A 59,799-nucleotide genomic window follows, 5' to 3' on the forward strand; every position below is an offset into this window, starting at 1 on the left:
CATCAAGTGACAGGTACCTGACTGAACCCTCTGGAAACCAAGAATGGAGTGAGAGATCCACTTCATCCTTACAACAGGTTACTACTTCTTATCATGATATACTAGGTTTGAGTTTTCAGCTTTCTTTGACAAACACAGGAGAAGTTATAAATCAGAAACATGCACTCTCCATGATTTCAGTCGTCATGTCCTCATATTTCTTGAGACCTGAAAAACCTGAGTGTGTTTCAGGTGACATGACTTTTGTCTTAACCTAACTCTGGAGAGCCTGTGTTCGAATGTCCCCATATTGCTGTTGCACAGAACTGAACAGTGTTAACTTTCTATAGTGTGGTATATTCATCCCAAACTCTCCCGTGAGCAATGTTCAATGATAATTAATATTTATTCATTTCTTAACTGGTCAGAAAGAAGAATGCTGAATATGTTGACACCGTAATGTTATGTTGCAGACACCAAGTGACAGGTACCTGACTGAACCCTCTGGAAACCAAGAATGGAGTGAGAGATCCACTTCATCCTTACAACAGGTTACTACTTCTTATCATGATATACTAGGTTTGAGTTTTCAGCTTTCTTTGACAAACACAGCAGAAGTTATAAATCAGAAACATGGACTCTCCATGATTTCAGTCGTCATGTCCTCATATTTCTTTAGACCTGAAAAACCTGAGTGTGTTTCAGGTGTCATGACTTTTGTCTTAACCTAACTCTGGAGAGCCTGTGTTCGAATGTCCCCATATTGCTGTTACTCAGAGCTGAACAGTGTTAACTTACTATAGTGTTGTACATTATTCCCAAACTCTCCTGTGAGCAATGTTCAATGAGAAATAATGTTTATTCATTTCTTAACTGGTCAGAATGATGAATGCTGAAACTTTTGACACCGTAATGTTGTTATGTTGCAGACATCAAGTGACAGGTACCTGACTGAACCCTCTGGAAACCAAGAATGGAGTGAGAGATCCACTTCATCCTTACAACAGGTTACTACTTCTTATCATGATATACTAGGTTTGAGTTTTCAGCTTTCTTTGACAAACACAGGAGAAGTTATAAATCAGAAACATGGACTCTCCATGATTTCAGTCGTCATGTCCTCATATTTCTTGAGACCTGAAAAACCTGAGTGTGTTTCAGGTGACATGACTTTTGTCTTAACCTAACTCTGGAGAGCCTGTGTTCGAATGTCCCCATATTGCTGTTACACAGAGCTGAACAGTGTTAACTTTCTATAGTGTCTTATATTAATCCCAAACTCTCCTGTGAGCGATGTTCAATGAATAACAATGTTTATTCATTTATTAACTAATCAGGATGAATAAATTTGAATATTTCTGACACTGCACTGTTGCTATGTTGTAGACACCAAGTGTTCCGATCCTGATGAAACCTTTTGAAGATCAAGAAAGGAGTGAGAGATCCACTTCTTCCTTACAACAGGTTACTCCGTCTTATCATTATATACTAGGTTTGAGTTTTCAGCTTTCTTTGACAAACACAGGAGAAGTTATAAATCAGAAACATGGACTCTCCATGATTTCAGTCGTCATGTCCTCATATTTCTTCAGACCTGAAAAACCGGAGTGTGTTTCAGGTGATATGATTTTTGTCTGGACTTAACTCTGGAGAGCCTGTGTTCGAATGTCCCCATATTGCTGTTCCACAGAACTGAACAGTGTTAACTTTCTATAGTGTGGTATATTCATCCCAAACTCTCCCGTGAGCAATGTTCAATGATAATTAATGTTTATTCATTTCTTAACTGGTCAGAATGAAGAATGCTGAATATTTTGACACCGTAATGTTATGTTCCAGACACCAAGTGACCTGACTGAACCCTCTGGAGACCATGAATGGAATGAGAGATAAATTCTCAAAATTCTCAAATTTTCAAAATTCTCATTATTTCCTGGAATATCTTATTTTGATTATTTTATTTTTCCATTTTTAATAAATAATGCCTTCTTTTACAGGTGGGAATAAGAGACGCGCGTGGACAGATTATGAAGTGAAGGCTGTTGAGCGACATATGTTTGATTTCATAACAAGCCATAAAGTTTCAGGTAAAACGAGCTGTGAGTCCTGTCTCCACGCAGAGCCAGCAGCTCTGAACGACAGAGGCTGGGTGTCCATCAAAAACTACATCCACAACAGGATATAACTGCATTAAAAAGGGAAATGAATGGCTAGTCCATTGAAATGCGAGCACGTCTGGGTACATTTCAGTTCAAGTTAACTAAAGCAATAGCAATGGTGCATTTAGGGTGGGATGGTCAATTATGGATTTCATATTTGTTGTTGGATACTGTGTTTCACGTTTGTTGTTTCATGATCTTCAAGAGCAATTTGGAAAATCCTTGAAGATGTATGAACATGTAAATTATACTGTATATCAGGCATGTCCCGATCTGGGCCTGGAGGGCCACTGTCGTGCCTGTTTTCCAGCTCTCCCGGCTGCATCACACCTGTTTCAGATGATCAGTTCATCAGTCAGCTCTGATGCAGCATTAGAACATCCTGGGAGAGCTGGAAAACAAAAAGACAGCGGCCCTTGAGGACCGACTTTGGACACTCCTGCTGTATATAAACGTACATACGATATACAAACTTCTCACAAAAGATAGGCTTATTAGGTTTGAGGTGATATTTCGGAAAAACCCTAAAACATTTGAATTCATCCTATTTCAAGAATTTCAATACTTTTTGAAAAGTTGCTTTTGTCTAACGGTAGCTAAAGAAGTTGCTACACACATGGCACAATATATGGTCAGATTCATTAAAAATTCTTCATCGCAGTATTCACATTTTGACATAATCTTCTTCAGTTCAAACAACCCTCATCTATTGCAGTGCTTTGTGTCATGGAGAGGAGGTGGCATGTTTTCTGTGTTCATAATTTCATATTGTCAGCAATTAAAAAATAAGAAAGTGGACTGACCACATATTTAACCGTCTCTTCTTCTTCACATCTTGTATTATTAATGTGAATATTTGAGGGATGACGGGTATAACGACTGTTTGGCACATTCGCCTCACAGTTCAGCAATTGATATTTGAATGTTTGAATCTGGGCATCCTTCCTTTGTAGAGTTCTCCCCATGCCCGAGCATGACAATTGGACACATGTGCCTAACATATACTGTTGGTATGTAACATGAGTCAATTTAAAAATACACACTTTACTCTTAGCTGGTCTTCATAAGTCATATATACTTGAAAATGATGTGTATCCAGGGGGCTCAAAATTCACAAAAACATGAAATGGTAGTGTGTTTGAGGTGACTGTCTCCATAATACACAAAAACCTGTCAATGTCCTCATATGTAGTAGTTTTGTCATAAATCAAAAAAAAATTACGTCCTAGCCAAAATCTGAGTAGATGGCTGTCTTCCTGATTTTTTTTCATGGTTACCATATTTTTTTGGAGCCTGTAGGACCACGGGAAAGGCATGTACCCATATGTCGGGTGAACAAACGGACGTCCTGAAAATGCACCAAAACACGTATGTGTGTGTGTGTGTGTGTGTGTGTGTGTGTGTGTGTGTGTGTGTGTGCGTGTGTGTGTGTGTTTGTGTGTGTATATATGTATGTGTGTATATATATATATTATACATACACACACACATACATACTGTATATATATTCTGTATATGCACCTGTTTGATGTATTGCATCATCATCCTGTGTATGTGAACAGTTGAGACCAGGGGTGCCGAACCAGTCATTTTTCAGAGGCCTTTTATTTTTTAATGTAACATCAAATCGAAATGAAAGTAGTCTGGCCGGATACCGGGGGTGGCTTTGTGTGCCCGATGGTTGCGAGATAATAAAAACAGAATTTTTAATGTTTTTTTTTAAATCAGGTGTAAAGGTGAAAATGTCAGATTACAGAGACCTTTTATTTTGTAAGGTAACATCTTAATGAAAGTAGTCCGGCTGGTGGCTTCATGTGCTCCAGACCTGGTCTGGCTGCGGGATCATAAAAAGTGATTTTTTAAAAATGTTTGGGTTTTTTTGTAATCAGGTGTAAAAGTCAAAATGTCAAAATTCAGAGGTTATTTAGAAATGTAATAGCCTGTTAAGAAAATCTAGTGTTTGGCTGCACTCTGGCTTTGTGATTTTGCCTCCCAACACCACACACTTAAACACGTTTAGAGACGATTAAAGGAACGGATGAAAACCCACTCCTTTCCTGACTTAATCTGTCCTTTTTAAAAAGCTTCTCGTCCTCTGTCCTAAAAATGGGCATCTGTCTGGGACGGACGTACGGACCGTTTCATCTTAGGGGCGGAATGCCCATCTCTGGTAAACAACAACAGCAACAACAAAACACACATACAGTATATTACACAGGTTCGTCCTGTTGTGTTTTTTTCCAGTCTGTTTTTTTTTTTACTTCACTCCAGAATGCACTCGGTCCGTTCATCAGCCAAACACCACAACAGATGTAAAAATTTGCATTTACCAGACTAGTTTTCTTTCCATATCAAAACATGCAAAAATACTGTCAATGTTAACTAAAGAAGGGACAAAGTCGTCATGTCAGAGGATGTGTTTTCTTAACGTGTAACTTTTTTTCGGGGCCTTTTTAGGCTTTTATACTTTTTTGTTCCTTTTCTTTTTAATTGTTCTGCTTGATGTCGTCTCTTACTCTTTCTTTGGTTGACCGACACTCGTAAACGAGCTACCGTTGTGTTGACTTTCTTTGTCCAAAAGGGTTCACGGCACATTAAAAACGATGATGGGATACAGCAATGCATCATACGTCAGCATAATGTGAACATCATGAAAGAGTCCTTTGTAAACGTGCTCACTGCAGCCTTACAAAAACAGGAAGTGAGCCAAGGTTAGACACTGCAAGTCGACGTCCTCCTTTTATGGCTCAGCATCTCGCTCCTCGTAATTACTCCTGTCTGACTTAATGGCACACATTACGCTCGCTGACAAAAAAAAAAAATGCCATTTCCATTTTAGCTTTGGCTTTTTCAGGAAGCTTGCCGAGTTTAAATTTGCATATTTTTTTCTTTTGCTTTCTTTGACACATACATGACAAACATGAGGTTGAAAAGATTTCTTTGGGCAAATTTGTGTCTTTTCTGTTTTTCCTGGAGAGCAAAAAAAAACATCATTGTTTTGGGGGATAAAAAGTATTTCATTGGTTCGTTTTTCATCATATTACATCCAAACATTTTTTTGTTTTGTTTTTTGCTTTGGCCCAATTATACTGGTCTGCAGCACATTTTAATCACGGATGGTTTTATATGTTCCCATACTTATTTTTGTGTCTGATTTCAAAAGTGGTTTTCATTTTTTTTTTTTTGTAGGACATTTGATTTTTGAGATTTGTGATACAGATTTACCTCGTTTTAATTAACTCGTCACCAAGTACTCAATACTCCTCCAAAGAAACCCTCCACTTGGATAGGCTTAAACATTGTCACCAACTTTGATGCATTTTTTTCCCTACAGAAAATCAACATTGAAAAAAAAATCAATACACACCAAGGTCTGGATTTTGTCCCACAATTTCACAAGGTTTTTCCTTGCCACGCCCCTCCACAAGATGTCACATTAATGGATTTGGTCGTGATGTGCACCATCCTGCCAACAAACATACAAACAAACAGTGATGAAACCACAATAACAAGAACACAGAACAATAATGGTCCCATTCTTGCCAGATTGTCCCCTGAAATCCTCCACACAACAGCGCTGACATTATCAGCCAGGACAGTCGCGTGTCTGACAGAATTACTTTCAGCGCAAGTGAATATTCATAATTGGCCCAGTGACGGGGTGAGGGGAGAAGGTAGCACTTGGCGTTGAAGTCCTCAGACGGTCACAGGCCTTGACTGCTGAGTGAGTGTGAAATGCCAGAGCCAGACTGCTGGCCCGCGCCCTGAGGGGGGCCGAAGAAGCCCGCCTGCCCGCTCGCGATGACGACGCAGGCAACAAAAACAATGTGACAAGGCCCCGTCCCAACCCGCCTCCTGGTCTCTGTTGCGATGTGGCTCGCCTGAAAGACACACAGCTTTTGTGTGGCTCCTCATCATGATCATCACTGACCAAAAAAAGACAAATGCAATTGTACAAGCGCTTGTAGAATACTTGTCACGTATACTTACAGTAAATAAAGTAATCCCGCCTCTGTAATAAGTCAAATCCACAATATGGAAATGCCCTCTTTAAAACTCTCTAGGAATGCTTTCATAGCGTTCCTGACACTTGATTTCTTTTTTTTTTTTTCGGTCTTACAACACACTTTTAAGATAATACATATTCAAATAAAAGATATTGTCATTGCAAGAGCAATGGATAACAAAAATATATTGTGCAGTGTAACACATGCCTGTATATATTTACAGTAAACATATCCCACAAAACATGTCAATAATCATGCCCAAATATGTACGTTATAAAATGAACCTCTAGTTGTGGCTCTCTGTAGCCGTAAAAAGCAGGATTGAAGAGGAGTTTCTCTTCAGTATTTTTGGGTGTCATTCTGGCCCAAAAAGTCAACAACAACCCCTTGTTGACATTACCTGGATTGTCGTAATGTGTATACCTCACTTAACATGTCTCCCAAGTCATACGACAATAAAAATAACAAGAGTTTGCAAGCAACAATATTGCCAGATAAGCTAAGAAGTAGCTTAGCTTCCACTCTTCTTTGTGTTTTTTGTCAGTCTTGGCACTCTGTACCACTCACAGGTCAGTATTGGGGCTACAGCAGACGTTGTTAGAATGTTTTTGTTTGTGTGTGTTGTACGGTGTGGGCCTCTTCAGTGCACTACGAGTTATAAAAGCAGCAAGAACATATTTGTTGATTCTTGTTTTCATCATATGGGGTCTCTCACTGTTTAAACATCGTTGAAGATTTTGAACATCTATGTTGACGTTTCCTTTTGTTCTCTTTTCCTAGCATGTCCGCCTGCAACTTTGCAATCGAAAAGAGACCACATTGTGATCAAAGTTGTCCTGAGGATGATAATTCCCCATCCATCGCTCTTGATGGATTTTGTCACTTTGCCGTGGCTTTAACGCCTCCTCATCCCTCCGAGGTGATTGCGCTATACGTGGGCTGATTGAACTCAAATGTTGATGTTGACATCTGCCTCCGCAGATGCCGTCGTTGCGCCGTGTATAATTACAGCTGCTGCTATGGAGGAGGAAGAACGGGGCGGGGGCGTGGGGGGGGGGTGATCAGACACCTTGTCTCTGCATCTCAGCAGCGTCCGGCAGATTGCTGCACACTGGTGATGATGATCGTGATGATGATTGTGCTGAAATGAGCGGCCCCGGGTGGTGAGTGCAATATTCCACTCGTTCGCACCCTGCTACGCAATAGTGTCCACTTCAATGTGCAGACCAAATTTCTATCCAATCTGGCTCAAACATGAAGTGAAGTTAGCTTTTCCTCCACTAGGTGGCAGGGCTACAACTGCTGCTTTCTCAATGAGACTGCCCCCCCCCCACACACACACACAAATTTAAACAGTTCCCATGTGCTTTAATATGCCTGTGGCAGGATTCCATAAAAAAATCCAACAATCAAAAATAATAGGCACATTTTTATAGCAGATTGCTTGTCATGGTGGAAATAAGTCATTTTAGAGGCGGATGTGTCGTGTGCATTTTGATAGCCCCCATCCCACACACTTGACGTTTGACATTTAGAATACATTTTCATGAACTTTTAATATTTCGCCCTGTCGCTGTGCTGCCCCAAAAATAGAATACATTTATACCATATTAAAAAATTAAATCACTGTTTAAAAAAGGATCGCATAAAACGTTTTGACAAATTCTTCATGGTATTTCTGCATCGAGCAGTGTCCGTCAAAAATACATTGGTTGCACATTGAACATTTAAATACCGGGTATTGATTTTGGTAATTTAGCAAATACCTTTCCAAGGACTTTTACTTGTGTGTCTGTGTGTGACACATCCACTCTCTTGTTTGAAACATGCTGTTTAGAGTCGAACCTGCATTGTTCTCCTGCATTTGACTCTTCTTTCCCTTTCTTGCAGACAGCCTAGGTGCGTTCCGATTTACAAATCAACCAAATCCGAGTTACGTCACTGAGAACGGAACCCCGTCGTAAACCGAGGACAATCTGATGTCATTATATTGGGCACGGTGGAGCATCGGTGAAAAGAGTAAGTGCGCCTCTAGCGGCACCTGGCAGATTGGCAGCCTGCTGCATTGCAAATACAGTACAAGCAAAGGAGGAGAGGAGGGAAAAGGAGGCAATTCAACAAAGTCGAGCGAAAATTCCTCCGGGCCCTCCTCTCCGCGCAGTCAGCCAACTTAACAAGTCCTCCTGGAAGCTTGCAGGACCACTTTGCGGATAGAAAAACAACATGGCAGACGTCGTGTTCCAAACCGAAGGAGGAAGTGGCGGGATTGTGGTAGGAAAAGCATGAAACCATGCAGAGTTTGATTATACTAGACGCCGTAAAGTTTGCAACATGTCGCCTTGCAAACTTTTTCTTACGGCTCTCCAGAGCTACTTTGCACGTTTAGACGAGTTGCACAACTTCAAAGGGCGAACACGCGTATGAATCGTTTTGCTTTCTTTCCTTTTCATCATCCACTTCATAGATTGACGATGACTGGCCAGGTTACAGTTTAGAACTCTTCAGCTATCCAAAGCACTACGCCGAGGATCTGCAATGTGTCGTCGTTCCGCATGGAGTCATCATGGACAGGTACAAGTTTTTTTTAACCTTTTGTCACATTTAAAAAAAGAAAAAGTGGTCATTATAAACCTGAATGCTGAGCCTTTTCTATTTTTATTATGAATGGATTAATGCTGCATGTATTAAGTGTCCAATTCCTGTGTAATGCCTTTTACGATTTTCGGCGATTTCAAATCATGTAAAAAAAAAAAAAATTCTGGTTAAAATAGTATAAAACTTATTTTTTCAATTAACCACAATGTTAGTACACGCAACAAAACAAGCACGTTGTTTTTATTTAAACTTCAAGTTGGTGTTCCACGAAAGGGATGACCATTCAGTCAACTCTTTTTCACAACAGTAAAACTTTTAATTGATAACGCACATTGATAACGTTTAATTGATTTACCAACCTTTAATGCTATGAAAGTTTTATGAACTTGAAATTTTGAGTTCTCACCACCTTTTTTTTATCGTGCAACTCCTCTACATTTTCAAGTGACACATTCAGTATGGCTGAGTTTAAATCAATCTAACACATGTAACAACCCCCAAGTTGCATGAAAATAACACCACAACTCTCAACGGCAGCAGCGACAACACGGACGTTAAGCAAATGACATGCGCTAATACATAAATAATACATTAAATGATGTAAAATTTGTTTGGCTTTGTTTGACTACAACCACTCCCTTTGAATTAAATGTAGGTAACCTCAGTATGCCATGTGCAGCAGTTGTAATTATTTTGCGCCTTTCTTGATGGAGCTACCCAGAATAAAGATTGACACCTTTTTAATCATTCTTGAGCTGTAGTTTAAGAATAATATTCAGTGGTACGTCTACTTATGAACATCCTGAATTGTAACACAGGGGTGTCAAACTCTTTTTTTTTTGTCACGGCCCACATTGTAGTTACGGTTTCCCTTGGAGGCCGTGATGAATTTTGGGAAACCATAGAAATGTTTAATCCCATCCACATATTACATATACAATAAATTGATGAATAACTACTTTTAAAATCAGAAGTCGAGAATAATGACTGTTATTGTGGATTACATATGATAATTGAAATTTTGGTTCATACTTTAACAAGCATCATGGAACTCGACATGCTTCATTTGCTTTCGCGGGCCACATAAAATGGTGTGGCGGGCCAGATCTGGCCCCCGGGCCTTGATTTTGACACCTGTGTTGTAACATGTATTCGTTCCATATTGTGATGCATTTTTATGCTTTAGAAAACATTTATGTCTGAATTTTGGGGGGTTTGGAACGGATTAGGGCGTTTACATGGAAAACGCGTCTCTAGTACCAAATTTTCTAGTTAAGACATTTCTTTCAGAACCAATTACCGTATTTTCACGACTATTCGACGCATCGTACTAATGGCCGCAGTCTCATTAATGGGTGACATTTCTGTATTTTACACATACACAGGACGCACCGTACCAATGGCCGCAGTTTTACAGTGGTAAAACATACGCCAGCTTAAACATACGGCATGCATGCGCGCACTCTAACACGTTAGCTTGAAGCATACGGTAGCATGCCAAGACATACAGATAAGATAAAAACACGTTTTTAAAAAGGCAACGAAAGCAGAACTGAGTTCGGGTGTATTTTATTTAGCCATCGTACAATGTTCTCACGTTTATCGATCAATCATCACCCACAAATCCATCAAAGTCCTCATCCTCTGTATCAGAAGCAGAGGACTGCACATCTCAGTTGTCATTGAATGCATCACATGCTAGTGTGAGTTGCTACGCATTGCCGAGCGGAAAGAAGGAGTAGCAACAGCAAAGTCAACATTTCTCTCGTGTGAAGCTTTCCCACATTTGAAAGTAAAGAACAGAGCGAAACATGGTGGCAGCGCGTGTGTGTGTAGAAAGAATTGAACAATTGTGCAAGTACCGTAATCCGTCAAAAACGCTGCGTTCCCTCTCGTTGTTGCGTATTGTGGCGTAACTCGCCAAATGCTGCCTCTCACTCTTTGTAAAGTTGTGTTTGCCACCGATCATCCATTGTTCCCATGCCGTTTGGAACTTTACTTTGAACGCCCGGTTGATGCCAATGTCCAGCGGTTGGAGTTCTTTAGTCAAGCCTCCGGGAATAATAACGGCAAGCTCAGAGTTCATTTGCTTGACTTGTTTTTTTCACCGCTACTGTGAGATGCCAAAAGCATAACCGGTGGCTTTAAGTTTGAACTGAGCTTCGTAGACGTGTCTTTTTGTCGAATTTATTTTCAGGGGTTCTTAGAAACCAAAACCGGAGTTGTTTTGCAACAATGCACATTGCCGCACTCTATACAAGTGTTGGTACTGGCTTGAGGCGTCCACTTACACGCCCACCCTTCACCATTGGCGGACTAGCTTGCCTGTCCTCTCTCTCCCTCTCTCTCCCTCTCCATGTATGTATATATACACGCCCACCCTTCCCTGATTGGCCGACTTCTTTCCCGCATGCCTGGCCACAGTCACTTCCGCCTTTTCTCTATAAACAGCGTGTCGGCTGTCAGTCAGATTTTGGAACTCAGCGCATATAAAGGACGCTCCGCACCATAAGGCGTCCTGTCCATTTTGGAGAAAATTTAAGACTTTTAATGGCGCCTTATAGTCGTGAAAATACGGTAATTTCGTAAGTCCAGGTACCACTGTACAGAGAGTGTTTGTATTGTTTGAGCAGACATGGGTGTTTATACACCACCACTCAGTGTATTGATGTCATCAAGGCGACATTGACGGGGCATATCTAATCCCGAGTGTTTACACTGCACACATATTGACAGATACCTAATTTGAATAATTTTAATCTAAATTTGGAAGAGGTCTGATTTCAATCTAAAGATATTTACATCATGTTAAAGAGTAACCCAAATGTCATTGATTCTTCAGGTTGAGCAAGTACATTCTAAATTTGCTGTCAACCACTGGTAAATTGCTGGAAATATCCGGCAGAGGCCCAATGGGAGACTTTGTGGTCGCTTTCCACCATGTTATCTTTGCAATCAAATCATTTTTGATCCAACTCTCAACTGTTGTACTCGATCTCCGCAGGTGTACCTAATGTTGAGTGTATATTCTTCACAGTGGCAGAGAGTGAGAGAAAGTCATCATGTTCAGTGTACTTTTGAGACTTATGACCGCGCAGTATCACGCAGACAGCTGCATTCAGCAGCAGTCTTCCGCCTGCACTTCCGGTTTGACAGAGTCAAATTGATTAAACCAGTCAAAAAAAGAAAAAAAATTCAGTATTTCATACTTTTAACTTCATATCCATGCTTCCTTTAAAACATTTTGTGGCTCAAGAGACTTCAGTAAGTGCCAGGCTAGCCTTGAGGGCACTTCCACAGAATATAATTTTGGTAGTTGCTAAGATACACAGATCCCAAACGAAATGCCACTTTTTAAGTATACAAATAGTTACTGTAGGCCTTTGGAGTGACTTTGAAATTAAATTTAGCCGATGGTAATGATCCCTTCTGCAGTCAGGATGCGAAAAGGGTGAACATTTCCAGCTCTGTAGAGTCTCGCCTGTCTCCAGAGGCCTCCAATAATGCCACAAAGGGAAAAAATATATATATAATTTTTGCTTATTGTGGCTTTTTAAAAACAATACTGACTAGAGCACTCTGTAAAGTTGCTTAACTTTAAATAGCAGTTGGCTTGACGATGGCATGGTATTGAAACCCACATTTTTGGAACAGGATTGTAAGATAGCTTTTAATATGACACCTTGGAAGTTGGAACTCTTTTAAATTGCCTAAATAAACCCATTGTATGTCTCCTTTTAATCGTATGACAATTCTGCATCTCAAAAAGATGAACACAATAATAAACTACTGGCGGATTTTTGTTTTTATTTCGCCTTTCCTTGTGGACTTCCTTGCTTGTTCTCCAGCTTGATCCTGTAGTGAGAAAACGCGATGTATTTCCTCAAATAGTATCCTCTTTCTGCTTGGCTCTCGACGAAGGCGGACGCTTTTTGCACTGCTCCTCCTTCCCTCACTCCACCCTTTCCGTGCTCGCCACTTAGTCCTTGTGCTGTCTTTGTCAAACTTTTTTCCTAGCCTCCTACCGTATTTTTCATCCGAAGAACTAACCATGGAATTAGTTGGCTGGTCTCTCGATGTAATCGACAAAAAAAATTCGACGAAAAGAGCGGGCAGTGGGGAGCCCGCTTGCCCTTCGGAGACACTTGGTGCCGGATACGCCCTGGATCCATGGAGAAAGTGGAGACCGGTGTGCCTGGCAGTACTGTCCGTGGATGATGTGGAAGACATCTACGTTATTGGCCTTTTGATAACAGGTATGCTGATGTTTGGTGTTGGCAGCTTGCTGTTCTTTCGCAAAATTCAACCAACGGGAGCGGCTTTATTGGAAGTGAAGATTCTGCCGATCACTCTGGATGGCTTGGCGCAAATGTCCAACACTCAGACTCAAGCGGTGACTGAGCTCAACCGCAATATTGTTGCGGTTTTGGAGCGACTCCGCGCGATCGACAACACCATGGAGAAGTTGGAATCCGCGCTGCGGAAAGAATTTTCGGATCCGACTCATCGGCGCCAGTGAGGAGATACAGACCAAGGACTCAAGGCTGTCTGGAATTGTTGTCGGCCGTCCAAACAAACAAACAATGCTATCTGGCCTTTCCCCTGGATGGAAGTACGCATGGAGTCTAGGGCCCCCACCACCACCCCCCTCCTTCTCGGCCATGGACTGATAAGCCGGGACTGTCTTCATGATGAGCAGACCTCGACGAAGCAGCTACAGTATGACCTGTACACGCATACACATACACAACTGGACAACAACACGCGCATACACATCCTTGTTATCACCGTCTTCATCGCGCGGAGCGCAACGGTGACCGTGCAGCTGGTCATTTCGGCCGCATCGCGGTTACCCCCCCTCCCCATTCATCCTCCCCCCTTATTACATGTTATGTCTTGTTACTTGTTGTAACTGTCATATGCTTAATTATGTGCTCGGGTATTTTTTATCCTGGACTTAAATTATCCTCGGAAGAGGATAGTTCAAGCGTGTTTTTTTTTCCCCTCTCCCTACCCAGCGTTTTCCTTTCGGAATTCTGATTGTAATTTCCCCATTGCGGTACAAATAAAGGATATCTTAATGGCCATCGCTTTAGTAAATGCCTAAGTATCTTCTGGCTACTTGTGCCAAGCCCCTGAATATTACTTTCCATTCAAAGCAAGTGTGAAACCATGTTGTAAGTGAAAGCATCTGTTGGAGTTTCACTCATGAAGGCAGTACTTCATCACCATGCCACTTGGCAGCAGTACAGCAGAAATAGAAGTCAGCCGGGCCAAAATAAAGAGTGAGCTTGCTTTAAGAACATTTTTCGGACAATTGACAGCTCATAAAAAACGTCCTTGGTTGTTTAATTTTATACTTGATGGGTGGGCAGGAAATTCAGTGACCCCAACTCATTATATACAAGCAGATAGGGAATCAGTATTCCTTTAGGAGTTAATTTATTCCATGCAGGATGAATACAGACCATTAATATTCCCCTGCTTGGATAGGACAACATCGATGAACGCTTTCATTCAGTGTGAAATGGTTTGTGCCAGACTGCCAACCGAGCAAACACTTTATGCTTCCCAGAACGGAACGTCTCGCTCGCAACATCATGGATGACTTGGGGGACCATGACATTGTGGTCCTGTGCGTGCTAAAAGGGGGCTACCAGTTCTGCGCCGACCTGGTGGACAAGATCAAGGCGCTAAGCTGCAACTCAGACCGCACCATCCCCATGAGAGTTCACTTCATCCGCCTCAAGAGCTACCTGGTGAGCATCAAGAGAAACCCCCTCGAATGTACTTTGGTCTAAAATCATTTTAGAGTCAGTGCTTGTCTCATGACGACAATCTTTCTCTCATACTATGCAGAATACTGTTGACGGTGGTGTCTTTCCATCACAAGTGATTGACTGTTGTTAAATGTTTAAATGAGCGATGAAAAGTAAAGATGATATCTCCTGGCTTTTCCTCAGAATGATCAGTCCACAGAGGATCTTCACATACTTGGAGCAGAGGACTTATCATTTTTAGCCGGAAAGGTAAATTATTATTTTGAATTGTTATTTGTGTGAAACTTTTTTCCCCCCCACTTAAAGTGGCCAGCTGATTTATGACCTGCTGATTTAATCGACTGACATCAGCTATTTTGAAAGTAGCAAAAATCTGGCGATTTTTTTTTCCTTCACATTTTTACCAAAGATAAGGCCATTAAAACATTCCTCCACAAAAGAACATCAACAGATTCATTTCTTTTTTTAATTGTTTAAAATTTATTTATTTATTTGTAATTGTTGCCCCTTTTTCTACATATTCTACCAGGGGCTGACATTCAAATATCAAATCTGCTTATTTTGGCCGATTTTCCTCAGTTGTGAAGTCAAAGAAATAATCACGGACAAAAAGTTCTTTGAAAAAACAGTTGTAACATTTTTTTTTTATTGTTGTGAGCGGGGACCTCCCCCGCCTCTCTCCAAAAAAAAAAAGTGAACCTCAGGCACCCAAAAAACAATGCTTTATACATGAACTGAAAATAAAATATTGTTTTTATATTAGTTTATAAATTATATTAAATTATATATTTTATATTATATTAAATTATATATTTTATATTAGTTTATGTATCAAACAAATATATTAGTTAGTTTGTTTTTTTAAATTAATCAGTCGATTTAATCAGTTATTATGATTTTATACTGCCTACATCCATCTTTTAAAAAAAAATATATATATCCATATTGGTCGGCCCCAAATGATTACTGCCTCCTGTTAATGCAAGATGACCACTGCAACACACGCACACACACACACACACACACACACTCGCACACACCCATTTCTCCACCAAAAGTCACAACTCTCCTCATCCAAACCAGAGGTCGACTAAGAAGAATAGAACTAGAAGAAGCTTACTGTTATCTGTGTTTTCAAATTCTTCTCGTCATTTTTATTGTGGTGAATTGCTTCGGAGGAACATCGTAAAAACACGCCACACCACAGGATAATTGCTCTGGATAATCACACAAGACATGCAAAAATCTGATCTTAAATAACTTTGATTGGAAGGGCGGAAAAATGCCGATAATGCCCCAGTTGTCCAAAACAGTTAAATTTCACAGAAGTGTTGTTTGGATAAAAGTATCCAAACACAAATATTAACAACACATTAATGAATATGAATTTTGATTTATTTTTCCTTATCTTTTTAATTGTTTCCTGCTTACAAAAAAAATATGGGGACCATTGTGTTATTCCGACTTTGTGGACACAGGCCCTTATCTCTTGCCAGTGTGGTGTGGAATTCGTAGATTGCAAATGACGTAAATCGTAACAGTCACTTGAGAAATGCAAACAAATATTCACTTATCGGTGCACAAGCATATCCTGTGTTGACATCTGTTTGCCTCAAGGGGGCAGCATTTCCTCTCTGCAACGTGTCTCCCCTGGAGAAACGTTCACTGCTTCTGTAAACAGGATAAAGCATTTTTTTAAAAATGGATAAAACGCAAGGCACAGATAGAGACAGTCAACCATTCTCAACAGAAGGACACCGTTGCTGATTGGGAAGTTGAGTCACTACATCATCAGTGACACTTGAGAGACATCAGAAATGTGTGAGGCTGATTAGTTAATTTAAAATCAATGTATAGTTAGTTTTAAAAGTTCTGGGTTCAAACCTTGCCTTTTGTTTGCAGGTCCTCAAGCTTCCTCCCACATTACAAAACCATACATAAAAGACTGAGATATGGCCATAAATAAGAATACATAATCATAGTTAGTGTCTATTACAAAGGATAAGCTAACACATATTCAAATGAAAGCAATGCCCAATTAATTTGACTATAAAGGTTAATATTAAATACATCAAGGGGGAGGGGGACATTTGCGTTTGACTTGGTATTCATGAAACTCCATTTGATACTTGCTAGTGCCTCGCCCAGATGACTCCGTGTGAGTAGGAGTCAATCACAGGGAACATATAAACAAAGTCAAGTTTACACCAACTCATGCTGAGCAAAATTAGCCTTGCAAGGAGGCTAGCAAAAACTGCGGATACAACAGAGGTTATGTTGAATGTGTACACCCAAAGAGTACTGCGGTTCATTTGTCAACAGGATTATGCAAAGCAAAAAAAAAAAAAAAAAAAAAAAGGAAGAGGTGGAGCGATCTCAAGGAAAAACTATTACATCTAGGGCGTTTGCGTGTTGACTAATGTTTTAATTTTAGCCCGAGGTGAGGCGTCAACTCTTGAGAATTTTCATGTTTGCGTGAGTCATGTCAATAGGCCAAAAAACGCTATTTCCATCATGAGACATGTAAGAACATAGCACTGAGCTGCGCTGGACAATTATTTGCTTCACCTTTTTTGTGTGTGTGTGTGTTGCTCGCGCGCATTGAACATGAAAAGACAGTATTGCTAGGCCATAAACACAATCTGATCTGAACACACGCACACACACACACACACACACAGACACACAGCCTCTATCGGCAGAAGGACAAGGCGTGGCCTACATAACCAGAACATGAATTGGTGATGAGGTTGCAGGCCTTGAGTCACGTCAGCCGCCTTGCTCACTTGACATGTTTGTATTTTGAGGGTGGTTGTGAAAGAAATCCCCCAAGCTCTTTTTATGACATGCACACTTATGTTACGAAATGCAACAGCGTTGTCCTGGAAGAAGTGAGCCAAACAGTGTGGGAAGAGGCATGACGTAGTGTTGCCTCCGAAGGTGGAATTGAATAATATTTCTCCACACAGAACTGTCCAACACACACTCATTTCATTGAAATGAACACGTATCCTCCCATGAATCCTTTGTTGAAAAACGAACATGAAATTAATACAATTGGCATTTACTAGCACTTATATTGTCCAACTATGTAAACGTGTTCGTTGGGCACTCCTCCGCATGTAAATAGTAGCCTCTTGTCTCCTGTTGATTAGACAGACATTTGTAGAATTTCAGCTATTTCAGTGGGGACATACTTAAACTGGGCTAAAGACTGATAGCGGCCGCATTTTGTGTGTGTGTGTGTGCGTGCGTGCGTGCGTGTGTGTGTGTGTGTGTATACTCGATTTTAGTATTGAACCGATACCAAGTAAATACAAGGACAGTATCACCAATCCCTTTTAATAATTAAAGGGGTTCCATTTTGGAAAATGTACTTTTTGTTTGTAAGGCACAGTGGTCCCCCTACTTAGGAACGTCTCTTCATACGAAATTTTCAAGTGACGAAACGTTTCAACAGGGAAATATTGCCTCTTCTTACGAAATAAATTTCAAGATACGAAAAGATAAAAATGCGGTACGGGTTGCAACTAGAAGCTCCGAGTTTCCTGAATGCAACATACTTACAGCTGCTCTGCCATTGGCTATTACCGAGCATCTTCCCGGCATCCCATTGACTAAGAGGAACCTCTATCGTATCTGTGTAGATCGATGAATATATAGATATACTGTATGTCTATGCAGAGTCCTCGTCAATCGCCCCTCGGGCCATGAGGCGTTCCGATAGTACGGTGATCGTTCACTATGCTGATGTTCGCCTTGTACATTTTCGAAAGATTGCCGACAAAAGCAAGCATCCCTTGATATCAGTTCCTTACAAAGTGCCAGCCAAAAACCACTTGTGATAGAGAACTAAAGAGGGCAAAAAAAAAACGATGAGGATGCAGTTATAAGTTAAATGACCATTTTTATTCTTTCTTTGTTACATTATGCACAACTCTCGTTTATCGTGCAATAATCTAATTGTAACATGTATGTGTTACATATTTAATGCATTTTTATGCTTGAGGAAACATTTATGTTTGAATTTTGGTGGGGGGCTTGAAACGGATTAGGGCATTTACATGGAAAACGCGTCTCTACTTACTAGTTTTCTAGTTAAGAAATTTCTTCCAGAACCAATTAATTTCGTAAGTAGAGGTACCACTGTATATAAATAGCCGTCTTTCAGGAGCGCCTGCCGACTCATCAATTGTGACATTAAAACCACCAAAGTAAATCTTTTGCGATTTCCGAATTTGATGAAAATGGGTCAAGAGAGTGTGCCGTTCGGTGGTGGCTTTTTTTTTTCAGCCCTGGATGAAGTCTTAGCATCCAGAAGTCTCCAGTAATGCCATAAAAAGTCACTAAGTTGGTTGATCATCACTTCCCCCCTCCTCCTACTAAAAAAAGCGTCAGAGTCGCTAGGTTGGCAACACTGAGTCATCACTAGATTGGTCGCAAGGGCTTTGAGCTCCGTCCCTGTCGTCACAGTAATAATGAAGGACCTACTTTGTACTGTATTTCCATGAGACAGAGTTCCCCCGCCCCTCCCAGAAAAAAAAGAGTGAGAATAAAGCCGGGAATGTTCAGAGTGCTGCTTTTCTTAATCTTTTGTGTAGTTTGAGGGGAATAATGCTAGACACAATGAGTATAGTTTGGGATTTTTAAATCTAATATTATATTTTGTTTTGACTTTTGTAATTTAAAGGATCTTAGTTGTAATGAATTTTTAGAGTCGTTTTTTTTTCTCCAAAAAAGGCTTAGTTTTTGTTTACCTTTCATTATATTTATTATTCCCTAGCTTTATGCAACATGTTGAGTGCAAGATATGATAAATCAGTCACTAAGTATTGTCCAAAATAACAACAATTCTGAACTGTTTGACTTTTCTTCTTCTGTAAACGGCAATAGCCCTCAAAAAAAGTGCATTTAAAATGGAGTCCCAAAAACTCCTGAATATTACTTGACAAAGACGATGTGTTCGCGATCATTTCTATTTAGTTTGTTTTATCAACGCAAGATCGTGTTTCAGGTCAGTTTTGTTCTCCCAAATAATCAGCTTGCTTCAAACATATTTTTTGCCACTATTTCATTAAACAGTTGCGGTGCATAAAGGAAAGAAAACGAAAGTAAAGGAGTCTCAGTCTCCTTGGTTCTGATGGCTTCCAGCTTGTCCCGTCAAGTTTTAACACAGCGAGTACTTGCTTGATTTCTTTGGAAACATTTTTTATGTCTGGTGCCCTTCCTGATACAATCCGGGGTTTCGGTTGTGGTTACGTATTGCATCACTGGGCGGGAATCAAATGCACACTGGCAGTATGTTCCGTTACACCACTAGTACAATCTCAGGACGCGGGTATCAATTCAGATTGATTTGTATCAAATCAATCAAGATAGCATTTATGAATGAATATAATTTTATGGTAGCCTCGTGTTTAGCATGTCTGCCTTCCTGGTTGGCATCTCCTGGGTTCAAATGTCAGGTCCAGGCCTGATGTGTGGCATTTGCATGCGTGGGTTTTATTTGGGTACTTTGGCTCCTCCCCACATTGTGAAAAACATGTGCTTTGGTGATCAATCCGGGGTTAACCTCGCCACTCTGGGATAGGCTCTAGCTCATCCATGACCCCCTAATAAAAAAAAAAGATGGATTTAGTTTGGATGCAACAATGGCTGTTTGAAAGTGCTCTATAAATACAGTTGAGTTGAGAGTTGTAGACCAATGAGAAATAAGCACATTGCAGGATAACTCACTGTGTTTCTTGACACCCCCCCCCCCCCCCCCCCACCAGGATTTCCATGTTTGGATTGCTTACCTGCCAGTTTGTAAAATGTTTCTAACTAATTGCTTTCTTTTGCCTTTGTGGTCTTCCCCTTCACTGACCTGCCCTCACAAGAACGTACTGATTGTGGAGGTGAGTCAACCGTGTTTTTCGTCCGTCCCCCCCACCTCTACCCCCCGCCATGTCCTAATGAAGATGGCATACCAGGTCAAGGGGAGCCAGCTCAAGTTTTCCTTTTGAAATGTTTGGAACAGCAATACGCATGGAGAAAACTACGCTGCCCACCATCATCAGCGAGACATTTTCCAACATGTGCCCACGGATGTTCATCCATATATAAGAGTTCTGTTGCGTGTCTTTGAATATATGAACAATTACCTGACGTCCACATCCTTTTAAATCGATCATCAAACTACTTTAGGGATTCGAATTTCGCAAAAAAAATTCTCAAATGAACAGGATAGGGATTTATTATTTTCAGTTTGAGCATACCAAGGCAGTTTTGGTGCAGATTATTATTAGCATTTTTGATTTTGCTTTGATGAAAATCGCATAGGCTTTATTTTCAGTGGCTTTATTGTGATTAAGATATCCTTTATTTGTCCCACACTGGGGAATTTTACAATATAATGAAATATATAATATAATATAATATAACATAAATGTAATTTATGTGACATTATTTAGGCATTAGCGGGATTAGGGCCAAGTGCTCGGTTCCCATTGAATACTTTCAAGTTTCCAATTCCCATGTACATTCAAGTGCACATATGCAATTGCAGGACAGGAAATCGGGTTCGTTTGGGTTCATTCAGTAAAAGCCAGATTTATTTTGAGAGGTTCCTCCTCAAAGGTTACGTCAGAGTGACCCAGTTGTTGAACTCCTCCCACTTGTTACAGTGTGAAATTAATCAGCTCTTTGTCTGGAAATACCACGTCGGTAATCTTGTTCTTTCTCAGTCCTGTTTTCCTGTCTTGCTTGCACGACTCAGGGCATTATTGGCACCGGCAAGACCCTGACGGCTCTCCTGAAGCACGTCAAAGCCTTCCAGCCCAAAATGATCAAAGTTGCCGGGTGAGTTATGACTGTGTGGAGCAACAAAACAAAAGCAGCCTGGTTATCCCGCTTTGTGAATCACTCAATATCCGCCTTCCCAGTCTAGACAGCAGACAGAGTCAGTAAGTGACACAGGTGGTACTGTTTAAAAATTCATCAGGTCTGGTCACATATGCAAGCGCATAAATAATTTCCAATAATAGCCGTGTCTTTTCTTCAGATTGCTGGTGAAGAGGGTGCCTCGCAGGACTGCAATCCTCCCCGACTGTACGGATCTGACACTTTCCTCTTTTATATGTTAATGAGTCAATGGTTCATTCATATTTGAAACATGCGCCGAACCTTTTTACGTATGACTCAATGAATGGAGAAAATGCTCAATGGGGTTGTATGTTCCGCTTTCATTTCAGATGTCGGCTTTGAGATCCCCGATCGCTTCGTGGTTGGATACGCTTTGGACTACAATGAGTATTTTAGAGACCTCAATGTAAGTGAGCGACTTTTATTATTCGGGCCTGAGCACCAGGCTGTGCGAAGGAATCGCTGTGTTAATTAAAAAAGGCCTTTGCCCGAAAATTCATCAGCTTTTAGAGTTGTGCCTATTTCGGAGTAAACGTGAATGGATTTTAAGGGTCAGGAAGATACCACCTCCAGATACACATTTGCCAAAAACTCACTGAGTTGCACCACTGGAAAGCTAAATTTGCCCTCTGCACTGGTGTCATCCATCCATCCATCCATATTCTGATCCGCTTTATCCTCACAATGACCATGGGGGGTGCTGGAGCCTGTCCCAGCTGTCTTCGGGCAGTAGGTGGGGGACACCCTGAACCGGTTGCCAGCCAATCACAGGGCACACAGAGACGAACAACCATCCGCACTCACACCTAGGGACAATTTAGAGCCCTCTTCCTCAACTGGCGGACCGCGATCCACGACCGGACCGCCGACCTCCTCTGTCCGGGCCTCCTCTGTCCGGACCCTCGGCAAATTGTATAAAATAATAATTTATAAAGTGATTTTTAAGTTATACATTTTATATTTGTGGACTATAGTCTGCGCATTACCGCGATCGCTTGTTAAAATTAGCCGTTGTATTCTTTGCGTGCAGACAGACAGACAACAGATGTAAGGCAGAGGACCGCGGCAGCGCGAGTTTGTGTGTATAATGTTTGACTGACTGGAGACCCTGGTTGAGCAGGGCATGTCGGCGATAACGATGCGCTGATTGGCTCCTCTGAACTGAAGGTGTGTCCATACATAAGCGTCAGCATATACGAGGCGCTGATTGGCTCCTCTGAATTTAAGGTGTGCCCATAGATAAGCGTCAGCACGCGTCTATCCCAATAAACACGCATTCAAAATAGTTCATTGTGGCCGGAAACAGACGCATGCGCAACGCCACCGTGTGCTCACAGCTTCAGTCCAGGAGAGCCGCACACACAATTAAGATGAAGGTTTCGATTGTGTGCAGTTTTGCTCCCATCTACCAGGGGGTCTTTGAGAGCTGTTTAACAGCAGAACAGGTAAATAAACGTCACAATGGCGTCCTCTAAAATTGCTTCAAATAGAAAGGTGGACAGTGAAAATAGGCGTTTCAATGAAGAATGGACTGACAACTATGCTTTCATTCTACCTCTGTCGAGCACCAAGCCACTGTGTCTAATATGCCTAAAGACGGTAGCTCTGGTCAAGAGTCAAAATATTAAACGCCACTATGTGACAGAGCACAGCTCTTTTGAACGGGATTTCCCTCCTAATTCAGAGCTAAGAACAAACGAAATAAAGAAACTGAAAAGGTCATATCAAGACTCAAGCAGGAAGATTGTGATATGTATGACACACCAACAAAAAGCAACAGAGTGCTCACTGAAAGTGGCCTGGGTTTTGGGTAAGCACAAGAAACCATTCTTTGCTGCAGAAATTATAAAAGAATGCATGACTGAAGTTATGGGCACAATGTTTGAAGGCAAAGAAAAGGAGCAAATGACTGATTTCTTTTGTTAAAGGAAATGGATATTTTGATGCATCTTCTTAGCAGGCACTACTTAACAAAATAAAAGAGTTCCTGTGCCTCAACAAAATACCTCTCATTATTTGCTGTGTACTGGCAGAGTGAATAATTGTTATTTTATATATGCCCATACTAAATGGGCATATAGCCCTGCTCCTTATGACCGCCATGCATGGGACCGGACCTTGGTCTTAATAAAAAAAAAAAAAAGTGGACCTCCAGCATTTCTGGTTGAGGACCACTGATTTAGAGTGTTCAATCAGCCTGCCATGCATGTTTTTGGAATGTGGGAGGAAGTCACAGTACCCGGAGAAACCCCAGACAGACACGGGGAGAACATGCAAACTCCACACAGGGAGACCGGAGCCAGGATAGAAACCTGCACCCCCTGCCCCCCCCCCCAAAAAAAAGTCATGTCATAATCCAACAAAGGAAACATCCACCTTTGTTGACCTTTTTCTTTTTTTTCTTTCCTACAGCATATCTGTGTGATCAGTGACAGTGGCAAGATGAAATACAAGATATGAGGGAAGGAAGCTACATGCTCTCAGATATCATCTCAACTTTAGAACCCATTCCAGCTGCTATGGAGAAATACGTTTTCCTCCGACTTTGCTATCCCACATTCCCTCTGTGAAACGACCAGCGGGCAAAGACATTGCTCTTCATCTCATCGTTTCGTGCACTTAGTGGAACACGGAGTTTACAAACAACTTTCTGAGAGGAAATGATGTCGTTTTTAAAGACGTAAGTAACATTAGAGGAATAATGACCATTCTTAACTTTGTGTAAAAAGAAGCCGAAATACTGCAAATAATGTTAAGGGCAAACATCTGCAAACTGAGTCAGTACGTGCATTGTCACAAGTATTGAAAGATGTTGACTACTACAATACAATACATGCTGATTTATATAAAGAGTCAAGACAACAAAAAGATTTGTTGAAAAAGAAGAGCCTAATGTTTTTTTTTTAATCTAAATACTGAACTGAAGTATGCTGAAGGGCAATATGGCGCCAATGATGATCGCTAACGTTTTGCTGAAATTCCGAATCATGAAACTTGCAACTGAAATGCCGCAGTTATGCTTGTGCTTACCTCGGTCGACTTCATTTGTAACGCGCACGTATGCGACGTAAGGGACTTGTTCCAACCGCACTTAACTCGATAGTTGCTGACAAAGGAAATTAGCCTACCTAAATGTGAACGTCAATCACATTTTTTAAGCAGGAAGTGTAGCATTTTCTAACAAAATAGTCATTATTACCATGGAAAGTTCCTTTCCTGTCATTTTTACAATTCTTGAGATGAGAGTGTAGCTTTGGAGACATTTTTTTGTATTATTTTTTTCAATATATGATCAACTTACCTGGTGAAACTGTGTGTTGTATATCAAAACACTTGGAGCGTTGCCGGTTAGTGTTTATCATTGAAATTATCTGCGTATTAAAACTATGGTTTGCTTTAAGTTGATGTCTTGATGTGTCTTGATTTATTAACAATAGGTCACGACTAATATATTACAAAACAACTGTCACTTATCACGTTTAAAATCCCATCCGCCCCCGCATCCAAACAAGTTCGACCCTCTTATAAAGCAACACGGATGACAATGCCAGAACAGAATGTAGAAGATGCCCACAAATGATCCCAAAAGGCACAAAAGACTTGCTTGTATTGAACGGTTGCGCTCTTTGTGTACACCTGACATATGACTCCCGGTTTTTAAGCTGGGAACACCGAGTGCTATTTAAACAAAACAGTTTTTCACTCTGCTGTGGGAATAATGCCGGAATCACAAGCCTGACCTTTCTAACCAGCAAAGCTAAATTCCCTGGTGAAACAATTTAACCCAATAGAACATGAACACAATAAATATGTTGGTTAAAATGGAAAAATATAAATATTTTCTTAGTTCGCCCAAGATTTAAAAAATTAAAATTGACACGGGGTATGCACATTTATTTATTATTATTGGACTGTTTGCCAGAATAATTCCTGAAATCTTTTGACAATAGATGGCTTTAGTTATCAATTCCATCATCTTTTGTACTTGTGCTTTTGCTTCAGAAAATTGACATCCGTGAAGAAAGTAGGCCATAATTGATGAGTTATTGGCCATATCTATAAGCTGTATTGTAGTACACAACTATACAAACTGTACAATCAAATGGAGGGAGCTGGGTTTACAACATTTCGAGGTCGTGGGAGAGAATATTTTTAACAATACGAGATCATGTACTTTCAAATCTTGCTCGAAGTTTTCTTCCATACAAATATTTCAGGGCACATTTTGAAACAAATAAGCATTCTCATCCACATCCACACAGTCATCGAGTGTGAACCGAGTCCATGCTGCCCGCACACAGTGTACCACTACACTATCAGTGACATAGGCACAGTGTGCCACTATACCATCAGTTACGCGCGCGCGCACACACACACACACATATATATATGTATGTATATATATATATATATTTTTTTTTTCAAAAATGTTATAGGAACAAATGGACAGTTGTGTGTGCACAAGTAGACGCTGGTATGAGAGCTTTGTGAAAGTATCCAGGCCCGAACCGACCTCTGCCGCAACAAAAGCCAAACACGGCCAAAAGAAACAGGTGGCCCCTTCTGTTGCACGCGCATAAAGGGGACGTTTGTCAGGAGGGGGGTGGATTGGAGCACACCAAGCCGCTCAGATTCAGCCAGCTTCGCGTGGAGCACTTAAATCGCCAGCAGACTATTCGACGAACGGTCTGAATCCACATTCCTCATGCACTACCATCCACATGCCAGCCGGGATCGACCTCCCTTTGAACTACAACACGTGACTCCGAGTACAGGCTTCTTATTTAAATTTAGCAACATTACGAGGAAGGGAGTGATTCATGAGACCGATAAACGCTTTTGTTGTCGTAGGACAAACCATTTCAATCCACCTCTGGTTGTTTTAATTAAACTTCTGTGGAAGGTTGGACTCTGCCGTCTGGCAGCGCTGCGGCTGCATTGTGAAATGTCACACATGATTGGTCGGATCGAAAGCAAGGCCTCCTGTGATTGGTTGATCGTGTCCTGTTGACCGAAGGTGGACTCCCAGGGAGTTGTGAACGCTCGAAGCAACCGGGGGAAAAAATCCAACCACAGAAACTACACCATGCGCCTCCCCCGTGAGGAACTCCGTTTTTACTGAAAATAATCGTCATTATGTCAACGTCTACCAACACCGTAGCCCGTTTGTTATGGTTGTGTTGGGCTTCCTCGCCTCTAACGACTATCACCGACGTCTGGATCGACGCCCTGTAACAACTCAGGTAACTTTGTTTCAACTCTAGCCGTTAGCATGGCTGCTAACCAACCAGCAGCCGCTCGCCACAGTTCGGTTTCATTGTCACCTTTTACAACTTTAATTCAATGCGTGAGCCAGGATGAATTTCAGGTACTTTGAGGGATAAATACTGCGCGTATTGTAGTATCAATAAGTTAACAAAAGGTTGGTTTCATCAGAGTAGTTCGCGTGAGAACAACCCGAAACGCTCCCGTGCGTCGAAATCGAACAATAGCCATCTTTCTCAAATCGCAAAACCAGATGCGATTTTTATGGCGACGCGGCGCTTAATATCATAGGTACATGAACGCATACGTGCTAATGAATAACCTCTGTTTTTAAGGTTAAAAAAAAAACACATTTCTGACATGGCACACTTGTTGCTGGTCATCGATGATGGTCCACTTTGCTGCGCTTCATCGGACCCATGACAACAAACTTTGGTTAAAGTGATCTGTTGGTCACATTACAAACCTCGGCCAATCGCCAAACTCTAACCCAGCCAGCCGAAGTAGCATTTGGCTCACGTTTGATCAAGAAACACTGCCTCGTTATGATCACTTTCCCCAGCATCACCTCGCTTATTTAAAGCTACACAAGGTGTACGGTCATTGAAAGCAGTTGCTCATGCCGGCAGAGCATTGTTAACCATAGTGTGAACACTTGTGATGAGTTGTTTTTTTTCTTTTCAGTATAAACGAACATAAACCAAGTCTTTTTGTCCTCTCTCCTCCAGATGGATTAGTTAATCCAGCAAGGACAAAAGCATACATTGGAAGGCGTGGAACACAGATTCTCGCTTTCCACCTGAAGGTACCTTTGTCAATGTGGATATTCACTGGCTTGGATGATTTAAAGTCAAAGTGAATGATGGCGTCGCGTTGGGCTCATTCTTGCGAAGATAATTTTGAGCGACAACAAGCAAGATCATCATTCTGTGAGGTACGCAACAGTCTATCAGTAATGTTTGTAGATCGTGAACATGAATGTTTTTTTTTGTTTTTTGAAGGGGGTGCAGCTGATTCAGGGTTTCTAGAGTCATCCCTCTGTTGAGTCCGGTGTGGGGGGTGGAGTTATGAGGGTTTGGCATTTTGGCCCAGCTGTTTGTGCTTGTAAAAACTCCTTTTGGATGTTTCTCCTCTGTTTCTGTTTTCAAGTTCACATCACTTGGTGTTTTCAAGAACCAGGGTCATGTGCATGAGGCGAGACCAAAAAAAAGGTTGAAGCAGGGTCAGGAATAAAGTTAGAACATCTAAGTTATATATATATATATATATATATATATATATATATATATATATATATATATATATATACTGTATATGTAGAATGTCTAATGAAAAGACGACGAAGGTGAATTATTTTGCGCCAAGCAAAAACATGTGCCCCACTGGTTGCGCTTGACAAGGGAATAGCGCTGTTTGTAGATGGGCAGAGTGACACACTCACTCACCAAATATGGAGCTGCATAGACTCGTCATTATACATTTAAGCGAGACACATGCTTCTCACTAACAATGTCAAGTACTGCAAATTCATTCTGTATCGTTTGCTGCGGATTAAATGCCAAGGTACACTGGACTGAGCATCAGCCGATAGCGAAAATCAAGTGACTCGACTCGTTGGAGGAAAAAAAAATTGAACACTGCCGATCATGCAGACTTTTATAATCACAACAAAGCTAAGACAAATGAATAAATGATCTGCTTATCTTTGTTATGATCAAGAGCCGGCTATATGTCCTCTTAACCGCTAGTATGAGTCAAATTGAAGAAGTCTGTCCGATCACAACAAGCTTGAGCATGGTTGGAGTTGTGATGCGAGTGCAGAGCTTCAATTACGGAAATCCCTCTTTCAATGGAGCCGCACCACCGAGCAATTGATTTGTTAATGTTGCAAAGGAAACCCGCTGGAGTCCCCGCCGGCCCTTGGTCGTGTTGGTTATTGTGTCATTTAACAACACTGCTTGATACCTCACCGACATGTTCTGCATGGATGTGAAAACATATTGTTGACCATTAGGACACATACTAAACCTAAATTAAAATTATGGTCTTGAAATTCCTGACCACATAATGTGTGTTCAAAATGTCGACTGTATACTCTGTGTTCCGTTGGCTTTCGTTTTTTTCAACAGTACATGTATTCCTTAGGAAAAAAAGTATTGATTTCATCGTTGTCTTTGTGTTGATCAGTTAGGTTGTTTACTTACTCACATACAGAAGAACTCAATTCTCCCATTCAGCGCATGCTTTTTCTTTTTCTTTTTTGTTTCCTATCACAACTTGGATTCCTCTAGTCAGATATTGAGTGAACCAATCAATCCGCTTTTATCTGTGAAATGGCTGTGGTAATGTTTTCCTGATTACTTGAGGCTCCAGTATGCATGCAGTCATGTTGGATGATCGATTCGGTTTTGTTGCCATTTTGGGAGACTTTGTGGCTTGTTTTTTTTTTTAAATTAAATGATTCACATCACCTCCACGTTGGCTTGTTATGCCCCCAGCAGAGAAGCAAGAGAAATGAGAGCAGAGTGAAACGATAATTGTTTTGGATAATGAAGCGTGATCCATATTTAGCGCAGCAGGGGGCTCTGGACAAACCAACCCACCCAGCTCCTCATCCCGTCTCATTAAAGGTCAGTGTTTATCTCATTTGGACCTTTCGCAGAAGCCTCTACACACGCATCGCATGGCTGAGTGATGGCAATCGGAATGGAAAATGGAGCCACAATTGGATAGAAGTCTATTACTTCCTGTTGCCTTATGGTAGTGCCTGCGATGTCTCAGGAGGCCCTGGGGACACAGTATAGGTTATGTGATTCAGCTGTCCCTAGTGCTGTTTTAGTGCAATGAAAATATCCACTTGGCCACAAAAAAAAAAACTATAGATAGTAAATTATAAAACTTGTTTTGGGGTGTCCCTTAATGTTTACAACAAAGATGAATTACAAGCACATTTGAGATTATTTCTATTTGAAACAATGTGTTCCAGTGTCCCCAAAATGTTGCAGCGTAAAACATTTCATTAGCCTTACAGGCAATGTTTTAAGAAATCGAACCCTATCAAGTGTCATACAAAGGACAGCATTCTGAGAACTCTAGAAACACTCCTTAACTTCGGTGACAAATGATGTGTACCTCAGGCATCAACTTTGTTTTACATTGACTCTCTGAAATAAAATCAACCGCTATTGGCATCTAAATTCTTAAAACATTACACGCGCATGCATGTAAGACTTCCGAGAAGAATGGCAGTCTGTTTTCGTGCTTCACTTCTTTTCTGACAGATAAATGGGAGTCAAATGCAAATCACCAGTCACAAAAGATCCAAATCAAAGTTGTCGTCCTAAAAAAATCAAACAGCTGCCCATCGGACTCGACGGTGCCATGCACAGTACAACTAGCGATGTGGCATGCGCGCAAAGGTACGCCTAAATCTAGTCCTGCACTAGAAAACAGGGGCTGCCAGGGCCTTCCAGCACCGCCCCCCACCCCCACACCTCCTTGTGTCATTAGCCAAGACTTTTCACAGCAAAGTGTTCACTTTGGATGGAGCGTGGTGTAGAATCTCACAGCACGCAGACAAGCAAGTTCCCTCGCATTTTAGGTCTGTGGACTTGACTGTAGGGTAGGGTACATTATGTAGTGCTGGCACAATTTCGCTTTGTGACATCACATGCTGAGTTTTTAAACACAGACCACAGCGTGTTGTAATTTTTGTTATTAACAATTGGAAATTTGAGTACCACTTTTAGTGTGTATCTACAGTCTCCAAGAGGGTATTTCACAAGTATTGTTTTGTGGAAGAAAAACAATACTTTTGTTTTTCTTCCACAAAACAATACTTTTGTGGAACAAAACAAAAAAAAGTACCGGTAAATAATTTCTATTTAAGTGGCTGCCTGCCCCTCGGATGGTCTGTTTGGAGTGAGTACACCAGCATGGTAATGTGTCTCCAAATGGAAACGGCAGCATGGTCATTGTAATGTCGGAGCGTGTCAGCTTGTGTCAACAACTTGGGTTTTATTGCGAAGGATGGATGAGGCCGTTTGAGGCATCTGTGTAAGAGGCGCATGATGCGAAACAGATTTAAAAAGTCAAATTTCTCAACTATACGATTTGAATCATCTTTTGAGTTCAACGCCAGGCAGTGTAAATAGCACGCTGACATTTGTGTGATGCGGAAAGGGCTGGAAGACACGCTCTGATTTTTGTGGGTGTCCTTTTTCTTGTCGAGTCCGTAGCCCCCGCTTCCATTTGCTGAAATTGCGCTGAGGGGCTTTGGCTGGGGTGGGGTTTCAGAAAGTAGAGAAATGTCTGGGATTCATTGAGCTGGAATGTCACAACAGTATTAACTTTATGCATGTGGCTATGATAACACCGCTCGGCATGTGCATGTCAGGAGAGCCCCGACCCGCCCCACCCGGTCTGAAATCTCTCCATCCAAAGATGAGAAGGGTCAGGAATGACCACTTGCGCTTCCTGCTCAGTCAGATCCTGGGAGTCGGTTGCAGGCATCTCAAGCATCCAACTTAACTTAATGTGTTGTCATCCAACCAGAATTGCCTCTCTAGCTGCGTATTAAAAGATATTTCAGTGGCACAAAAGATTCCAGAGCTCAAACGATCCGACTTTTACTGGAAGAACTGTAATCTTAAAACAAACCAAGCAAACATAGTCAAACGGTACAACCGGTTGTGCTAGTTTACATCAGAAACACTCGGGTGTCAGCTGCACCTGTAGTTATGTTTCCCAGCTCGCCAGCCAGCCACTGCGGTGCAGTAAGGCCCGCCACTGTTTCTTAACGGCTTATGCAGTCATGAAAGCTACCCTGGCCGCTTTTGGGTTACAATGCATGCCATTGTGCCAAGTGCCACGTAGGGATGGGCATTTGATTTCATTTCCTTGATCCGCTGTGTCGCAAAACATCGACAATATGAGTAATTGAACATACTAAACAATGAATTGCAACAAAACAGAACATGCGAACAGTTAAAAAAAAAGTTCTGTTGTCGCGTTGCTCCACTTTAAACAACAAACTAGTGTAGACTGAGATTGATTTCTTAACAATCCACTGCTGGATTCATTTACAGTCTTGTGTGTAATATCAATATCAAATAATATTAAAGTCGAGTGTCAAAAAGTGTTTGCGCCGTTGCATACACTATATTGACATAAGCCATTTAGCGCAGCTCAGTTGTCATCCGCTGATACTCTGAGCCATTGCCCGAGTCTTTGAAAGGTGCAGTGGGGAAACATTTTCCCCCGTGTTTGTTTTTTGAAACTCTGCCGCACAGATCCACTTCTCCGCCCGCGACAGCTTCGTCAATCAGAGCGGGCCCGCTCCAAACTTTCAGTCCTGTTCGCAGGCTCGACTGCCTTTTTTGTGATCAATCAAGAACATGAGCCAAACCCTCACGCAACCGTGATCGTCTAGCCGTTTGGGTTGAATTTCATTCGGTGATTCCGTTTCGTTATCAGCCGGACTATCTGTGCAGGCAGAGGGCATCAACGCAAGCTCATCAAATTCTTCACACAGCGGGGAAAGTACGCTTCAAGGGGGTAGGAGGGGGTGGTTGAGCTGGGATGAGGCACAAAGGATTACTTTTTTTTTTTAACTGTGGAAAAACAGGGTGTTTCCTGAAGCTATAGTACCAGGGAATATGATATGGGGCTGGAGTGCGTAAAGCAGCAATGTTACTGCACACTTGATACCACCAAGATGTGAGCATATAAATAGTAAACATAGGGATGGGTGTCGCTAAAAAGTGCCATTCTTCACTCTCCAGCTGTCACCACGGAACCTTGAGTGAAACACTAAATAAAGGTGAAGGAGCTGACACATGTTCACCATCGAGTAACTTTACTCAACATACCTTCTTAGAGGATATTAGAGAAGAAAGGGCCCCCGGTTGATGTCGGTCCTGACGTGCGGTTACGAATGGCACACCATGAACTGTTTCAGAGTACATTTTTACTTGGCACAGCGAAACCTATCGCTATGCTCGCTGTTTACCATGCGATTGTTTAATATTTGTAGTTATTCAAATTAGGGTTGAAACAATGTTGATGAATGAAATCATCGGGTCATGAAAATCATATTTTAATTTCCATTCCTTTGTTAAAAATGGGACATTACTTCAAATTGACAGTGCAAAAAATGCACAAGATATAAATTAATTACCGGTTTGGTCCACAGCGTTGGAAAGGCAAAAATGTAGATTGTTGTTTTCAAAAGCCAACCAAAATGTCTTTTGATTCAACACTAGCCTGCTTTTATGGAGGACTGCAGAAGTCGGAGAGTATTGGCTGTTGAGAAGCCAAAATGCTGAAGATTTGGACACATTTAAATGAAAAACAATGAATCATTTATCATAAATAATTTGCGAGTCATTTGAAAATCAATTAGTTGTTCATCAAATTGTTTGCTTTAATTACTATGACTTAATCTCTACTTCAATTACTATTATTAGCGATAGAGTACAGGGCACTTGGACTTGGGTACAGTATACATACAGTAAGTATGCAAACTGAAGATAAATCCACTGACCAATGCAAATGTTGTTTCCCCATTTTTATCATTTTTATTAAATCAGAGTCTGAGTTAATAAAAAAAGTCTGAAAAGACGTTTAAAAACGTCTTTGGGGGTGAATGAGTTAATCATAAAAATAGTGAATGTGTGCATGGATAAAGTGGTAGATCGTTTATTCATTCATGCAAACTCCGCACAGGGAGGCTGGAGCTAGGTTTGAACCTACTATCTACCTCTGCACTGGGAGGTCAACGCGCGAACCACTGGACCACCGGGCCATTACTTGTAGATCACACGAATTAAAAAATGTGAAAATGAAAGTATCATGATAAAAGAATGCCTTTTTGTGCCATGTGACGATATTCTCACCCCGCAATCTTTTTAATTATTGTTTTTTAATCAACTTAGACCTATGGAAGGAATTGTGCAAAAGTCTTCAACTCCTCTTTGAGAAACATTTGCCTCAAACCATCTTCCTCAAATCAATTCCGCACTAGAATTATTGCCAGAGAGAAATATTGCTCGGGACAGATGAATGAAGTATGAAAGTTGATCAGGGGCCACGTGGTCAATTAAAATGATTCATCCATCACCTTCCACTTTTTCTGTTTTGTTTTATTCGTATAGAATGACTCTGCCGAGTGGAGAGGCGTGGACCCGAGAGAAGAGGAGTCGTTCTCATGGCCGAGACCCAAAACGGTGCTTTTGCGTCGCACTTCTCACGGATTTGGCTTTACCCTGCGGCATTTCATCGTGTACCCGCCGGAGTCGTCCAGGCACTACTTCCTGGTAAATATCTCTCTGTCATTTTAATGAAATTACAGTGGACGCCCACATACTTGTGGACCCTCCCAACCAAATATTTTTCAATGGGTGACAATTATATGCAGACTTTTGCTGTTGACCGGCCGGCCCTATCCATGTCCCCCGTGAATAGCGGAAATCTAGTGAAAATGAATTCCTCTTCACAAAGCGATCAATGATGCCTGACTTGTATTTTTTCTGTTTTCTTTACAGGGGGAAGATGTCGGGCGCAGAGGTAAGCAGAATCCAAGAAAATACAGTTGCTCCCACAGTGGTGCCTCTGACGTTTAACGCCTCTTCGTCCAGCCACTCACTGTCTCTTTTCATTTCCTTATCGGCAAAGAACAATGTCGCTACCAATGTCGTTGACCTTTGCGGCGGCACCAACGGTTTGGTCAGCACCATCTGCTACTGTCCTGTGGTGTCCCACCTCTTCATATTGTTCCACTTTGTTGTCCTTGCCGTTTTTTTTCCCTCCCACGCCATAGAAAGCCCATCAGAAAGGACTGGCCTCACTTTTTCCCGGAGCGTTTGTGTTTGAACCTTGCTGTCCCGTGAAAGATGCTGCTCTGTTTTGAAGCGACAAAGCCTCACATCAAAGCCCATGCCGTTATTATTGAGCTAAAAGGCTTCGGTTTGAATTTGAATGACTTTTCATGAAGTTTGAGTCGGACTCTGCAATTATGGCCGTAAAATAAAATCTCTTGTACTTGATTATCCTATCACTTGTCAGGTTTTGCACGGCAATGTTAATCGCTGCCGCTTGCTCGCATGGTCTCAAAGATCGTAAAAAGCGCGTTATTCCTGGAATTTGCTCAGGTGGGTGCCAGTGATTCCAATCATGTTTGCACGACTTGGAGAGGAATGAAAGCCCTTGTGGAATTCACCATGCACAATTAATCTGCTGACTACACTTTTCGTCATTGGTGTCATGAGGCGGAAGAACTTTGAGAGAAGATATGGTGACCCAACAGTTGGGTGGCTGTCATAAGTGAGTCTGCCCTCAAAGAATTGGACCTTAAAATCGCCTCCAATTCACAGAATGACAGCGATTTTACAGCACTTACGCTGGCTTACATTAGAACAACTGTAATCGAAATGATTTATGGCTGCAAAAGTTCACAATATTCCAGTCATATGCAACACATGCCCACAAATAATTGCACAAGAGCGCAAACGCGAGTGCTCCATTTGCATGGGCCCTGCACGGTTGAACGCCGCCATCAATTATCTTATTGTATTAGATTCTGCAGCTTCTCAAGACAAAGCTTCTCTGTTACAGCGCCCGGTTCAAGTTTGGCTGCACTTAGAATCTAATGTTTCCTCGGTCAAGTCTCGCATTCACTTCCAGTGAGGCTGCAGTGAACTACAATCAAGTAGCATTAATCCGTCATGATGGGTGATGGTGTTTATTCTGACACAGCAAAGATTTCCTCCCATGTGGAATGTTGAACTTGGAGACGGTCCTGAACCAACTTGATTCTGTTACAGCGCTACTCCAACTTCCGCATGCACATACGCTTTGTGCGCATTTTTTTTTTCAATGTTATGAATGAATTAAGAGAGTGTGACTTTGTTCCACGTGAGGAGATCAGCTCAGTGATGTGATTCCAAAGAGGTGTTAATAATTTTCTGTTCTCACTCTGTTCGGTCCTACCTCACACGGTCAAGTTACATTCAACCAGTTCGGATATCATTTCCTGCATGCCAAATCATGTGAATTTAGTGTGAGACCTTTTTTAAATTGTATCCTATTTCTTCCAGACTATTCAGTTGGTAACACAAAATGTTAATTTAGCCACTGTTTGCTCTCTGTGAGCCCATTGTTGTTATTGGAATGAAGTTAAATGTAGTGCAAAGCTTACAGAAGCCCTCATTAACCTACTGTCGTCGCTCCGGCTGAATGATGGATGATAATGTAAAAATATGGACAGTGCCTTTTAAATTCCAAGGGTTCTGAAGTGCCCCAGTATTCCACTAGAGGGCGCGTGCCTGATTTCAGTACAGTGCATTTACATAATATGGGTCCCCTGGATGAGTCAGGGCATGTGTAAGATTCTGCGGAAGCAAAGAAGGGACACATGTAGATCCCCATTTCTGTCTAGAAATGGAAAATGTGATTATTTCCTGCATAAAGAGTATTTTGCACTTGCAAAGACAACCGGCGTCGTTGCTCTTCTCATTTTGCTCCACTCTAGTTAGTGTTGCCCAGTGTGCTGACTCACTACCAGAATGTTAACTACGGGCAAGTCTTTGACTGTGGACACCGGGAGAGTGAAAGGAAAGAGTGGGTGTCGTGCAGCTGAGCCCACTGTCACTCCACCTACTCCTATTCCCTTTCCCTCACACTCATCCTTCTGCCTCTTCTGTGCAGCTGCTAGGAAACAGCGACTGGCTGAGCAAACTGGTTTTCCTTGCCGCTTTTATCCACCTTGCTAAACCCCACACAATTTCCTTCTATTGAGGTGCCCCAGTCCTCCTATGATTTCTGCTCACGCCTGCCATTTATGCAATGTGGGCCAAGCACTGCTCTGGGTAATTTATTGCATTCCCAATGCCGATTTAGCTGAGATTTAAACCTATTTTTCTCAATGTCTCACATGCAACCAGTCTTGCTTCTCGTTTACAGTAAATGGCTGCTGCTGACTGCCAAATGTTCGAGTTCCTGTTTCTGTGAAAGCCTTACCGACAATAGGGAATGCCACTTGGTGAATGTAACTTGCACACTTTGACACTTTCATGTTTGATAGGGAGACAGCGGAACAGGCTTGAGCCGATGGACACTATTTTCGTGAAGCAAGTCAAGGAGGGCGGTCCTGCACATGGAGCTGGTCTCTGTACAGGTAGGAGTTAAATTCTCACCTGTCCAGCTCACAAACTTCAGACATCCTTCAGAAGCATCACTAGAATAAAAACAACACACGGCGGCATGAGCTCACAAGACGCAACCATGACACTTTGCAGGGCCACTTTGCCATGAACCAAAATATCCATATTGTCATGTTTTAGGGTGAACTTGAGTCCTTATCGGGGCCTTTGGCCATTTGAACAATTGGTCTTTACTTGTAATGCTCTTTTAGGTGATCGCATTGTGAAGGTGAATGGAGCAAGCATCATTGGGAAAGCATACTGTGAGGTCATATCTTTGATACAACACAGGTGAGACGCAAGAAAAATTGAATTCTTAATGATGGGTCATTTTTGCCTTTGGTCTCGTGTTCGACTTGCTTTTGCTTTCTGTTCCTCACAGCGGCGACTTTCTGGAACTTTGCGTGATGCCAAAAGATGAGGACATACTCCAGCTGGTATGCGTCCCTCACACTCCACCTTTTTGCTTTACCACAAGTCCAATTTGTTCCGTTTTCAGAATAGAAACGACCCTCTTGCTTACATCTTGTCCCAGAGAGCTGCTCTAGTTTTGCTCTAAGACTAGAATACTAAAATGCAGACATCCCATCCCATCAGAGCTCTCGATCTAGTTCTCCTAATCAGGACAGAACAGCTTTTCTGCTTTCTGTCTCCTAGATGATGTCTTGCACTAAATCCATTCTTGGAAATGCTCATTGGTTCAGTCATTAATATTCAAATGAATAACAACTTCATTGTTTTCCATTGGGGCTTATCTGATTTCTTTACCTATGAATCACAAGAGGGGTGATCTTGACAGAATATCACGAAAGATGACATATCATAGAACCTGTCCTGCCTTCAAAGCAAACAGTCATCAGGTCTACCTTCGCTATGAAACTCTGTAGGTCATGTGCAAAGTCAAATGGGAGCTCTTCGAAAGCAATATCTGCCGTGACATTCTACAGTGACTCGTGACTGAAGGAGGGAGAAAGGAACGTCGTGGTGTGTGTGTGCCCTCATATCCGTGCGCCGATTGTTCTGTTCAATTCTGCCAGTTCACTTTCATGTTGCTATTGAAACTTTTTGATTTGTTCATTTGGGGTCGCCGCAGCAAGTTACTCTTGTTTGGCACAATTTTTACACCGGGTGCCCTTCCTGACACAACCTACCAATCTTTTGTCCAGGTTTGTGACTGGGGGTACACGGCCACTGGCCAAGAATCGAATTTCTGTCATCTGCATGAAAGGCAGCAGCATGTACCACTACACCGGCACTGCTCAATACCCCCCCTTTATTGAAATGTCCCCCCCCCCCTCTCTTTAACTGTGCCTGAATGATAAATACCTCCACGTTATATTTTTTTCATTCCGCCCAAACTGTTTATTGCACATGGATGAAAATCAGCACCGTAGGCTTACGTTGACAACTCCCTGCATAATGCAAGGCGCTGCCACTGTATGCACTCTGCACATTAAGATCAAAGTGAACCCGCACTCAGTGCTTAAGTGCTACAGTATCTGCGGATGCTAAGGAATGGCTTCTGACAATACGTTTGACAGCCTGTTTATATAATGAAACCCAATCGCTGTTAACCTGAAATCTCCCCTGTGTGCTGTCAATTGCTTTATTGATAACTCAATAAATCCTTGCAAGAGTTAGTGTTTCACATTAGGGTTTCAAGACAAGCTTATGGTTTTAAAATTAGTCTTCTAAGACGGCAATAGATTCTAAATTAGGCTTTCAAGCTTGGGTAAATGTTTCAGCAAGGGTTAGGGTTGCAAGCCAAGGGTAGGGTAGTTTGGTCACAATTTGAGTCAGGGTTTGAAATTGGGTTCCCCCGGTGTTTCAAAATAGGTTTACAATTTCAAGTCAGGGTTTTTAAGGCAAGGTCAGACGTTCGCCGACTAACTACCAGCCATTGTTTTGCACTAACAAATGCTAACTTATGCATGTTGAACACTGGAATGTAACAATTTGAAACGGTCATCTCCAAGTGTATTTACTGTACACCCTCCAGCAGTTATTTACATGTGCAATGTTTTAATGGAGATTTGGGCTTCATCGTCACATTTGTACAATGTCCCTCAAGCAATGATCTTAGATGTCATTTCAGCCAGCCCTCGGCCATGTTAACCCCTTCCAATGGCCCTCTTCTGTTTTCAACGGTCCACTCTATCTCATGCCTGTGTTGTCTTGCTGCCAGCCACATGAAAAGTAACTCGGTGAAGGCAGTAAGACTGGTGAAGTCTCTCCAGTCAAGGCAGCGGCTATGCCACACATACTAGCGACATGAAATTGTGCTGTGGGAGGCAGCACACAGACTGCTTGGAGACGGGCAGCAGTTGCTTAGCAAAGATACTGTGGGAGAGGCTACGTTCTGAGAGCAGAGAAGAGAGGGAGTTTTATGCCAGGGAAGAGGAGGAAATGCCAAAAGACGGGGAGAAAGAAGGGATGATAAGCGGAGTGGAGTGGATAAAATCAGCTGACTGCCTTGTGTTTTGAACAGGTTGATTCTGTGCTAAGGAGAGAGGAGGAAAGATTGGGAGTGGGGAGGGTTGGTTGGGTGGGTACGACCATCAGAGCGGAATGTATAATCAGCAGCTGCTGCTTCTGTCATGTGAGCAGCAGAAGAGAGGGAGGGCGAGAGAGACGTAGACTGGAGGCACCTCATTCAGTTAGCGTAATAATGTGGCTGAGTACGGATACAACCGCCGAGGCTTAACAGCAACATGCGAGCCAATCTTGTGCTGCCGCCGCCTCGCCCATAACAGACTGTCACAGGCAGGTCGTAACGTGGCAACGCTCCGCTTGCCCGACGCTTCTTCTGCCAGTCCGTGTATTGCTGTCGCTCGAGGATATTTTGAGCATGCAAAATCCAGGCGATCTTTTTTTTGGGGAGGGTATATTGGCTGTTTGATGTGCTGATCATTTCCTGACTGAATGTTTGTCTCACTCTGCTGGTATCCTTCTTTCTTCGTTTCTTGAATGCTCTCGTTTTCACGCCACACTCAAATGACAGCCTTTTTCTCTGGAGACAACTAATCTGGTAAGCAAAGTGCTGACTAGTGAGCTGTTTGACCCTAACAAGTGGTGCATACATTCGGCACATTATGACTTGCATGTCAGCGTTGTGGTTACCGCACAGGCAGTGTGCTGCAGCTTTTCCGCGACTGCTGTTGATTGTCCACCGGGCATTTCCATGCTGCCGATTGAGATGTGCGGTACAAATGGCCGAATCGACTGCGTTACCTGTTAGATTCAGACCTCCCGCCGGCCTCTTAGTGAAACCTTGCCCAGTTTTCATTCTACTTGTCACATACCATTATTGTGACCTCTGAACTCTCTTGCATGTTTATGCTTTCTCGTGAAGTGCGTGAGACAGAGCCAAACACATTGATTGTTGCCCACACAGCATTATGTAAGATTATTTATTTATTTTTTTACACCAGCTGGATCAAAGTCCCCACACTAATGCATCCCTTTGCTCGTTGCTCAGACAATATATTAAGAACAAATAGGTTAAGTACTCCACCATTGATTAAAAAGTGAAAAGATCTATCCGCCTTTTGTAATCAAACAATTTCTTAAGAAACAGCATGCAAATGATTGCCGTCCATGTTCATAAGGGCCTCAGAGCATAATCAGGCTAAATATAACTCACAATGAGGGAGGAAACCTCCTGTCTCTCTGAGGCATCTTGTCAGTGTGACGTGGGGAAAGGGACACACGAGTTGTGTCACATATTTGATTGTCTTGAAAAGACGGGCACGTTTATAAGTAAAACGTCAGCCGGGGGAAAAAAATCTTTCAGCAGTGCATTGCTCGTAATATTTTTTAAAATAAAAAATACGAGAACATGAATTCAGATGACAACTCCTGAACTGCCAATGCCTCCACTCGCTCCTACCGCAACACGTGACACCCACACGCGCACGCACGAGCCTCCAGTAGCAATTATGTTACACTTGACTTCTTTTAGCATCTCGTGGCTTGCTGTAGCTTATTAAACAACACCTTCTTGTCTATTTTAACACAAGTTTATTGCTCTGTCTCCAGGCCTACTCCCAGGATGCCTACCTACGGGGTGGCCACAACAGCTACAGTGGAAATGCATGTCACATTCCTGAGCCGCCCCCTGTATGCTACCCCAGAGTAGACTGTAAGCCTGCAGGCATGTCCCAGGCGACAGACTTGCTGGGTCCGGGCATCAGGGGTTCAGTAGCAGGACCTTCTGACCATGGGTACCGCAAGGAGATCACCGTGCCCCCATCCCTTCCTACAAAATCGTATCCAAAAAGTCAGATGGCCGTGTGCATGCGCAACGAAAGCGTGCGGACAGTGGTGGTTCCACCCGACCATATGGGGCGAATGGGTTCAGCACATAGAATCGATTATATGGACCCCGCCTTTGTCAGGGCGAGGCCTGCCTCATTAGCCCAGTATCCTCACCCTCGAAAGGCAGACGTCTATCCTGGCGGGCCAGGACTAGCTCCCTATAGAGGCCCCACCCATCACTACCCGGCCTCGCAACCAAATATTGATTGGCGAACTTACCAAACGTACAGGGAATACATTGACAACAAAGGAATCCATTCTCACACTAGTCGAACTATCCAGGAAAGGCTTGATTGCTTGCGATCTTCCAATCAAAACGCTTTTGAAACGTCGCATCACATTCCCCAGATGGGTTGGGACCCGAAGGGGATACGAAGGAGGAGCACTTCCCATGAACGCTCTTACCGCAGACCTGCCCCCCACTTCCAAGTTGCGCCGCGCAGTGTCTCTCAGGACCGCATGATCAGTTCCGAGAGGATAAGCCACCCGAGGAACTGGCCACCGAGGAGCATGTCTCAAGATGGACCGATGCATAAAGGGCGGTCACACTCCATGAACTATGTTGACCCAACCGAGGTCACTCAGCCCAATGAAAGGACGGGATATCGAAGGGCAGACCCCGGTACGAGGCCCACGAGACAGTCTATGCCGAGACAGGCCATGCTGTCCAGGCCTTCTGTTGGATACAACAACGGCCAGAGGGGGCCGCACAATCCTTCAATGTACACTAAAGGACAGGATTCTCTGCAGAACCACCCCCCACCCAACCTTTCGGACAGACAGATACATTTTGGAAAGAGACCAAGTGGTGACGAAAAAGCTTTTGTCAAAGCCAACCACGCTGGCCACGCTAACCATCAAAGCCGCAACAGGGTGCGAGCTGAAAGCGTGCAACCTGTTGTAACCGAGAAGGACGTGGCCTCGGTCGGGAAAAGGTCCTCTTCATGCTCTACTCAAAAACCAATGCCTGAGCGGTCTGGCATCCTCAAACCGAGCCACGAAGAGTCTCGAAGCCAGGTGGCCGGACGTAGCCTCTCGGAGTCCGAGGTCGTCTTGAGGCCCAAGCCGCCCGGTGGAAAGCACCCCAGCCCCTTGCGTCACCCCTCCTACATTTTAGCTGTCAATGATGATGATGATGATGGCGCAGACTCCACAGCAGACGTAGCGGCGTGCTGGCTTCCTAACGACGCGCGGCGAGAGATGCATATACGACGCCTCGAGGAGCGTCACACCTCCTGCTCCAGCAACGCGGATGAATCGTTGGATTCTATTCCATTCATTGGTAAGAGGAAAGTAAATGAGATTCGAGCTCGTTGTTGCCATGGCAACAGTTGTAGTAACTTGAGTCGGACCGGCGACTCTTGTCATGTGAGGCGTTTGGAAATAAATGAGCGTTTGTTGAGCTTGTGGACTACCAAACCGCAACGTTGTCTAATTGCTTATTTTATTTCAGTGGATTTTGGTTTGTGTACGTTTTCATCCTGGCAAGATCCTCAAATAAATTTACCATCCTAGAATGTTGACATGAATCGGCATGTTAAGTGTGTTCGTGGTAGCGACACCCTGGAAAATTGAATATCCATAGCATGGATCCCCATTACCCAACTGGCTTTTATACATTCATTCATCTTCCGTACCGCTTGATCCTCACTAGGGTCGCGGGGGGTGCTGGAGCCCATCCCAGCCGTCTCCGGGCAGTAGGCGGGGGACACCCTGAATCGGTTGCCAGCCAATCGCAGGGCACACATAGACGAACAACCATCCACGCTCACACTCACACCTAGGGACAATTTAGAGTGTTCAATCAGCCTGCCATGCATATTTTTGGAATGTGGGAGGAAACCGGAGCACCCGGAGAAAACCCACGCAGGCCCGGGGAGAACATGCAAACTCCACACAGAGAGGCCGGAGCTGGAATCGAACCCGGTACCTCTGCACTGTGAAGCCGACGTGCTAACCACTGGACTACTTTTATACAGTACAGTACATATGAGCATTTTTATATCAACACTAAAAGATCGTGTTTAAAGACCCTGTGAGGTAAATTCATAGGTTTATTTCTAAATGCATGTTTGAATATAATTACTGAAAATCTGTCTGCCACGGCTTTCCATAGCTGGGCGATGCCCCTCCGTGTAAGAACTTGAGAAAACTAGAAAAGTGTCTGAGTAAGTGACCCATATGTGTATTAGCGGTCCATCTTTTAAGTGGCTAACACTGTTAGACTCATACATGAGTGTTGACATAAATGGAAGGAGTGGGGTGGGGGGGGGGGGGGAGAAACAATTATGCTGCATATTGAGAGGTTGATTCTCAGGTGGGTCAGCGCCCTTGGTCTCAGAATTTAATTATGGATTCAACAAGTAGAGTACTGTATATGTAGGCGTAAAAAAGATGCTTGACAAAGTAGCATCCGTTGTTCAGGTCGTCGTCGTGTATTTGATTGCCGCATTCAGCCGACATGGGCACAGCTTTTTAAAGCGGAGACAGTAGCTTGATTTTTCTCATAATTTTGAAGCCTCTTTTTTTATCTATACTATCTGATTTCTTTTATTTTTTATCTTTGAAATTTTGACAGGATTCTAAAGAGCACTCTTCTTTGTGACTTTACGCCTCTGAAAATACATTGGAATATATGTGATAGAGGAAAATCACACCTTATAGTCTACTTTCAGTTGCTCGTCTCCAGTCATTCTCACTCCCCCCCCCAAAAAAGGTTTTGCACTACTTTGTACCCGTCAATTTTTTTTCTAGATCTGCACTTGATATTGGCCATGTTCTGGCTTGCTGAGCGGCATGTACCGTGTTGTTGATTTGTTTCAGAGCCACCATCAACAGTCTCTTTCAAAGGCCCCCCCAGTCACATCGAAAAGCTTTTGTGCCCGTCACCCACATCATTTTGCATAGTTTAAGTGGTGCATTCTGCATGTACATTCCAATGGTTGGAAGTGCTGTAATAGTGTTTGTGTACCGCCAAGTCGACACGTAAGTTGACCAATATTTCAGGGATGACAATTTTCCGCGGATACGCGGAAATCCGCCAATTTATTTCTTAAATTGATCATTTTTGTGAATCGTCCAAATCCATTGAGAAAATTTTAGGGGGGTTAGGTACCTTATCGTCGAGTTTTCACAAGCTCTCCCGATCAGTCTTTCCACCTTCCGATTGCAAACAGCCCTGCGATTGGACGTGTATGATGTCTTACTTGTTGTGATTGGTCGCCCTGTCCAGGCCACGCTCCTTTCCGCTTTTTTCATCACTAGCCATTGCCATCCCTGATATTTAAAATATGCCCATCAGAATAACACAACGCAATTGTATAACTTGTTGTACTGAAGTAAATGAGATTTACGATCAAGACTTGCATGATGCTGAACCCTCAAAGAGATCTCGCATCGATGATGATGATGTTCCATTTAGTTTGCCCTGTTTCAAAGTTTAGTTCAGGCCAGATCTGGGACAGTGGCTTTAAAAATTAACTCCAAATGTGTCCTGCAGGGAGAAGCTTTATAATCTGAGCTCTTTCCGATATGTCTCACAAGAGGAGGTGGGATGGACTTGTGACTACTGATTTCTTCATCAGCATGTGTTGCATCAAAATTGTTGTTGTTGTTGTTTTTTTAACTGCCATAAGAAAGTCTAGTTTTGATGAGATATGATTTGAAGTTGCTGGTGACATTTTGCATACAAAAAGGCAAAGGCCACCTAATTGTTATGCCTTGAGACTCAGTAATTACATTTTTAGTATTTGTGTTGAGCACAAATTGATTACATGAAATGCATTTTCAAGTAACTGCAGAAGTTTTATTTTGAAAGATTCTGTCTTTCTTACAACTTCTAAATATTGACAAAAAAACAAATGTTTTTTTTAAAATTTCATTTTAGATGTGATTTCTTGATTTCCTGCTCCCATGCTGGCATCTATACAAGCGCTTATGAATGAAGTGGCCAAAATGTCATGGCCTGACATCATCATATCATCGCTTAGTCGTGTTACTGTCATTTTGCAGGCAATCTATCACGTTAAGCTGAAATAATGTCTTGACGGTTGCTCTACGTAGTCATACGCTTGGTCAAAGAGGGGGAAGGGGACTGGGCTGGGCTGAGGTTGTTTCCAGTGTGCGACCTTGATACTGAATACAACTCAGTCAAACATTGCCATTTGGTGTGATTTTTTTTTTTTTTTTTCTGTTGCAATAGATGAACCCGTCAGCCCCAGCGTTGACAGGAATGCTGCACCTATTCCACCCTCCGCTGTCATATCTGTCCCACCATCAGTTGCTACAGGTCCTCCTAGTCCCGACTCACCCTGCCCTCCCATTCGCCGACAGCTGTCACATGACCAAGGTAAAAGCGTTTGTGGATGGTTGGGTCATAGTCATGTCTGTACGGGCTTGCTGATCCATATTTTTTTTCCCCCCCAGTCAGAAAGTTGGTTCGGAAGTACACATGGTCTCATAACTTTGACTTGGAAGTCAGTGATCTTTTCTATGCTCTGCTCCAGAGTCCCTGAGAAGCGCTTTGCTGGATTCGGAATCTGCCAGCCAAACCGAGCGGTCTAAATCCTACGATGAAGGTCTGGACAATTACCAAGAAGAGGGGAGAGGGTATGTTCAAACTGATATCCAGTCATTGCTCTTGTAATGAATTTGAAAACAAGACATTATTTTATTACAAATGTGATCATTCTCCTTTTCCAGACGATCTTCTAGTAGGCATATGTCAGGTTTCAGAGGCCTGAAAAAGGTGAATTACCTTTGCCATCTTGATTTACATAAGTTGAACGATGTTGTACTAACGAATGGCCGTCACGCATGAGGTGTTTTGTCATTGTAGATGAACACCGATATCCATCCATCCATCCTTTACAAACGGCACATTTTTGATTCACTTCCATCTCTTCATGACAGACATTGGATGGCCATAAATCTTCCGGGGACTCTGGATCTCGAAGGGACTCTTCCGCAGATGTCTTTTCTGATTCTTCTAAGGAAGGCTTGCTCACCTTTAGACAACTTTGTACAGATAAGAATAAGGTATACCTGGGTTGTTGTCTTTTTGGCAAAAGGGGAACAGAAAGCCCGCGTATGCATCATTTTTGATGTGTTTAACATGTCCGCCTTGGCTCCTCTGTGTAGCGTGTTAGCGGCGGCATGAAGTCCTGGAAGCAGGTGTATGCGGTTCTGCAAGGTCACACGCTGACCCTCTTCAGGGATAGGAAAGACGCAGTGTTGCACCTTACTGCGCTGCCCGACGAGGAGCCACTGCGAATCAGCGTAAAGGCCTGCCTGATTGACATCTCCTATAGCGACACGCGGCGCAAGAATGTGCTGCGTCTGACCACCTCCGATAGCGAGTACTTGTTCCAGGCTGAAGGGAGGCAAGAGATGTTGACTTGGATTAAAGTCATTCAGGAAAACAGTAATCCAGATGAAGAGGTGCGTGCGTGTTGCCAAATCCGCTGTGGATGAATCACTTTTTAATGAATTAAAATATCCTTTTGTTGTTACCGTATGGCCGAAACGAAAGGTCCAACAGTATATGCCGTTTGCATCTTTTCAGAATGCTGCAGTAACAAGTCAGGATCTGATCAGTCGAAAGATCAAAGAATACAACATGATGAGGTCGGCAGGCTCCACTGATCACTTCGTAACCAAACATTCCCAAAGGATCAATCTCATCGTTTGCATTCTTGACTTGGCAGCGCCCCCAGCAGTAAATCGGAACCCTCGCCCAAGACCCCCCGTCAGTCGTTGAGCATCAAGCAAGCCTTTTTGGGAGGGAAGACGGAGAGCAAGAGCGCCCATTCGCCTAAATCGGAAGAGCGAAGGGCACTGAAAGGTGCCGTAAAATCCACAATTACACATGTTGTCACATCACTTGCTGGAGGGCATTGCCACTGATAAACTCTCTCGTGATTCAGACGAGGCCAGTCCACCGAGGGACAGAGGTGCGTGGAAAATAGGCATCCCGGGGATCATGAGAAAGCCGTTCGAAAAGAAAACACCAGCTGGCGTCACGTTCGGTGTGCGGTTGGATGACTGTCCACCCGCACAAAACAATCGGGTGAATCATTGCTTCATATTTTTTTTCTTCTTCTTCTTAGCTGAATTCACCCAAATTGACGATTGTGATCTTGTGTTTTTTAGTTTGTTCCCCTGATCGTGGAGGTGTGTTGTCACGTGGTGGAGGACAGAGGCTTGGAGTACACGGGGATCTACAGAGTTCCCGGAAACAACGCCGCCATCTCCAACATGCAGGAGGAGCTCAACACCAAAGGCATTGCTGACATCGACGTCCAAGAGGATGTGAGTTGCGCCGCCCTTCGAACCCCGCCTCTGCCGAACGGTCTGAGACATCGTTCACTTCTCCACAGAAATGGCGGGACCTCAACGTCATCAGCAGCCTACTCAAGTCTTTTTTCCGAAAACTACCCGAACCCCTGTTTACAAACGGTGAGACTCGCCCCGAAAGCTTATTAGGTGCGAGCGTTCCGTTTTGAAACCGCATGAGCTGAAAAGGCATTTCTGGGTTCTGCTCAACAGAAAGGTACGCTGACTTTATTGAAGCCAACAGAACAGAAGACTCGGTCGAAAGACTTAAGCAGCTAAAGAGGCTGGTAAGGAATGTTGGCACCGATCTGCGCGCCACTTTTGTCAAATGCGATTGTTACAAGGAGCACACGGCGCCCTCTGCAACTCTCCTCTTTTCACCCCCAGGTCCACAAACTGCCTGATCACCACTACGAGACGCTCAAATTTCTTTGCGCGCACCTTAAGAGGGTTTCTGACAACTGTGAGAAAAACAAGGTGCACTGGGTCATCTGAAGCGCGACTGTCATCACGCATTTTCTGTGCATCCGCTTTCCTCACAAAGGATGCTCATTTCTCTCGCTCTTTTTTATTTATTTATTTTCTTAATAAAATAGATGGAACCTCGAAACCTGGCAATTGTGTTTGGCCCAACCCTGGTCCGAACCTCCGAGGACAACATGACAAACATGGTCAATCACATGCCCGACCAGTGCAAGATAGTCGAGAACCTCATCCAACAATACGATTGGTTCTTCACCGAAGACTGCGATGAAGATCCTGTTGTATGTGGACGCCCCCCCCGCCCCCCCGCGCGGCGTTTGTTCACACCATCACCCGTGTGTTTTTGGCCTCATGTTCCTCTTCCTTCTTTTCTTCCCGCAGACCACGGCCGAACAGGAGAGCACGGTGCAGTCGCAGCCCGTGCCCAACATCGACCACCTGCTCTCCAACATTGGCCGGACGGCGGCGGCGTCGCCGGGTGAAGTCTCGGGTAAGCCGCCGAGATGTTTCACTCTGCGTCGCGCCGCCTCACATCAGCGCAGCAAATATTTGTCCCATGCCGGCAAGGTTAAATTCCATTGCTGTTGGATTGAAGCGCACATGTTTGTAGATATACTAAATATTGAACTCCATGCCTGTTAGTTATTTTTGACATGCTTTGGGCTGAGACGTTTTTATTATTTGTGGTTTTGGGCCATGGGGGGGAAAATGTCAGCCTTTTTCTTGATTTGATTTATTCCTGGAATCTGTCTTTGATTTTTTTATTGTCGTCGCTTAAATTGTCCAAGTTGTTATTTTTGTTCCTTTCTTTGCTTTTCCTCTCACCCGAGCCTTTTTTTTTTTCAATTTTAAAATTTCCTCTCCCTGTGCTTTACCTGTGTCGAGAGGGCGACTCCTTTTCTTTCAGTTCTTTTCTTCCCTTCCTCCTCGTTTCACACGTTCTCTCTCCCCGAAAGCAAATCAAACTCAACGGATGGAAGTTGTTTGTTTTTTTTGTTTTTTTTTTAACCCTTCTGTGTGTAGTGTGTTGTTTCTCTCCCTTATCCCTTGTCCAGCACTCACACATGACCCCATCTTGACACAGGCCAAGTGGGCGGCGTCTATCACTCGATGATGTCACTGAAGGACTCTGTTTTGTCAGTGGTGGACAGCTGGGACTGTAGGAAGAAGGACGAGTGTTGTGCCCAGTGTAGCTGCCTAGTCTGCAGAAACCCGCGGCTCTTTTAAATTGGGGGCGAAAAGGAGGAAAAGCGATGAAAGAAAGAGAAGTCGGTGTTTGTCCTTTTCCTTGTGGTGTGCACGTCTCACATTCAAAGCAATACCCCGCATCGAGGGGATACACAGCCGCGCTGCCGTGCATTCTCTCAAAGCCCCTTTTGCTGTCTCTTGTTGTCTTCTAAAGCTGATCGCAAGGACAAGTAGCATGGTATGGTCAACCTCAGGTTCTCTGCGGTCACGTGGCATAATCTGTCCTGATGTATGGGGGGTCGGGGGGTGAAGCGGCGGGACTGAGCTGGATACTTGCGGGCACACATGAAATTCCAAACAAACAAACACGGTACAGTCTGTTGAATTGACTGGGGGGGGGGGGACTTTTAGCAGGAGGTCCTTTTTATTTCTTTTGGTTGGTACCGCGGTCTGTCGAGGTTTTATTTGATTGTCGTTTGCATTTGGATTTTATCATTGGCTCATCCTTTGAGACACACGCTGGTGGCGCACAGCCTCGCCACCACAACACTTGTCTTCCTCTGAACTATGAATAGACCATCAATTATGCCCCAAGAACATTTTCAGGGGCGCAAGAGCCGTTTGAGGAACTCTGTACAGGAACTTGGCTCAAGTTACAACCAGACACTGATGGCTATACTTGGATGCGATAGACTTAATGTAGTAGTTCCCTTTTCACCTCTCTGATGGCCCCGGAACTCCTGAAGTACACGAGTGGTAAAGGTCAAATAATGTAGGTAAGAATATGAATTGGTGAAAAAAAATGCCTTTTGCTCAAATAATATAATCTTAAAACAGTCAGTCACTCGAGCCTCTTTTACAGTGAGGTCCTGTCAACTAAGAGGATAACAGCGCGAACAAGATGGTAACTTGGATGACAAAAATCCAGTCATAGTTCAGAGATTAGTTTCTGCAATGTAAAAAAAAAGTGAACTCAAAATTTCAAGGCAGCTTTCTTGGATGAAATTCTAAATTGGGCAACCCGACGAAATATTTGAAGTTTTGCTGTTGCGAAAATGGTCTTTCCCGCTTTTCACAACTCTCAAATAAGAGTTTGCAGAACCAATTGTCATTTGGACTGTCCCCAGACTTCAAGATTGAAGTCAAAACAGCTCAGCAAATCTTTTTGGAGCAAAGAGCTTGTTTCCTTTGTGGTGCAAACTAACTTTATTACCACAAATTTCAATAAGTGTTATAGTTGTTACTACTTGAATGACTGTTTCAGCCCAAAAGAAGACGAGTTCTATGTTTTCCGTTTCTGTTTCTGTCACTGTTTTTACAGTGTGGTGGTATTTTTTCAGAGGACTTATCTTCTCTTTTTGAATATGTTTTTTTTTCTTTAAGTTGTATTGAAATAGCAGTTCATGTTAAAGGAAGAGTACACAAAGTCGTGTCGTTTGGACGCAGACCTAATGGGAAAAGTTGCCAGTGACACAAACTCACTGATCTGTTCAGCTCAGGCCCCTCTCAAATGTCGTAAGTCAGTGCGAGCGCATCACGCCCTCCCCTCTGCGATGCCTTTTGACTTGGGGGAGGGGGGGGGGTTACAGCTGTTTGATGGCGGGCGACACGTGATGCTCCGTAACTGACGTTTGTGTCCGTGCTGTGCCGTCGCCACCTCCATCGTGACCCGAGCATGAGCCGCTTGTGTTCGTCTTTGTTTGAGCAGCCGGCGGGGGTGAGGGGGGGGGGGGGGGCGTCATCTCCCCACTTTCTCTCTCTGCGCGCATCCGTCATTTCAGGCTTAGTTTTCGGCCGGCTCCTCTTTTTTTTTTTTTTTTTAATATGTCTACCAAGCGCTTACTTCGTGTGGTTACTTGTCCTTGTCAAGTGTGTCACCGTGCTTCCATCCGGCTGCTCCCCCGAAAGCTCGCGTCTGTCTGCGATGATATCGGCAAGCCATCAATCCTGCTCCTCTTTTCCTCATCCTCTTGATCTAATCGACATGCTTTCACAAGGCCACTCACAGGTGGCAAACTACTAATGACTCTCTCCTCTTCGATACAGATTCAGCATGTACTGACTCCTCCAAATCAAAGGTGATGTTCTCATTTTGTTTCCTTCCTCGCAAGTCGTGGATTCCCCCGCGCCGGCGCAGCAACCTGACGGTGCGGTTTGTTGTCTTTTCCGTAGAGCCTCTGGGCATCCGGGAAGGATCAGTGTAGCAAAGAGATGCTGCGCTCCTCCTTCTTCGTCAGCCGCAAGCGCAAGAAGCCCAAAGACAAAACGCAGCCCAGCAGCTCGGATGACGACCTGGACGCTTTCCCCAGGAAGGAGATCCTGGGGGAGGGCCAGCAGCAGCCTCCCTGGTCTCCAGAGAGTCGCACTGAGGAGGAGGACGGCGCCAGCGAGAAGCAGCAGCTGAGGAACGGCTCTGAGCAACGGCTGGACAAAATCGTCGGCACCGAAGCGCCGACCGAACTCGAACCCGCCTCACGCGGCGCCGGCTCCCCGTACACGTCGCCCTCTCATTCTCCGAGCCTGAACTGCCACGCGGCGGCATCGGACCCGCCCTCCAACTACGAGGACACGGTCTCCGACCTCGGTACGATGAACAGCACCAGCTCCCGGGCCTCTGTACCAAGACCGAGACGCTGCAGGACGGTGGCGCCGGGACACGACGCCGGCGCCAGCGGGCCCGGAGCGGAAGTGTGCTCCATCACCTCCGACTACTCCACCACGTCATCCATGACCTTCATGACCGGCGGCGAGCTCAACACGCTGAGTCCGGAAGTGCGCTCGGTGGCGGAGAGCCGGGGAGGGGACGACGATGCCGACGACGAGCGCAGCGAGCTCTTCAGCGAGGGCAGGCCCGCAGAGACGGACAGCGAGAGCGACGTTTCCGTCTTCGCCGTGGCCAGAGACGCGGCAGTCGCGCAGCGTGAGCCGTGCGATGCCCCGCGACCGCTGGCCTCCCACAGGCTCATCGACTGCGACACGCTGTCCCGAAAGAAAGCCGCCCGGCAGAAGACTGACAGCGAGTCGTCGCTGGACGGCTCCCGCAGCGACAAGGATTCAAACAGGCAGCTTTCCGGCAAAGGTCGCTCCACCGGCAGTGTCGGCTCGTCGTCCCGCGGCGAGCTGGACAAGGCGGAGCCGGCGTGGAAGCTGAAGATCACGGACCGGCTGAAAGTGCGTCTGCGCGTGTCGGTGGACGACATGTTCGGCGTGGGCAGCCAGCGGAACGCCGAGGGCCGCAGTAAGAAGAAGAACATCCGGCGCAGACACACCATGGGCGGCCAGCGGGACTTTGCTGAGCTGTCGGTTCTGGGAGACTGGCCGCAGGAGGCCCTCTGCTCGGGCTCGCCCTCCGAACTGTCGGCTGTGGACCGCCTGAGACCCAAATGCAGCTCCCAGGACTTCTCCATCGGCGACTGGATTGCGCGCGAACGCCACCGCACCAGCAATCCCGAGGTGAGCCTGGACCCGGCCGAGCAGCAGGGCGCGCCGTGCGGCGGCGGCAATCCTCTCGGCCTCGAAGCGCCGCCGTCCTCGGACCTCTCGCGCCGCACGGCCGAGGCTTTGAACGGCGACACGCCGCATCCAAAAAGTCTGAGTTTGTCGGCTACGGCGCATCCGCACAAACTGGCGAGTTCCCAGGTGGTGCACTCGCGCTTTTATCAGTACCTGTGAGTCTGCGTGTGCCTGGAGGAGTTCTTTTTTTTGTTCAAGTCTGTGTGATGTTGGTATGTGAGCATGTCGTACACATTTTGTCATGTGAAGTATGCGTGAGCGGTCGCCTCTGGACCTTACTTGTTGTTAAGGCATGGAACAAATACGGTTCATAAATCTATTTTTTTAAAGAGAACTGATGTGGGGACGAAGTGAGATTTGTTCTGCTAAAGACTGACGAGGCCCTTCCGGGCTGTGAAGCACAGTGACACACGAATGAACGCTTAGTTGGGTGGATTTGAGCAACGGTCTCGAGTTCTAGTTTTTGCAGATGACCTATTTTTGTGCAAAGAAAAGTTCCAAGAATATGTGAACCAGTTACCAATGAAGAATGTACAGACGTGCTCGCCGTCGACGCCGACGAAAAGCTTTAGCCTCTTGTGTTGATGCTAAAATGATGTACAAATCTGCTCCGTGTGTACTTGAATCGCATTTTTTGGGGTACGACCTGCGCAAGGACTGCCGACGAGGCTTTTCCAAAGGTACAACGCTGACCACAAGAGTGTGGGCTTACTAAATGCACATGGAAAATAATACCCTTCATCATGGTTCTGGAGAGCAGTGAACAAAATGGATTGAAACAAAAAAAAAAAACAAGTTGGGAGCAGAAAAATGGGTCATGAAATTGTGCAAAAAAAATCTTCACAATAGGAAGTGCCTGATAATGAAATGTTTCGGGTGCCATATTGTCTTGTTCAACAGTACAGTACTGTGAATGACATTTTGTTTTTATTGTTGACTGTCGTTCTACAGGTTCTCTCTTAAGAATAATGCTGAGCTTCCATTCCTGTGGCATTCCACTCTGGTCTTAACACATTTTCTACTTGGTTTTCACAGTTATTTTTTTCTCTCCGTTTTATTTTTAACAACTTGAATGTTGAATATTCACTGTAAAATAATTAACTTAAATGTCCATGCAGACGCCAAGTTTGATCTGCTTTACTTGACCTCTCCATCGCAGGCATTGCAGAATGATGATGATGATGTGGATCAGTGACGTGCGGTGAGGTTCATGGCTACTGAATTTTGACAACTTGATGAGCCAAACAGAGTGGTGTAATTAAAATGTTAAAAAAAGATTAACCAAAACAATCATTAAATCAGCATTCTCTTCTTTCCACGTGTGTTTGGCCAAAAAGAAGCTTGGTTCGAGTAGTTTCACGTGGTGCCCCAATCTGGTGCCTTTGCGGCGCCTTATCCAGCCTGTTTGAGGCGTATGTCTCCCTCCTCCAACACATCTGAGTGATCAGCTCATCAGCATGGAACTTCAGAAGCCTGATGATGATACGGATCATCTGAATGAGTTGTCTTGGAGGAGGAAGACATTGAAACATTCTGGGTAGGAGTCCTCGTGGATTGGATTTGGACACCCTTGCTTTTTAGAGAGATGATTGACTAGTATAGTATATTTTAAATATTTTTAACACACGGTTGAACAAAAGAAAAGCAAAAATATTAATTCAGTTCTATTAGCCTGATCTTATTTTCGGCCAAATTCAATTTAAAAATCTCTCCTCTATTTTTGTTGCTTCCCTGTCAAAGTCCTCATTTTCCTCTTTGAGCTTTAAAAGTCTATGTTGAATTTTTTTCCAGTAGAGAAGCTTTCTTGATCAGTATCAAGTCTGAATGTAAAGCAAAACTATTGAGCTTTTTTAAAGGGCGGGCAAAATAAAAAATTGCGAGCGCAAGGTGGAGTAAATCGGCACCATCTCGATCAAATGCTATTCGGACAAAAAATGAGAAGCGTCACTCCACGCCGTTTGTGAGCTGTACAGTTGTGGCTTTAATCTGCACTTTTATGCCATGACTATCACCATGACTAATTCGGCATCCAGCCCTTCCCATCTGATTAGCCTGACTGGAAAATCAGAGCGCAGTCATTTGGTAATTTTACCAGGAGAGGGTGCTGCTGAACTATTTCTGCTCTTTTGGGCGGATTGCGAAATCTGATGTGAAGCTTGGCTGCTTTGTGCCGCACTTCATCTTTCTCGTGTTTGAACAGGAAATGTTTTAATGATGAATTCATGGACGTCAATCCATTGAAAAAGCAAAGGAATGTAAAGCACAGAACACAGAGGTAAAATCGAGAAGAAATGTAGCCTCCTGACCGCACGTCCCTGATTGATGGCGCCTTGCAAGAATGTGTGTGTGGACAGTTTTGGTACAGCCAGCGAGGGAGCGCAAAAATCGATGTGGACCGTACAAATGTTGCCTTCCTCCTGATTGGGAGACGAGTGCACAGACTCCGGAAACACTGGAAATAAATTATGTCAATGACAATGATGTGTCGGTGTTGACCTTATTATTGCCTTATTGTGGCCCTGGGCATCCAAAGCAAAAGTAAAGTTTTCAGGTAGGGTTAAGCTTCAAATTAGAGATTAAACGAGGGCGACTGCTTCAAAGTTCCATTAGGGTTTTGAAGTATAGTTAGGGTTACAGCGTAGAGATTTAAAACTAATTAGGCAGGGTTCCCACGGGTCCTTACAGTTCATAAAAACTTGTAAAAGTATGTTAATTGTCCTTAATTTTCAGGAAAAGCTTCTAAAGTCAATAAAAATCCTTAACAATTAACCTGTGGTGTTCATTTTCCCCACCCTTCAAATTAATAATATTAATAGTAAAAACGACATAGTATATAGTATGGCGTTTTTAGCCGAAAAAACCGACCATGTATAGTAAGGTGTTTTTAGCCCAAAAAAAGACCTTGTATAGTAAGGCGTTTTTAGCTAAATAAAACGACCATGTATAGTAAGGCGTTTTTAGACGAAAAAAACCCACCATGTATATTATGGCATTTTTCTCCGAAAAAAACGACCATGTATAGTACGGCGTTTTTAGCCTGAAAAAAACGACCATGTATAGTAAGGCGTTTTTAGCCCGAAAAATAATGCATAGTGTAGTAAGGACTATAAAAACGACATAGTATAGTATGGCGTGTTTAGCCGAAGAAAAAAAACTACATAGTATCGTATGGCATTTTTAGCCGAAAAAAACGACCATGTATAGTAAGGTGTTTTTAGCCCGAAAAAAAGCGACATAGTATATTATGGCGTTTTTAGCCCGAAAAAAACGACATAGTATATTATGGCGTTTTTAGCTCGAAAAAAACGACAGTATAGTAAGGCGCTTTTAGCCGGAAAAAAAAAACGACATAGTATCGTATGGCATTTTTAGCCGAAAAAAACGACCATGTATAGTAAGGTGTTTTTAGCCCGAAAAAAAACGACAGTATATTATGGCGTTTTTAGCCCGAAAAAAACGACCATGTATTGTAAGGCGTTTTTAGCCTGAAAAAAACGAAATAGTATAGTAAGGTGTTTTTAGCCCGAAAAAAAAGACCATGTATAGTAAGGTGTTTTTAGCCCGAAAAAAAAAAACGCATAGTGTAGTAAGGGTTATAAAAATGACATATTATTGTATGGCGTTTTTAGCCCGAAAAAAACGACATAGTATAGTGAGGTGTTTTTAGCCCGAAAAAAACGACCATGTATAGTAAGGTGTTTTTAGCCCGAAAAAAACGACCATGTATAGTAAGGCGTTTTTAGCCCGAAAAAAAAAACGCATAGTGTAGTAAGGGTTATAAAAATGACATAGTATGGCGTGTTTAGCCGAAAAAAAACCCGACATAGTATATTATGGCGTTTTAAGCCGAAAAAAAACGACCATGTATAGTAAGCCGTTTTTAGCTCGAAAAAAACGACCATGTATAGTAAGGCGTTTTTAGCCCGAAAAAACCCCACATAGGTGTTTTTAGCCTGAAAAAAACGACATAGTATAGTAAGGTGTTTTTAGCCCGAAAAAAACGACAGTGTAGTATGGCGTTTTTAGCCAAAAAAAACGAGCATGTATAGTAAGCCGTTTTTAGCTCGAAAAAAACGACAGTATAGTATGGCATTTTTAGCCGAAAAAACGACCATGTATAGTAAGGTGTTTTTGGCCCGAAAAAAACGACATAGTATATTATGGCGTTTTTAGCCTGAAAAAAAAATGACATAGTATAGTAAGGCGTTTTTAGCCGAAAAAAACGACCATGTATCGTAAGGCGTATTCAGCCCAAAAAAAAAAACGACCATGTATAGTAAGGCATTTAGGAAGGAAAAGAAAATGACCATATATAATAAGGCGTTTTGGGCCGAAAAAAAACGACCATGTATAGTCAGGCGTTTTCGGCCGAAAAAAAATGACCATGTACATCAGGCGTTTTGGGCCGAAAAAAACGACCGTGTATAGTAAGGCGTTTTGGAACGAAAAAAAAACTGGACCATGTATAGTAAGGCGTTTTTAGCCTGAAAAAAAACGACCATGTATAGTAAGGCGTTGTGGGCTGAAAAAAAAAAAACGGTCACGTATACGAAGCGCTTTTGGCCGAAAAAACGACCGTGCATCGTAAGGCATTTTTGAACAAAAAAAATTACCATGTATGGTCAGGCGTTTTCGTCAAAAAAGAATCGACCATGATATACAGTAAGGCGTTTTGGAACGAAAAAAAAAAAAGACCATGTATAGTAAGGCGTTTTTGCCCGAAAAAAACCGACCATGTATAGTAGTGTTTCTCAGGAGGGCGCGAGGTTCCATCAAGGGGGGCGCATTTGACCTCGGGGAACATGCTTTTAAATGTTTTTACTGTCCTAAAACCACGTGCAGTTGCACCTCCACTACGTTAGGGGGCAGTGGTGCCCTCATTGGCAGCGTTTGCGCAGGCAGCATCTCAGGGAGGAAATATGACCAGGCGTATGTAGCGCTTGGCGTCAATGTTACTGCAGTGGCAGACAAAAAAAGATGGATGTGCTTAGCTTACTGTGTCTAAGAATTTTGGTAGCGGACAGCATGAAGCCAAATAAATTAAGGTGTCACTTAAAGACATTATACCCCAATCACGCTGATAAGCTGCTTGAGTTTTTTTTCAGCGAAACCGTGCCGAATATTGCCAACAATCATGCCGCTTCGTGACTGCTACTTCAGTAAACTAAAATACAGGTCCCGACTACACGTTGAGCAGGAGCCGAAATACAGGTCCCGACTACACGTTGAGCAGGAGCCGAGATTGCTGTGTCCTGCTTCAAACCTCGCTTCGAGCAGCTGTGCATTGCAAAACGTGCCCGTTGTAGCCATTAATACCAAATTTGAAACCCGAACTCATGTATAAAACCCTAATTTGAAATCGTAACCCTGGTTTGAAATGCTAGACGTAAAACCCGAATCCAAAACTTAATATAAAACACTGAACCTACTTTGAAGCCCTAATTTGAAACCCTACTTTTTTTATTTTGGTTGAGGTAAAAAATGAGTTTTTTTTTTTTGCCTTTTGTAAATATCCCAACTTTGCATTTTCATCTTTTCATTATTAATTCATCAATTGTTTGGGTCGTAACATTTACGAGTAAACTGAAGAACGTGACCATTTTAATACTCGTCGATGATGTTGGGGTATCTAAATTCCAAGGTCTTTGAAGGCAGCGCACTCCAGAATTGCGTGTGAGCGTGACGTGAATTGGCGGAGAACGAGGAAGCCAGCGAGTTACACAAATAATAGTGGTGTTGCTCTTCGGGAGTTCTGTGTGCCCTTGTTGTCACTGCCTTCGGCCGACAGTAACCTGCTGAATAAATAAATAAACATAAGAAATAAATACAGCAGCATCTCCTTCGGGACATTTCAGATTTGCTTTTGTTATGTTGCCTGCAATGCCGCCATCGTCCACTAGAGTGAGCTGTTTTTCCGTATCAGAAGTTGGCCCAATCCGCAAAAAAAAAAAAAAAAGACCAAAAACAAAGCCGCCCGAAGTTTCAGGTTCAAAATGCTTTATGTACAAGTTGCACATACGACATAAAGACTCCAACAATGTCATGTTTTATACACTTTGTACATTAGATGACTACAAACCACTGACGCCAAGTAATTTGACTTAGAGAGAGATAATTTTAGCCATTGAGCACACAAAATTCACAACATAATGATACTTCAACAGAGAGGACTCTCCCGAGAAGCTGATTGTAAATCTACATTTACAAACCAGTACAATATCTTTCACGCACATATTAGATGTGTCAAAGTCGATTTTTCTGTAAAATAGTTTTTCTTGCTGCCAGAGAGAACAAAAATCCTATTCCCTCACTTCCGTTGTCAAGTGGGCTTCGAACATTGAACGTCTTCCCACTTTTAAGGCACGGTGACTGAAAAGAACACAAAAAAGTGCACACTATTGAATATTTTTACACATTTGATGGACTACAACATTGTGCCTTTGATCTGTCAAACTGATGCAGCCACAAAAACAGACAAAGGAGTATTAGGGCCACCTTCCAAATAAAAAAAATATTAATTACGAGGGTCCCGGGACAGCCAATCGCAATAATAATCTTACATAATATAACTGAAAATGTGCATGTCGCTAAAAAAAAGTGGTACAGTATACTCTAAAAGCTTAATTAATAATTAAAAAAACTGCTTTCATAATATTACAACTTAAATCTCAGAGTGGATTTCTTTTATCTTTTGAGTTTCTCGTCAATACTCCTTTGTACAAAAGACACACAGCACGAATAGGACGGGAAAACATCAAACAGAAAGTACTGTACTCGTCAACACATCAACCAGTGAATTCATTGGCAAGGTCACCAGAAACTGGTCATTCAGTCTCCGTGTCGATAGAGAGCGATATTTTGGACTGGAAAGTGCTGGTTTCCCATAGGCATCACCTCAGTCCTTTCACTGCTCCATCCAACATCCATCCCACTATCTCTTGAACTATTGAACATGAGCCTGATTTTATTTTGACCGTATAGTTTCATTTCACACTCACAGACCACAAGATGAGATACACACTCTTGCCAGTCTTATGGCATCCAAAATAAAAACACTATTCAAAATTGTGCCTTCACA

General features: G+C 43.1%; 2 protein-coding genes across 4 annotated transcripts; both read left to right on the plus strand.

The window, feature by feature from the left end:
• The first annotated feature begins 8,189 nt into the window (after window positions 1-8,189).
• On the plus strand, window positions 8,190-24,823 carry prtfdc1b (phosphoribosyl transferase domain containing 1b). The gene is made up of 9 exons (XM_052088658.1): window positions 8,190-8,416; window positions 8,610-8,716; window positions 14,316-14,499; window positions 14,704-14,769; window positions 20,400-20,417; window positions 21,278-21,360; window positions 21,563-21,609; window positions 21,753-21,829; window positions 23,836-24,823. The coding sequence occupies exons 1-9, from the start codon at window positions 8,369-8,371 to the stop codon at window positions 23,881-23,883; spliced, it is 678 nt and encodes a 225-aa protein (XP_051944618.1). The 5' UTR covers window positions 8,190-8,368; the 3' UTR covers window positions 23,884-24,823.
• Window positions 24,824-26,362: 1,539 nt separating this feature from the next.
• arhgap21b (Rho GTPase activating protein 21b) lies at window positions 26,363-55,199 on the plus strand. Of its 3 annotated transcripts, XM_052088619.1 has the most exons (25): window positions 26,363-26,666; window positions 27,417-27,622; window positions 33,843-34,004; window positions 34,233-34,254; window positions 36,770-36,862; window positions 37,100-37,178; window positions 37,270-37,324; window positions 39,889-39,915; window positions 40,926-42,486; window positions 45,406-45,552; window positions 45,710-45,812; window positions 45,906-45,951; window positions 46,116-46,241; window positions 46,344-46,643; window positions 46,768-46,829; window positions 46,910-47,046; window positions 47,129-47,271; window positions 47,355-47,513; window positions 47,582-47,660; window positions 47,751-47,824; window positions 47,925-48,014; window positions 48,134-48,301; window positions 48,402-48,510; window positions 51,255-51,286; window positions 51,381-55,199. In XM_052088619.1, exons 2-25 carry the CDS (start codon window positions 27,548-27,550, stop codon window positions 52,878-52,880), a joined length of 5,349 nt encoding a protein of 1,782 aa, XP_051944579.1. In that variant the 5' UTR covers window positions 26,363-26,666; window positions 27,417-27,547; the 3' UTR covers window positions 52,881-55,199. The 3 variants fall into 3 exon arrangements, with proteins under 3 accessions (XP_051944579.1, XP_051944580.1, XP_051944581.1); XM_052088620.1 differs by lacking the exon at window positions 39,889-39,915 and having other exon boundaries at window positions 26,366-26,666; XM_052088621.1 differs by lacking the exons at window positions 26,363-26,666; window positions 27,417-27,622; window positions 33,843-34,004; window positions 34,233-34,254 and adding an exon at window positions 36,077-36,554.
• The last annotated feature ends 4,600 nt before the right edge of the window (window positions 55,200-59,799 follow it).

The sequence above is a fragment of the Hippocampus zosterae genome, chromosome 15 (assembly GCF_025434085.1).
Source record: "Hippocampus zosterae strain Florida chromosome 15, ASM2543408v3, whole genome shotgun sequence".
NCBI classification, from domain to species: Eukaryota; Metazoa; Chordata; class Actinopteri; order Syngnathiformes; family Syngnathidae; genus Hippocampus; species Hippocampus zosterae.

Bases quoted from the DNA above. Each gene is read 5' to 3' on its own strand.
- arhgap21b (XM_052088619.1), top strand. From the start codon at position 27,548: ATGATGGCGTCGCGTTGGGCTCATTCTTGCGAAGATAATTTTGAGCGA. The intron at 34,255-36,769 runs GTAAGCAGAATC...CATGTTTGATAG, and splicing joins GGAAGATGTCGGGCGCAGAG to GGAGACAGCGGAACAGGCTT. The intron at 37,179-37,269 runs GTGAGACGCAAG...TGTTCCTCACAG, and splicing joins ATATCTTTGATACAACACAG to CGGCGACTTTCTGGAACTTT.
- prtfdc1b (XM_052088658.1), top strand. From the start codon at position 8,369: ATGGCAGACGTCGTGTTCCAAACCGAAGGAGGAAGTGGCGGGATTGTG. The intron at 8,717-14,315 runs GTACAAGTTTTT...TATGCTTCCCAG, and splicing joins CATGGAGTCATCATGGACAG to AACGGAACGTCTCGCTCGCA. The intron at 21,610-21,752 runs GTACGGATCTGA...CTTTCATTTCAG, and splicing joins GACTGCAATCCTCCCCGACT to ATGTCGGCTTTGAGATCCCC.